General features: G+C 33.1%; 1 protein-coding gene across 1 annotated transcript; it reads right to left on the minus strand.

Moving 5' to 3' along the window:
* Nucleotides 1-32488: 32488 nt before the first annotated feature.
* LOC149546682 (uncharacterized) lies at nucleotides 32489-34073 on the minus strand. Its single transcript, XM_089794641.1, has 4 exons — nucleotides 33961-34073; nucleotides 33703-33858; nucleotides 32982-33605; nucleotides 32489-32866 (listed from the first exon to the last, which is right to left on the minus strand). Exons 1-4 carry the CDS (start codon nucleotides 34036-34038, stop codon nucleotides 32633-32635), a joined length of 1092 nt encoding a protein of 363 aa, XP_089650767.1. The 5' UTR covers nucleotides 34039-34073; the 3' UTR covers nucleotides 32489-32632.
* Between the last annotated feature and the right edge of the window lie 38016 nt (nucleotides 34074-72089).

Genomic DNA, 72089 nt, shown 5'->3' on the forward strand with positions numbered 1-72089 from the left:
CTCTGAGTTGTTAAATTTTTTTAACTATTTACAAGAAAATCTAATTGTTCTACAAGCTAGAAACACTTGGAATGAATCTTCCCTAGTTAGTCTCAAAGAAAAGCATGATGTGATCCTTGCTATTTATGTTGAGGGTCCAAACCTGCACAAAACACTAGATGAGGTCAAATATGCTATGGCAATAGATGCTAAAAGTACAAGAGATTCTTAGACACATATCTGGTCTTCTATGAAAGCTAACTTCACTTCTCATTCTAATACTAGGATTAGAATTAGTTCTATTGATGTAGATTTTGCAACTGCTATTGTCAACATCATTAATTTCTTACAATCTATAGCCCAAGACCCTAAAAAGACTAAAAAATTTAAATCATCAGATACTGATAAACTAGTTTTTAGAATTTAGAAGTTTTCTCAGCTAGTGGATTACTTTTTGTAGTGCAAAGAAAACATTACAAAGTTAATTATTGGACTAATATCTTTGTTATCTCAATTTAGGAAAATGTTTTCTCTTGGTTTCAGTAAAATCTTCCAAAATGAAGCCACAGATTTTGGCAACCAATTGCCCAACATGATGTAGTCTAGTTTTCTTCATAATTTGATTAATACAGATAATTTCACAAGATAAGAAAGTGCTTAGGATCTTTCAGGAGAAGAAAAGGGTAATAGCCTATGCTTTCAACTAGTTGGTGGAAATTTATACATAATTAGGAAGCTTAACAACATTCAAGTAGAAAAAACATCTTTGGAATTTGAGTTGAAGGCCCAGTTAAGCAGAATTAGAGAGTTAGAAGAGGAGCTTATGTGCTTCAAGAGTGAGAATGCAAATCTAGAAACAGTCTTGGCTGCAACCAAAGATTGATGTATATTTTAATTTCCTAAGATATGTTGAGTTCTATCTGATTTTTTTTTTATAACTTCTTCGGCATTCGTGTATTCAGTTTCAGACCTAGGGTTTTTGAACTAATGCAAAGATGTTTAATTGGATACCAAGAAGAAACAATTTTTTGAGTATTCCTAAAGTTTTGTATCAAAGGAATAAATTAGGAAGAGACTGGTATTAACCAGCCTGCTTGGAACCCCTAATATTTAATCTATGTTAAATATACAAATCAAAAGTATGCATATATTACTAATTTGTACTTGCTTTCTATTTATTCTCCATGCTAACCAATGTAAAGTTCATGGTTGAAGTACACTGATGTTTTCTATTTTATCATCACAATGAGATTTAAACTATAAGATTTAGCATGAAGATCTACTTGGCATGAAGCCATGTTTTCCTATCTTGTTTATGTAGAAGCAGATTCCATGATAATAAATGTCCAAGAATGTATCATGATTAATTGACATGACTCAAATATAGGTAAGTCTGCTAGATCTTCACAATCCATGGTAAATGCTGATTTTTTTCTAGGATAAATTGTGTGACGATTTTTAGCATAAATGTTTCAGATAATACTACATGATCCATCATCAGGATACAAGAGAGTAACATTGATAGATCACGTAGGATGATCCAAAACATTGATGCTAAAAATTGTCACAAAATTGATCCAAGAAAAAAATTAAAATTTGAGTATAGTTGCCTCGAAATGAGGCAGAACTATCCAAAAGGGATTATATACACTGAGAAAAATATGGTAGTTTTGTGATATGGATATCTAATACAAACAACTTTCTCTCCTTTTAATATAGAGAGATATATCTATAAGGGAAACCACATGCTTCAATTGAGCATGAAGGATTCCACACACTTAAAATAACCTGAAGAATTTGGATTTTGGTGATTTCATTTAGTTTATGGTTATCTTGGAGATTAAAAATTAAAAATCATTTATAGACTAGTGAAGATATGAGCACGATTATGCATATTGATTTGAATAGAGACCTTTTTGTCTTACGAAGAGGTTCCTAATCCTTCATCCTTTTCTTCTGCTTAAGAATGTTTTAGGTTAGAGTAAATTAGATGTGCAAATGCATTTTTAATCATAGCTTCTTCCTATCATTTATTCTACCAAAATGTTTCCTTGGAATAGTATTTTTTGATGAGCGGCAAGAAAATTTGAGGCACCATATAGCCATTAAAAATCAAATTCTTAGGATACAATAAATTCATCCCATATTCATGGCTTAAACAAGCATTTTTGAAATGAATTGTATTAGAATATATGGTAATTCCTTAAACAACTACATTTGGAGAGTTTCTGAAAATGTAGTCAACTGCACATAAGTTGAAACCCTAGTAAAAGGAGAATGGAGAAATACCAATTTGGCACCAACTAAGCAATGTGACAAATTTAGACCTCTTCTCCAATCCGTCGATGTCTTCTTCTTATGTCGTTTGTAGCTTATAATGCAAGCATTATTAGAAAGGGCATTGCGGTGCATGATTTGACCAAACAAAATAGAAAGCAATGACTCGTGGCTTGCCGCCTAGCTACGAACCAACTTACACTTCACCTAGGTGCTCACTCAAGTGGTAAGTAGGTATATGGCAAGCCCTTGTCGGTAGCAAAGCTCAAGGAATCCTAGCAGTTGGCATAAATAGGTGGGTAAGGAAATGCATTACTCGTGAATGAATGAATTTTTTTCTTTTTAACCCGTGAATGAATGAAACTTTTATTTTTTTTGTTATAACATTGAGTTGGTTGAAATTCAACTTAAGGATACATAGGTTGGTCGAAATTTTGACCAAATCGGCCATAGAATTTTCATTTTCGACCAATGTAGGAATGAAAAGAAAAAGGAAGAAGGAATTATAGCTTTGGTCAAAAATTTTGGTAGAAAAACAAGTTCAAATGTACTAGTGAGAGAAATTCCAGCCTCCCTCTCCAATTTCTCTCAACTTCAAAAAATTCAATTAAATGAGAACCAAATAAGTGGCACAGTGCTGTTGGAGTTTGGAAAATTGGCATTGGTGACCTTGTTGGACAATTTCTCCTTACATAACCAGTCTTCAAACAACTAAAGCATGTAGTCACACTTAACCATCTATTGTAATTGCCTCTAAAATGTGTTCTAATGCAATTCTTAGAAACATGACCATAATCTTGATAATAATGACAAATGTACCTTGTGTTGTAATCCCAATCATATGAATTTACTTTGTGATTTATCTTGATTTTCTTGTTGGATGAACTTTTTGGCTTGGATCTACATTCATATGCCTTGTGTCTATATTTTTGGTAGTTGTAGCAATAGCCTTCAAATCTTTAAGTGTTCATAGTCATGGTCTTACATTCATTTACTTGATGTCATTTTTGTTTTGGTTGTACTAGTTTCCTCTGATTTTTTCTTAGGGCTTTGATTAGTAATTCTTCTCCTATAGACATTAGTTGTATGACCTAGTTTACAACAATTTTAACAAGTTAGTTTACTATTCTTACCTTTGTTACTCCTTTTTTCACTACTCCTAGAGCATTCTCCTTCTTTAGTAGAGTTTTATCTCAATCCAGTAGTATCATTGTTAGGTTTTGGTGATTCCATCAAATTTTCAAAGTATTTTATGGCTTCACTTGGCTTGCTAGGATATTCTTTGTTAGCTCTTAATTCCTTCTGCAGTAGGTCATTCTATGATTTCAAGGTTGTGATTTCAATATCTTTCCTATTTAACTCTTAAATTACAAACATCAATTGGTTCAATGCATCCAATTACATTTTGGAAAGCTTTTGTACATATGATGTTTTCTCTTGCAATCTATTAGCGAATACTATTTTATCCTCCTCAATCATGACTTTGTCTTCTTCAACTTTATTTTTCTTTACAATTCTCTCACACAACAATATTTGTTGAGTTTATTGTTTCATTTTGAGATTTCTAATTTCTTTAGTTAGGAAACCATTCTTTTCCATCAGATCTACAATAGCTTCATCAATTTTTTTAGGGTTTCCTTCTTCAAATAGTCTAGAGGTGTTAATTTCTTTTTATTGAGTGTCATCTTGGTAAATAGTCATTAGGGCTCCTTGGGCCCTTAGGGAAATATGTTGTCATTAAATGCATCAAAAGGATCATAGGTTAAGCTATGACCCCTTTCGATGCCCTGGGCCCCCTAGGGACATATGTTGTCATGAAATGGGTTAAAATGGGTCATAGGTTAACCTATGACCCCTTTCAATGGATTAGAACCAACCAAATGAGTCCCTAGGTGTTGTAGGGTCCCTAGGGACATATGTTGTCATGAAATGGGTCGAAAGGCATCATAGGTTGACCTATGAGGCCTTTCGATGCATTCGAACCAACCAAATGTGTCCCTAGGGTGACCTATATTATATTTATAGGTCATAATAATAATAACAATAATAATATATGCTATTATATTATATTTAAGAATAATAGTAAAAATCATAATAATATAATATAACATAATCATATGTATACTAATATATTTTATTTATATATCATAATAATAATAACAATAATAACATATATTACTATATTATATTTAATAATAATAGTAAAGATCATAATAATATAATATAATAATCATATATATATATATATATATAAATATATTATATTTATAGGTCATAATAATAACTATATATATATAGATATATATAAATATATTATAAATTTAGAGGTCATATTAATAATAGTAACAATAACAACATATATTACTATATTATATTTAATAATAAGAGTAAAAATCATAATAATCATATATATATATATATATATATATATATATATATTAATATATTATATTTATAGTTAATAATAATAATAACAATAATAATATATATTACTATACTATATTTAATAATAATAGGCAAAATCATAAAAATATAATATAATAATCATATAGAATAATCAAATTTGTTGACATTGCCCACAGTTTCAAAATTTTGACTTCCCTCCAAAATTTGGGCATCCATTTTGAGTACCTAATATCATCTTGGGTATTCCATTTTAGATCAAATACTTGATATGAGACCAGGTACCCAAAATACTGGCATGCTTTTCCCATCATATTCCATGTCACTGTAGAACTACAAATCACGTTTTTTGTGGGCCATTTTCATGGATTTTGAGAAAACTAGATTTTTGGGTTCCATACGATAGAAAAAGGTTCTATAATGTATGATTAGGTGTTCAATATTGTTTTTTGAATGGGGAGAAGTAGTCATTGAAAGGCTAAACCCAAAATGAAGGTATCGAATGAAGACATTTTAACATATAGGGAAAGGGACAAGCTAAATCACTGAAGGAAGAGACAAAGTATGTTAAATGTGAGTCAAGTTGATGATGTATTGATTAAAGGTGAAATCATGGAGTTGGATAATGAATATGTGCAGTTGGGGAATGAAAATGTATGAATTGATGATGATAATGCCAGGATTGAAAATTTAGAGAATGAAATGCTACTAGGTCATAATGTAAATTGTATGATTGAACATGTTGAAAATGGCAATGCACACAAACGTTACATATCTCCTAATTATAATTGACATGAAGGTTCTAGAATACCAAAATGGATAATTGAAATTGGTGAAATGATTATTACGAATTTGGAAGGGAAAAATTTAGAAGGAACCATTTGGTTATGGGCTTCAAGACTATATAAGATGTTTTTCAACAAGAAGACAGTTGTGGAACAATGTCAACTTTTTATACACTTATTAAAGATGCAAAATATGAGAACTATGCTTTTCAAATTGAAGATTCATGTCAATAAAAAATTGGAAAGAAATGCCATTATTGTGAAGAATCTTTTTAGTGCTCTCAATAGCATTGGGAAAAATGGTAGGGAGAAGGATAAGAGAACTTCTCGAAGGGTTATTACAACCTCTTTGGTAAGTCATCATTTGAGAAAGGGTACATATATGAGATATACTTGTATTGATTAGAGAGAATTGATGATCCTCTTCAAAATGAAACATGGGCTTTTGGTGAGAGACTTCCACGTTTTGAAAAGAAGCTATCCAATGATGTGAAGGAAGAAATTACACAATTTTGGTGCTCTAGCTCAAGAGTATCACCCAATGCTAAAGACATGTTAAAATTGATAATTGGCATCAGAGACTTGACACCACATCCTAAACATTATTTGGAGGTAAGTCAAACTATGTTGTTCAAACAATTTAGAGAGAGTCATCCAATATTACATATGTTACAAAGGGCTTTTGAATATTTGAAGCCATTTTATTGTGTGCCACCTAAAATTTGGAATACATGTTGCAAATATCATTTCGAGTTTTTATAATCATTTATTATGCTATCCATTCTACTTTGATAGTAAAGAAATATTGGAGAACTTTGCTGCTAGTGCTCAACCAAAATCATCAAGAGACTTGCTAAATCAATTTTTATGTCGTTGAGTTGATGTTTGTTTCTCTTATAGAAATGCTTGCTTAAATGAGAAGTTTTTAGAATGTGGTGGCTTATCCAAGTTTGCCACATGTTTTCATGAGTGGTGCAAACAAGATCTTGGGAAGAAAATAGTAAAAAAAATGCTATATGAAATGGTGAAATACACATTGAAGAGTGGGGTTGAGGGATCTAGATGTGAATTGGTTGCAAAAAAAATTAGTGTGGCTAGTTTTATTTCAGATTTCAAGACAATCCTTTCTACAAGTATGCAATATATAGTCATAGGTCTCAGTGGTTGGATCAAGAATTTAGAATGTGTATGAAGACTTTTCCCATTCGTACTATTATGTTAGTTGTTGACTTTGCTGAGAACTTCATATTGCAGCCTCAAAATAAGACATAATCTCATTATTACAACTCCATTCATGTTGCTATTTTTGTCCATATAATGTATAGACATTCCCTTGATATTCTGGAAGATAACTAGAAGATTATTAGAGAGTACCATTTTTATATGGGTGATGATAGATCTCACTCTCATGAGTTTGTACAACATTATTTTGAGAATTATTTTTATTTCTTATAGGACCATGCAATTTCTATAAATAAATATATCATTTGGTAAGATAATTGTTTAGGTCAATTCAAGAATGCTTGCATATTTTATTGGTTGTGTCTAGGATGCACATAGAGATGGGGGTGCCTCACATTTAGAGTTTTTTTGAGTTTGGTCATGGAAAAGGGGAACATGATGGAGCAAGGACATGTGTGAAGAGAGCTCTAGTTAAGGAGCAATTGAAGATTTTAGGAGCATAGCTTCTTGACGCGCATAGCATTGTTGATTTGTGTAGTTCAACATTATCATGGGGGGACTCTTGATTCAATAGTAGATAGGTTCCTTTGGTTGGTTGAGCAAGGGTCCATAGGTGATAGATCATATTATACTACAGTGAGAGACTCATCAAAAAAGCATTCATTTTAGAGATTTGATTCTAGTACATGGACCATTTGGATATGACAACTAGCTTTCTTTTGTCCTAGTTATTTTTAGTGTGATTGGGATCACTGTACAACTTGTAGATCCAAAAAGTAATCATACATATCCAAATCAAGCACTGATAACCATATCATCATGAGACCAAACTTGAATATACAATGACATTAAAACTTAAATCTCCAATGCCATAAACTCGCAATTTTACCATAGTCAAAATATACCATAAACTATTCAGATAAATATATCAACAAATAAATCATGCCAAACTTGCACCAAATCTAAACCAATGTGTAGAGCTCTCTAAGAGCTTTCCGTTGACTACTTGAAGTCCAATATCTGACTCTGTATGTCCAGGTTATGCCCTAATCTGTGCTCAAAATAAATAAAATCTAAGTTTAGGGCTCTTAAAACCTACCAAAATTTCAAAAACATAGAACCAAACCTAGATCATGTTATAGTGCTCCGAATTAGCTTTTCAACGCCTATAAGAACTCCAAAATCTGATATCCTGAGAGAAAGTTATGATCGTTTTACTAAGACAATCTTTTTACCATTTTCACTGCGATATTTTATTTTATTTATTTTATTTTTTTGTGATGAAAATTTTGATGAGATTAAATTTGATGGCCATCACGAGCTGAAACTAAAAAACTCTTTCATTTCCTCTGAACATGGCCAAACTAGGGCATATTACATAGCAAAATTTATGGAAATGTCAACCTGGATCCAATGGTGAGGTCTGTTTTTACCCAGGAGTTAATTTCTACGTGCTACCCCCCAAAACCCTCCTTTAATTTAAACATCCAAAAAATCATTTTGTCCAACAATTTCACATTCTCAAATCTTTTAACATTCCATCATAACAGCAAACCCAAAACCCTCAGATCTGCAATAAATCATTCATATATCTTGTCCTTTTCTTTTATCCTCTCATACATTCCCATGGATTCAATCTAGGGTTACAAACAATAAAACCATAGCTCTGATACCACTTGTAAGGAAACTTGGCAACAAATAATATAACCATTTCCACATAACCCACAATAGATTTGAAATAAATAGGGAATTAAAATCCACATGCAAGAGAATAGACAACATACCCACAACATTGTGACACATGATATACCCTAGAAAACCCTCATTGAGGGAAAAATATAGCCTCCAAAAGCATCCATCACCATGTATTATTCAGCAAAAAATACCATTGTAATACAACCATGGAAGCCTTCATGGCCATAGCCACAACCGAGAAAACTATGTGAACAAGCATGAATCCACACATCTGATGTCATGCTTTCAACCTTCACAAATGCTCCCTTGGCTAACCTGTCAAACCTTGTTCTGCTCGACTCTTTCCTTTCTCACTCTTACTCTACAACAACTATCCTTGTGGCTGCTTATATAGTAGCAAGTCACACAAAACTTTTAAGTGGTATTACATAAACCATGTGCTAAAACCATGTGCTACCTAACCCACTGACCCCCCATTTAATATTGGGCATTTAATTCTTTTCTCCAATATTAAATAATTACATAAAATATTATCACAATGTTATAATACAACTCATCAAGAATGTTTCATGGGAATATTTACATGTTGCATGTCCATCTAGATGCAACATTACATAATAAAATAAAATAATAAAATAACAATATTATGCAATGCGTGCAACACCCATTATCTCAACAGCTGGAACATGGCTACAAACAAACATGCTTAGAAGGAATGGAATTCCTGCATTCGAAGACTATCAAAAGCACAAAAAAATTCTCATATATTCACATCTTATTAGAGCAACAAATGTAAAGTTGTTGAAGCATCAAGGAAGACCAAAATTAAAAGAACTTTTTACTATTACTAATGCTAATCATGAAGCCATATTGGAAACCCTAAGACAGAGAAAGGATCCTACTAGAATACTTGACTAAGTATATTTAATTCTTAAGTTATTTTGTTCATAATGATTTGATGAACCGATGATTATCTTGTTTAATAAAATAAGTTACTAATCTTTTTTATTATATTGGAATGTAGGTATATCATGAAGAATAGCCATGCATGAAGATAAAAACTAAATAAGGAGCAGAACGATGAAAATTCTATTCTATTTTTGACAGTACAATTTTTGGTAGTTATGTATTGTTTTAATAATGATGAAACACGTGAGATATTGTAAATATAAACTTGTTGATTTAATGTAAGAAACAAAGATGATTTTACTTAACGCAATTTATGCGAAGGGACCTAAAAAATGATAATTTTAATACATACTAAAACCAAACTTGCATTGCACCCAATGCCAAAAACTTGAGAGAGATAAAAAAATAATGTTTTTTCTTGATAATAACCCTAGTGACACCCTTGTTTCAGTCACAGAGAGCCTCCATCATCCACTGCAACCCCATACTGAAGAGTCTCCAAGGTACTCTATGGGTGTGTCAAGGTTGATCTTTTGAGGGTCTTAACTTGGAGCTTGTGCAAGATATTTATGAAATGTTGAATGCTACAAGATGCTCATGCCGAGGCCTAAAATATTGTATCTCATTTTTAAGAGCTCACATTCCATTTGGATTAGGCACAAAAATCTCGCTTGATGCCAAAACTCACAGTGTGCCTTAGTTCATAGGTGCATCACAGTATAACTCTGAAACCATTGATCTTGGCATCGAATCATTAGTTCCATTAGCTCTAGATGGGTAGGTAAATACTAGTGACACCCTTGTTTAGACTATGGAGAGCATCCATCATTCATGGCCACCTTGTACCAAAGAGTCTCAAAGGTGCTCTAAGTGTGTGTCAAGGTCAATTTTTTGAGGGTCTTAACTCAAAGCTAATGGGGGTTATCAATGAAATATTAAATTCTATCAGATGGTCATGTTGAAACTTAAAAATAAACTATCTCATTTCAAGAGATCACATTTTGTTTGGATTCAGTACAACGATCTCACTCGATACCAAAACTAGTAGTGTACCTCAGTTGATAGGTGCATTACAATGTAACTTTGAAACTACTAATCTTGGCATCAAATCATCAGTGCCATTAGCTCTAGATGGGTGGGTGAATCCTAGTGACACCCTTATTCTTGCCATCCAGAGCCTCCATGTAGTGCTTGGCCCTAGGTCACATTTTTGTTATCATGGCCGAACTCTATTAAACTAGTTATATGTTGATGGTTAGTAGCATTGTTTTGAGACTATGTGATTTTGTGCTATGGGTTCAGTTGATATATGATGTGATTACTTAGACTCTACATTTCATGTATGCATGATGATTATTACATTACTTTTAATGGAATGTTGTCATTGCTTATATTACTATATATATGTTGTGAATGGTTTAACTTTCATGTTTAAAAATAAATAAAAATGCTACCAAAATTAGTAGAGAAACTTTAGGTTAATTCTTTGGATCCCTTGGTGGGGCATTACATTTGGTATTAGAGCCTGAGTTTCTACATTGGGAGCTTTGGGTATTTTGAAACAAAACTTCAACTATTATTTACATATTTTTCATACTTCAACACTTAGGTTTCAAACCTGAAATTATACTAAAAACCTAAACATCGGTAAAACTGAAAATTGAAACTTATTCTGTTTTCAAAACATGTATCTTTTATCTATATTTTAAAGTAGTATGCATTTGATTATCTTTGTGAGCATTATGTTGCTCTTATTTAGAATGTATTAGAGGATCTATTTTAGTAGTTGTTAGAAGAATGAATGTTGGATCAATATGGTTTTCAGTTTATCATTAAATTAAAATCATATTGCTCTAAGTGTGTTGTAGTGTCACTAGTGGAATCATATTCCTCTACAGGGAGAAAGGGTTCAATGGGACCTACAAAGTGAGTTCTTCAATATTATCATTCATGTAGGCTTCCAGGAGTAAGCCTAATTCTAGGGGGGGTGGATGTAGTGCCTACCCCTAGGTCACATTTTTACTATCATGGCCAAACTCTATTAGACTAGTTATATGTTGATGGTTAGTAGCATTATTTTGAGACTATCAGATTTTATGCTATGGATTCAGTTGATTTATGATGTGATTATTTAGACTCTACATTTCATGCATGCATTATGATTATTAAATTAATTTCAATGGAATGCTTGTTATTTCTTCCATTACTATATGTATGTTGTGAATGGTTTAACTTTCATGTTTAAAAAAAAAAAATGCTACCAAACTTAGAGAAACTTTAGGTTAATTCTTTGTATACCTTGGCGGGACATTACACTCCACCATTCACGGCCACGCTATACTGAAGAGTCTCCAAGGTGCTCTAAGTGCCTGTTGAGGTCAATATTTTGAGGGTCATAACTTAGAGCTCATAGGGGCTATTGATGAAATGCTAAATGCTACATGATGGTCATATTGAGCCCTAAAATAAACTACCTCATTTTTGAGAGATCACATTCCATTTAGATTCAGCACAACAATCTTGTTCGATGCCAAAACTTGTAGTGTGCCTCAGTTCATAGGTGCATCACAACATAACTTTCAATACCACTAATCTTGGCATCAAATCCTAAGCTTCATTAGCTCTAAATGGGTAGGTGAACCCTAGTGATACACTTTTTCTAGCCATGGAAATCATCCATCATTTATGGCCATCCTACACTGAAGAGTCTCCAAGGTTCTCTAAGTGCATGTCAAGGTTGATCTTCCAAGGATCATAACTCAAAGCTCGTGGGGGATATTGATGAAAAATTGAATGCTACAAGATGGTTATGCCAAGGACTAAAATAATCTATATTATTTTTAAGAGATCACATTCTATTTGGATTCAGCACAATGATCTTGCTCGATGCTATAACTCATAGTGTGCCTTAGTTCATAGGTGCATCACATTGTAACTTTGAAATCACTTATCTTGGCATTGAATCGTCAGTGCCATTAGCTTTAGATGGGTGGGTGAACCCTAGTGAACCAAAATTAGTAGAGAAACTTCAGGTTAATTCTTTGGATCCCTTGGTGGGGCATTACATTTGGTATTAGAGCCTGAGTTTCTACATTGGGAGCTCTGAGTATTTTGAAACAAAACTTCAACTATTATTTACATATTTTTCATACTTCAACAGTTAGGTTTCAAACCTAAAATTATACTAAAAACCTAAACATCTGTAAAACTGAAAATTGAAACTTATTTTATTTTCAAAACATGTATCTTTTATCTATATTTTAAAGTAGTATGCCTTTGATTATCTTTGTGAGCATTATGTTGCTCTTATTTAGAATGTATTAGAGGATCTATTTTAGTAGTTGTTAGAAGAATGAATGTTGGATCAATATGGTTTTCAGTTTATCATTAAACCAGAATCATATTGCTCTAAGTGTGTTGTAGTGTCACTGGTGGAATCATATTCCCCTACAGGGAGAAAGGGTTCAATGGGACCTACATAGTGAATTCTTCAGTATTATCATTCATGTAGGCTTCCAGGAGTAAGCCTAATTCTAGGGGGGGGGTGGATGTAGTGCCTACCCCTAGGTCACATTTTTGCTATCATAGCTGAACTCTATTAGAGTAGTTATATATTGATGGTTAGTAGCATTATTTTGAGACTATCAGATTTTGTGCTATGGATTCAATTGATTTATGATGTGATTATTTAGACTCTACATTTCATGCATGCATTATGATTATTACATTAATTTCAATGGAATGCTTGTTATTTCTTCCATTACTATATGTATGTTGTGAATGGTTTAACTTTAATGTTTTAAAAAAAAAAAATGCTACCAAACTTAGAGAAACTTTAGGTTAATTCTTTGGATCCCTTGGCGGGACATTACACTCCACCATTCACGGCCACGCTATACTGAAGAGTCTCCAAGGTGCTCTAAGTGCCTGTTGAGGTCAATATTTTGAGGGTCATAACTCAGAGCTCATAGGGGCTATTGATGAAATGTTAAATGCTACATGATGGTCATATTGAGCCCTAAAATAAACTACCTCATTTTTGAGAGATCACATCCCATTTAGATTTAGCACAACAATCTTGTTCGATGCCAAAACTTGTAGTGTGCCTCAGTTCATAGGTGCATCACAACATAACTTTCAAAACCACTGATCTTGGGATCAAATCCTTAGCTTCATTAGCTCTAAATGGGTAGGTGAACCCTAGTGACACACTTTTTCTAGCCATGGAAATCATCCATCATTTGCGACCACCCTATAGTGAAGAGTCTCCAAGGTTCTCTAAGTGCGTGTCGAGGTTGATCTTCCAAGGGTCATAACTCAAAGCTCACAGGGGATATTGATGAAAAATTGAATGCTACAAGATGGTCATGCCAAGCCCTAAAATAATCTATCTTATTTTTGAGAGATCACATTCTATTTGGATTCAGCACAATGATCTTGCTTGATGCTAGAACTCATAGTGTTCCTTAGTTCATAGGTGCATCGCATTGTAACTTTGAAACCACTAATCTTGGAATTGAATCGTTAGTGCCATTAGCTTTAGATGGGTGGGTGAACCCTAGTGACACCATTTTTTTTGGCTATAGAGAGCTTCCATCATCCACGAACACCCCATACCAAAGAGTCTCCAAGGTGCTCTAAGTGTGTATTGAGGTCAATCTTCTAAGGGTGTTAACTTGGAGCATGTAGGGGCTATCAATGAAATGTAAAATGATATAGAACAACCATGTTGAGGAATAAAATAACCTATCTCATTTTTGAGAGATCACATTCGGTTTGGATTCAGCATAACAATCTTGCTCGATGCCAAAACTCACAATGTGTCTCAGTTCATAGGTGCATCATAACATAACTTTGAAACTGTTGATCTTGGCATTGAATCATTAGTGCCATTAGCTACATATGGGTGAGTGAAACCTAGTCAAGCTATTGTATTGGCTGCAGAGAGCCTCCATCAACTGCAGTCACCACCTACTAAAGAGTCTCCAAGGTGCTCTAAGTGCATGTCAAGGTCAATCTTTTGAGGGTTGTACCTCAGAGTTCATGAGGGCTATCAATAAAATGATCAATGCTACATTATGATCATGCTGAGACCTAAAATAACTTATCTCATTTTTAAGAGATCACATTCCATTTAGATTTGACATAGCGATCTCGTTGGATGCTAAAACTCATAGTTTGCCTCAGCTCATAGGTGCATCACAACGGTACTTTGACACTGCTGATCTTGGCATCAAATCATTAGTGTTATTATCTCTGAGTGGGTAGGTAAACCCTAATGGCACCCTTTTTCTAGCCATAGAGAGCCTCCATCATCTACAGCCACCTCATACTAAAGAGTCTCCAAGGTGCTCTAAGTGTGTATCGAGGTAGATATTCTGAGGGTCATAACTCAAAGTTCATTGGGCCTATTGATAAAACATTGAATATTACATGATTTTCATGCCAAGGCTTAAAATAACCTATCTCATTTTTGAGAGATCACATTCCATCTAGATTCAGCACAACGATCTCGCTTGCTATCAAAACTCGCAGTGTGCCTTAGTTCATAGGTGCATCATAGCATGAATTTGAAATTACTATTCTTGGCATCAAATCATCAGCACCATTATCTTTGGATGGGTAGGTGAACCCTACTGACACCCTTGTTCTAGCCGCGGAGAGCCTCCATCATTCGCAGCTACCCTAGTGAAGGAGCACCTAGGTGTTGGAAATGATTGAAAAGATCATGAATGAAGGATAATGGAACTGGTAAAGAATGTCTTCAATCATTGTTTTGTCATTGATGTCAAACTTGCTACTTCTAGGAATGACAATTGCTTTAGTGATCCAAATACTATTAATTGGTTAATAGGCAAGGAGGTGGCAATCAATAAGACGTAACTAAAGTACCTAGAGAAAAGTTGAAGTTATGATGATGTAATGAAGTATAAGGATCAGCTAAGCCATTAGTAAAATAATATATTAATGACATACTCTAAGAGGATGGACACACTAAGATACATCAAAGATGTAAGGATTAACTAAGTTCATTAGAAAGAACCGAGCAAGCTAGTTAAGAGACAAACAGATTCTCAGTTGAAGCCGAGCAAGTTCACCTTTAGTATAAGCTGAGTGATTACTCAGATGTCGAGTAACACAGAATCCTTCAGATGCCAAGTAATTTTTCAAATGCTGAGGAAACCAAAAATCCTTTAGGTGCCGAGTTGTAGAAAAAGATAATGGATGTCGAGTAAGTTTTCAAGTGCCGAGCAAAGCCAAAATGCTTCAGGTGCCAAGTCCCAGTAAATAACATTAAGAAGTTGAGTAACACAAACGGTCTCGAGCATCAGTAAACCAATAATGCCGAGTTGCTGCATTATTTGTTAAAGACAAGATTCACCAGATCAGCAGTGATAAGGTTGTTACATCAAATTTTGTGAAGTAGTTGGAAGTTATGAATGATGAGTAGATGTCACAAAATTCTATGTAATCCATGCAAACCAATCCAAGGTGAATTCTAATGGATTTATCATGAAATTTATTGAAGAAATAATTTGGAGGGAAAAACAATACCATTTTCTTAAGAGAAAATTAATATTTGAGCAAGAAATGAAGAACAAAACTTATTTATAAGGAGTTACAGGTCAAAGATCAAGTGCACGTGCAAGAGAGGGAATTGGTCATAAGTGTGATCATGCAAAGAAGCCAAGAGGAGTAAGAACATAGCATCAAGACTTTGAGTTGATCAAGTGACCAGCGATTGCATTGGCATAACAAGTGGAAGAACTCAAGGAGATAGATCTTTAAGGGTGAACAAGCTGTCAGCACTTCAAGGAAGAGAAGCCAAACAAAGAAAGGAATTGAAGAGTGATCTGAAATCTACACAATTAGGGTTGTAATCTGTATCAAGTCAAAACCGTTCTAATACTTTCTTACATTGTATTAGATATTGAAAACCCTACATTTCTAGGTTAGCTTAACAGTTAGGTGGATAAGCCTCAGGAAAAGAATAGAAAATCCCCAGGAGAAGGATAAGAGATCCTTAGGAGGAGGATAGGAGATCCTTAGAGAGGGATGAAAGATTCTTTTGAGAAGGTGACTTAAAATCCCATGGACTTGGGTGAGCCTAACAACTTTATGTAAATCCTTTAATAGGGTGACATTCCAAGTTGAATGTTCTTAAATCCTTTAATAAAGTCACATTTAACAATGTGTTGTAGCCTTTAACAGGGTAGACCATTAGAAGTGTTTGAAATCAATTGCCCAGTTATTTTGTGGGTATCATCCCCACTTTAGTTTTACCTTCTTATTCTTGGATGGTTTCTAGGTTATCAAATCCTTAGTGTTATGGTGTGATGCATGTTTACTTTTCATGGTTGTTTAATGTTTAATTGCATGCATGATAATTTTAGTTATGTGCCATTAAGGATTTGTAGAAAAAGTTTTATTGGAAATCATTAGACCTTGAATAACTGATTCACACCACCCCCCCCCTCTCAGTTATTCTAAATAATTCTAACAATTGGTATCAGAGCTCACTGCTGATTTGTTTCAAGGTACTAGTAGCAGGAAGATCAAGATGTCCAAGAGAGAAGTTCTCTAGCTAAACAAAGACAACTTTTTTGCATCGCAAAGTTTGATGAAGCTACACCTCAGATCAATAGGTGACTATGCACAAACTTCAATTATAGTTGATCATGTAGACCCTACAGGACCCCTCACTATAGATGATATGAGCAAGAAGAAGGAGCACAATCAAGCAATGTTAGATATTGCTTTAGCACTAAGCTATGTCGAGTATGATGACATCAAAGGATGTGATACTTCACATTAGATGTGGAATACATGATCACGAATCTATGGAGGAGATGACAATTTCAAGAGAGCCAAAAGAGAAAGCCTAAGAGGAAAATTTGATGATATGAAAATGGAAGAAGGAGAGAATGTTGCTCAATACAGTGCAAGGATGAAGGAAGTAGTTAGTGTCATAAGAAGCCTAGGAGGATAGTTAGCAGAAGAAATAGTATGCAGCAAGTACTTGAGAACTTTGCTTCCCATCTATGCTATAAGAGTATCTGCCATCCAAGATCTAAGGTGTGTACCAGGAAAGACAGTGACATTTGAAGGAATAATTGGAAGACTCACTGCCTTTGAGTTATCCAACTTTGACAACTACAAGCCAGAAAACTTTGAATCTACATTCAAAGCTAAGATGAAAATAAAAGACAATGATGAGGTGGAAACAAAGAAAAAGAATGGAAAAGAAAAGTATGTATCTAATGACAGCAACACTAATGAATATGATGTAAACCAATGGGAGGCATTACTAGAAAGAAGATTTCAGAGAGTAAGAGGCAAATTCAAAGGTAAGCTACCAATCATTTGTTTCAATTGTAATGAAGTTGGTGACATTGTAGCTAGATGCACACAAAAGAAAAATTACAAGGATGGAGGCAACATCAAGAACAAGAAAGAGGAAAAAAAGGACTACAATGGTAAAGGGAAAAGATGCTACATTATTGAAGAAGACTTTGACAAAAATGATGATGAAGTAGTCTATGTGGCTATGAGGGATGAATCAGATGAAGAAGAAGCAACTGCCCTTGTAACCTACATGAACAAGAGTGATAGATGGATCATAGACAACAGATGCTCTCATCACATCGCTGGAGACAAAAGTAAGTTCATTTCCTCTATTCAATATGAAGGAAATAGTGTTAGATTTGGTAACAATGAACCATGTGAGATGAAAGGGAAAGGTAGTATCAAGCTTACTAAAAGGTATCATGTGATAATGCATACTATGTTGAAGGACTAAATTATAACTTTTTAAGTGTCTCACAGTTAGGCAACATAGGATGTAAGGTTGAATTTGAAAAAGGAATTGTTAAGATTTATGATTCTCAAGGAAATCTAACAGGAAAAGGTGATCAGACTAGGAGTAATTTGTTTTACCTTGACATGGAAGATTCTTCTTGTCTTATTGTTTAAATTGATGATGTATGATTATGGCATGAAAGGCTATGTCATGTAAATTTTGACAATCTGATAAGCATCAGCAAAATGAAGAATGTCAGAGGACTATCAAAGTTGAAGAAACCTGATAACATCATGTGCAAACAATGCCAACTAGGGAAGATGACCAAGTCAACTTTCAAAAGTAAGACTTATACTTCTAATGAAGTATTAAAGCTAGTTCATACTGACTTGTGTGGTCCTATAGAAGTACAAAGCTACAAAGGTGACAGATACATAATGCTATTTGTAGATGACTATTCGAGGATGATGATAGTCATGTTCTTGAAACAAAAATTAGATGCATTCCAAATGTTCAAATGGTACTTGGCCAGAGTTGAGAAAGAAATTGGAAAGAGCCTAAAATGTCTCAGATCTGATAGAAGAGGTGAATTCAAATCAAGAGAATTTGAAGAGTTCTGCAATGAAAGAGGACTCAAAAGGTAGACATCAGCACCTAAGACTCCACCTAAGAATGGTATAGTAGAGAGAAGGAATAGATGAGTTATTAACTGTGCTCGGACCTTAATGATGGAGAAAAATGTTGCACTCAAGTATTAGAGAGAAGTTGTAAGTACTGTAGTCTACACACTCAATAGAGTTCAAGTCAAGAAAGGTACAAATGCAACACCTTTTGAATTATGGTATGGGCATTCTCCTAATGTAATAAATTTCAAAATATTTGGATGTAAATGCTATATATATAAAGAGTCTAGAAATGGAAAGTTTGATGCAAAAAGTGAGGAAGCCACATTTCTTGTTTATTCTACTAGAAGAAAAGCTTATAAGCGCTTGAATGTTAACACTAACAAAGTAGTAGAAAGCACAAATGTGAATTTTGATGAGCTTGTAGAAGTTCAAAATATTGAAAAAACTAAGAAAGCAGAGGAATACAAGACCTTTGTATACTTTTATGAATGTATACCTAATAATGGTGAAGTTGCAACTCAGAATGACAATCAGCAACATAATCTAGTATCTGTCAAGTCACAGACAATAAATGTTGAACAATAGACACATTCAGAAGCCAAGCCACATAATACAGAAAATGTCCATTCAAACTTTGAGAACAACAAACATGAAGAAAATGAACAAATACCTGATGAAAATATACATGAAGATTCAAATTCTAAAAGAGACAATATGCAAACAAGGAAAGAACCAGTATTGTCAAAGTATGTATGAAGAAATCATCCTGTAGATCAAATTATTGGAAATAAAGAGGCAAGACCAATGACACGGAATAGACTCAGAAATGAAACATGTATGCTCAGCAAAATGGAACCAAAAATAGTAACTGAAGCCATAACAGATGATGACTGGTATAATGCTATGAAAGAAGAAATAGAAGAATTTGAGAAGAACAAGACGTGGACCTTAGTCTCAAGACTAGCCGACAAGAATGTGATTGGAACCAAGTGGGTGTTCAGAAACAAGTTAGATAAGAATGGTGAAATCACAAGAAACAAGGCAAGATTAGTTTGCAAAGCATATGCACAAGAAGAAGGTCCAGATTATGGAGAAACTTTTGCTCCAGTTGCCAGAATGGAAGGAGTAAGGACCTTACTGGCATATGTAGCCTTGAAAGGATTTAAAGTCTATCAGATGGATGCAAAGTCCACATTTCTGAATGGTATACTTGAAGAGGAAGTCTACATAGAGCAACCAAAAGGTTTTGTTGATGAAAAGAACAAAAATAAGGTATGTAAACTGCATAAGGCTCTATATGGATTGAAGCAAGCCCCTAGAGCTTGGTATGAGAGACTTCACAAGTATTTGATACAAGTAGGATTTGAAAGAACTAATGATAAAAGCAACATGTACATCAAATTAGAAGAAGGTAAGGATATTCTTGTATCTCAAATATTTTTGGATGATATAGTTTTTGGAGGAAAGGAAGTACTGTTGAAAAGTTTTGCTGGCAAAATGAAACATGAGTTTGAAATATCTATGTTTGGAAAAATCAAACTCTTTGTAGGATTGCAAGTACATCGACTAAAACATGGTATATTTGTGACATAATCAAAATACATCAAGGAGGTACTCAAGAAGTTTAGAGTGGAAGACTCCAAACCAGTTAGCACACCAATAGCAATAGGACATAAGCTATCTAAAAATGATGAATTAGCTAAAGTCAATCAAACAATGTATAGATCCATGATTGGAAAACTATAATATGTTGTACATAGTAGACCAGACATAGCACTAGCAGTTGGTACAATGGCTAGATTCTCTGCCAATCCTAGAGAAAATCATCTCATGGCAGTAAAGAGGATAATGAGGTATCTCAAAGGAACTAATGATTTTGGCTTATATTACAAAAAGAATGAGAAGTTTGAGGTCAATGCATACACAGACGTAGATTGGGGAGGAAACATTGATGATGGAAAAAGCACAAGTGGAGGAGCATTATTCTTAGGAAAAAGGCTAGTTACTTGGACTAGTAACAAACAAACATGCACATCTCAGTCCTCTGCAGAAGTAGAATACATTGCAATAGCAGTCAATTGCAAAAACATTGTGTGGCTTAAGCATCTATTGAAAGGAATGAAAGAAGAGGTAACTAAAACTGTAACACTATATTGTAATAATACAAGTGCTATAAACATATCCAAGAATCCAGTAATGCATGCAAAAACCAAGCATATTGCAATCAAGTATCACTATGTTAGAGATATGGTGCAAGACAAACAAGTGAAGATGGAGTACATTCACACAAAGGAACAAACTACAGATATCTTCATCAAACCATTGCCCAAGGATCCATATGAATATCTTAGAGGTGAGTTGGGGGTAATGCCCCTAACTCAAGTAGTCTAAAGCAACATAGAAGTTGCCCTGCATCAACAAGAGTAGATCATTGAAATATAAGAAGTGTGATGCAGAGGATGAAAATAGGAGCAAAAATACCAGATCAATCACAAGCATGGTGATAGAGGGAGAAAAAGATGAAGATGCAAAGTCTCTATTTAGCATGTTAAAGATGCTACATCTTTGGCATTTATGTCAAAGAGGGAGATATATGAGAAACTGATTAAATCAATATCACGTAAGGGGGAGATATATATCGATCAGTACAAATTAAGAGGGAGATATATGAGAAACTGATTAGATCAATATCACGTAAGGGGGAGATATATATCGATCAATACAAATTAAGAGGGAGATATATATATATATATATATATATATATATATATATATATATATATATATATATATATATATATATATATATATATATATATATATATATATATATATATATATATATATATATATATATATATATATATATATGGAGATATAGATGAAAGATCAGGAATATAGGGTAAGGATGCAGCAGTATAGATGGAGAAGCAGAACAAAGGATTCAGTTTGTATTAGTTATATACCAAGCAGGAAACGTATGTAATTTTGGTGGTAACTAAGTTGATCAGCTTAATCATTTGATCAGTTTGGTTTTCCATCAATGCCAAGGAGGGCGATTGTTGGAAATGATTGAAAAGTTCATGAATGAAGGATAATGGAACTAGTAAAGAATGTTTTCAATCATTGTTTTGTTATTGATGTCAAACATGCTACTTGCAGGAATGACAATTGCTTTAATGATCCAAATACTATTAATTGGTTGATTGACAAGGAGGTGGCAATCAATAATATGTAACTAGAGTACCTAGAGAAAGGTTGAAGTTATGATGATGTAATGAAGTATAAGGATCAGCTAAGCCATTGATAAAATGATGTATTGATGACATACTCTAAGAGGATGGACATAGTGAGATACATCAAAGATGTAAGGATTAACTAAGCTCATTAGAAAGAACCAAGAAAGCTAGTTAAGAGGGGAATAGATTCTTAGTTCAAGAGGAGCAAGTTCAACTTCAGTATAAGCTGAGTGATTACTTAGATGTCGAGTAACATAGAATCCTTCAGTTGTTGACTAGCAAAAAAACATAATGGATGCTGAGTAAGTTTTCAAGTGTCGAGCAAAGCCAAAATCCTTTAGGTGCTGAGTAGTAGAAAAACATAATGGATGCCAAGGAAGTTTTCAAGTGCTGAGCAAAGCCAAAAAGCTTCAGGTGTCGAGTGCCAGTAAATAACATTAAGAAGCCGAGTAACATAGAAGGTGTCGAGCATCAGTAAACCAATAATGTCGATTTGTTGCATTATTTGTTAAAGACAAGATTTGCCAGATCAATAGCGATAAGGTTGTTACATCAAATTTTGTGAAGTAGTTGGAAGTTATGAATGATGATTAGATGTCACAGAATTCTATGTTATCCATGCAAACCAATCCAAGGCAAATGCTAATGGATTTATCATGAAGTTTCTAGAAGAAACAATTTGGAGGGAAAAACAATACTATTTTCTCAAGAGAAAATTAAGATTTGAGTGGGAAATGAAGAAAAAAACTTCTTTATAAGGAGTTATAGGTCAGAGATCAAGTGTGCATGCAAGAGAGGGAATTGGTCCTAAGTGTGATCATGCGAAGAAGCCAAGAGGAGTAAGAACAGAGCATCAAGACTCTGAGTTGATCAAGTGACAAGAGATTGTATTGGTATAATGAGTCGAAGAACTCAAGGAGACAGATCTTGAAGGGTGAACAAGCTATCAACACTGCAAGGAAGAGAAGCCAAGCATAGAAAAGAATTGAAGAGTGATATGAAATCTGCACAGTTAGGGTTGCAATCTGTATCAGGTCAAAACCCTTCTAATACTTTCTTACCATTCTATTAGATATTGAAAACCCTACATTGTTAGGTTAGCTTAACAGCTATGTGGATAAGCCTCAGGAAAAGAATAGAAGATCCCCAGGAGAAGGATAAGAGATCCTTAGGAGGAGGATAGAAGATCCTTGGAGAGGGATGAAAGATTCTTTTGACAAGGTGAGTGAAAATCCCATGGACTTGGGTGAGCCTAACAACTTTATGTAAATCCTTTAACAGGGTGACATTCCAAGTTGAATGTTCTTAAATACTTTAAGAAGGTCACATTTAACAATGTGTTGTAGCCATTAACAATGAAGAGCATCAGAAGTGGTTGAAATCAATTGCACAGTTATTTTATGGGTATCATCCCCACTCTAGTTTTACCTTCTTATTCTTGGAGGGTTTCTAGGTTATCAAATCCTTACTGTTATGGTGTGATGTATGTTTAATTTTCATGGTTGTTTAATGTTTAATTGAATTCATGATAATTTCAGTTATGTTCCATTAAGGATTTGTAGAAAAAAAATTATTGGACATCATTGGACCTTGAATAACTGATTCACTCCCCCCTCTTAGTTATTCTAAATAATTCTAACACTAGGTAGTCTACTTTGTACCTAATGCTTCTTTCTTTTCATTTTTTCTTGTAATTATTCTAGCCACATAACTAATGGTTTATTAAGACATATTAGGTCCTTAGGTAAGGTTAACTTAGTTGCTAAGTGGGTTTTTTCTCCTAAGTTGCTATTATACCTATGAGTTGCTTAATAAGGGTTAGGTTGACCAAAGTGGCAGAAAAGTTAACCAAGGGTCAAAAACCATCTTGGACTATACAAATCAACCTAATAGGACCCCTTACCAAGTTTGGTGAACTCATATAATTAAGAATTTGAAGTTATAGCAAAAATTGCTCAAAATCACAAAAGTTGCAAAATTGTAATTTTGCAACTTTTGCAACTTTTTCTTGCAAAGTTGAAAATGAGGGCAAAGAGTTAGTTAGGGGTTTGAGCATGACCATAAAAGGTTAGAAACACCTATATAAGGTGTGAAATGACCTTGGTATGATTGTGATTTTAATGTGCTAATAACAACATCTAGTTGAAATTTGTTTGAGATATTAATTTTTAGTTATTGTAGAACTGTTGGTTGATCCAAACCCATACATATCAATGTTGTAATGCTGATGGAAGCCTTTAATATTTCTTGCATTTCAAAAATTTCACGTGGACTTGGTAAGCCGAATGTGTAGTAAAGTCTCATAATAGCACTTGTTCTCATTTTTCTTTGTAAAGTTCATGTACCAGGGTGAAGGAGTTAGATCTTAGCTGGACCCAAAGTGGAAGAAGAAAAAATAAAATTGCAAGGTCTTGAATTTGACCTTTGCAAGTCCTAAGAAGGAATATTCCTTGTGAGAAAGCCTTGTAGTACATCACACCCCATACCGAAGAGTAGGCAAGCCAATTCATTATTTTAATTTTTTTTAAGAAAATATAATATTCTTAAAAACCTTCATCCATGGTAACTAATATTATTATAATGTATACATTTCAAAGTCCTAAAATTTGATATATCAAGCCAAGTTCAATTTTAAATTAATAATTTTCTTTATAAAATATATCTTAAGAAGAACTAATAGATAAGACAATATTATTAGATTAATATAACATACATCCCTTCTAATTGTTAAATCAATGAATATTAACAAAATTTCAACATTTAAAGGTCCTAAAATTTGATTTAAATTAAATTAGACCATCTTAAGGCCCAGTTCAACTATGATGTACAATTATAACATGTAATATCTTCTTATGATCTTCACTGTCTACTCCCCACTTGCAATGTAAACGCTTCAATTTGACTATTTTTACATAAAACCCAATGGCGCAACTAGATGGTTGTATTGTAAAAATTTGTTGTTAGATTGATAATCAACAAAGTGTATTACATGTTGGACTATTTGGTTTTGCTTCAAATATGTTCCCTGTATCACAATAGTTGCTACACCACAAATTCAAATATCTTAAAATTTGGTAGATATAAAGTTACCTAGATATATATAAATTCATTTATTTATAATACCTATGGGGAACAACATTTAATCATTTTCTTCAGGGTCATATAACTTTGTCCTCTCTGTAGTAGATCACAATAAATAATAACTAAAACCTTCATGATTTCTAGGCTCATCAATCACTACAAAGACACCTCTTGTAGAACAAGTATACATACATGTGTATACACATTATATAAGACAATTCATTGATAATTAAATAACAAGTTAAGATTATTTTTTATGATACTTAAGCACTTTTACCAATCTAGAGATATGATTATAATCATCACAAATCAATGGAATACCATCACAATATTTATCATCTTTATTAAACGTATCAGTAATATCAAGTGTTACTGAAAATCACACACATGTATACCTGTGTGTTTAGTTGATGCATTCTTTAAGGTCTTATTTAGTGAAACTATCACAAAAATATCACTATTTTGTTCTCTTCAATGTCCAATTGTGATTAGCTCTACTCATGATAAAATGTAAGGAACATGTCTTTTCTATCCTCTTGCAACCATGCATGTATTTTCTATTAATACCTAAAAGTTCATTATAAAATTATAGACAAATTAAATTTAAACTTCAACGAATGAAGATAAAATCTAAAAATAAAATTTTAAAATTTAATTTCACAAAATTTAAATAAATTTACACATCAATACCTATTATCTCCCAAAAGAATCTATATGGTACCTATTGACTCATTCTTGATGATGTCCCAAACTCATTTGATGCAAAATGTGTCTTAAACCATTCAACGATGTCATGTTCATTATTTATATGAACTCCTTGATAATTAATTTGATACTTCATAGAATACATTTGATGCAAGCTCCAACACCATCATGTTCACCTTTTCCAAGCCCACTCTTAAAGAAATTCCATATGTATTTTATATTCTCATTATGATGATATCTACATAATGCATAAAATGGTCTAAGATAATTCGAACTGTGCAACACAACCATTAGACCAAACATAATGTCTATCCATATTCAAGTCTTTTTCTTTCAAATAGGAAAAAAAAATATTGAAGCAATGTTCTACATAGTGAATGTCATGCTCTTTATTATCAGTTATACAAAAGTGATCTACTCCTTTTTAATGACTCATTCTTCAAGTGTACTCTCAACACGATAAAAATCTAATTGTGCATCTCCATAGAAAACATGTACCATAATAGTGACCTACTTTGAAAACAAATAATCTAGTTGAATTTCTTTTTTATGAATAGAGGAATAATTCCCTACAAAATCAATGACTGATACAATCACTCCAAGTGGGAAATTAACTCTTAAAGTTTGAAATTGTTGTGCTTTCCACTTTGCAAAAAATGTGTGACGAATATAAGTTAAATCAAATTCTTAAATCTATCCATAAATGTTACAATAGGTAACTCCTCTTCAACATATTCCAACCTCTATCTATCTCCCCAACTTTGTTTCATTCTTCACATACTTGTAACTTTTGCAATTCACCATTTTTAGTACATCAATATATTAAATTTTAAAAGGAAATAGAGTAAATTCACCACATGTTTTACATAATCCTTTGAACCAATTCATTTGAACAATTGGATCGTCTATTTTTTTCACATGGATGATATAAACTCACTTCGCCTACTAGGAGGAGCTACGTGAAAATCATATGTGTCTTCTATAAACTTTTGAAATAACTTATAGTGGAGATCAAATTCAATATGATGACAACAACAACATATTTCAAAGAATTTGTTTGACCTCAAAAATTATGGCTTCAATCTTTCAAACAATTTTTGCCCAATTTTTCATTAGGATGTTCACTAAAAAAAACACATATATCTCATTTTGTGTTGTGTCCAACCAATGTTTTGTGTGATTTTCATATTGACCAAATGCAATCCTATGCCTGATCACATCTCAAATATTTGGTAAAGGATGAGTTTTATCAATCCAAAATGATATGACTAAATTTTTAAATCCCTCATCAATCCTATCAGAAAGAGGTCCTCTACACACGATTTCCCAATTGCCTTCCATAGTACTATCATCGATGATTGATCTTCTCCTAACATATTATATCATTATTTTCCTACTAAAACCCATTTCAAATGAAATTGAAGATATTTATTTATTTTTGGTCATATTCTTATTTACAATAGACATCAACGTCACTTTTATTTCCATTGACTTCTCTTTAGTTCAAGACTTCTTTCTTATGTTTCTTAAACCTTGTTTAACAATTTCAATCACATCAGTTTGCATGTTAGAAAATATTCTCTTCTTTGATGTTGTATCTACACCTAAAAATTTCAATGGCTCTTGCAACTTCTTTTGTGTATGGAAAAGTGAAAGCAACAAAGATTTTTCAAGTGTTTCAATGTTATCAAATTTACTCTTTATTTCTCTTATCTTCTTATTCATTGAACCTTTCTTAGATAGATGTAAGGGTTGAACAATATATGTGCTACGATTATATTTTTTTGTTACTCTACCAATCTTCATGATATTAATACTATGTTTGAAATATGTAGTGTTTAAATGATTAAGGTTTATGGTGGAAGTCATTGACAATTTTTTTCTTGACGAATGTAGATCATGATCCCTTTATTTATTTAATACCCTTATCTATGACTGTGCTAATCTATTATTGCGAGGTGATTATGTTTTACATAGGATTTTATCTTTTATGTTGCAAATGTTTCAGGGGTCACATTCTTTTGTCTTTGACATAATGTATTCCTAATTAACTAATGGGTTGGGAAATCCTTTATCCATGTAGTTCTTGGCTCATTCAAGGTCTAAATTGTTATAATTAATTAACTCCTGATATGGATGCGTCACTCTTTGCATGATTTAATTAATTTTCAAAAAATACTTTTGGAATTTCATATGTTGTAAATTTTTATTTTTTGATATAATAATTATCTTTGATGATTTGATTCTATTTGGTTGGGTACTAAGGAGTTGGTTTGGGTCACTTTTCGTAATAGCTCCTAAACATGCATCCACTTGTCATTTCGATTAATTGCAACTCTCTTGTATTTAAAATTTTACCAAATAATTTCTAGTCAATAAAGGAAGATTTGAACCTTTGAAATTTCCAACCACTTACTTTATCTCTTAAGATAACATTCACATTCACATGAAAAACTCTGCCAATTAAATAATGAGTGATCTTCTAGATTTGTAATTTTATCAATTAGGGTCAAAATAATTCCTCCCAATTTGAAATGAAAATAAGTCAATGTGAATGATGTCATGAAAGTTCATTGACTTCAAGGCCCAATGTTAGGTCATATTGTCTAATTTTTCTCTATCTTATTATTAAATCCAAGGCACACTTATACCCATTTTCCTATTATCTTTCACTTCAATGAAAATAACTATAACCATTTTTTAAACATTATTAGGAATATATGTTATCCATTACTCATGTTTCAATATATTTCTACACTTTATTTCATAATTCCCATCTTGGGACAAATGACATAATTCTTGGATATTTTAAAATCATCTCATTTCAAGCCTTGGTATGTGACAGTTTCATAGTTTACATAACTAACTTTTATAGAGGTTTATTAACCTCTCAATTATTTAACCTCTATGATTTGGCAACACTAGTTAAGAATAATCTCGAAAACATGTGTTTTGGGTCTTAAGCTTAAACTATTTTAGTTTTGGAGGTTAAGGTTTGGTGTTCAAGATGTATGATTGAGGAGGTTTTTTAAAATCCTTTTTAGGTAATGAGGTTTAAGAATGGAAGAAAAAATGCATGCTTCAAATCCCATCTCTTAAATTCTTAATATTTTATAGGTTAATTTTTATTATTAGTAAAAATATGTTTCTTGAGGGCCTTTACTAACCTATAATAGTTTGGGACTAAGGTGTCAAATTTCAAAAAATTGAAATGATGGACAAAGCTTGAGATGATTTGGAGACACCAAGGTCATAGAGTCATTAAAACTATGTGATAAATTAGAAGATCTTTCAAGACTTTAATTTATATGCCCCTTCACATATTGGACTTGAACTTTTGAAATCTACGTATGGTAAATACCAAGGAAATAACTAGTTCTATCTAGGGACAAGGATTGCAAAGGATGTAGGATGAAACTAGAGGCAGGGGAAGGCATTTCTTTTTAAATTGGGCTATATAGTCACTCAAAGAGGAAACATTAAAAGGCTCTAGTAGAGAAAAAGACAAGCCAAAAATAGGGCACACACAACAAAAACTCCTAACTATAATATGTACATGGAGGGTGTCCCTATGTTGTAGAGACTCCATGTATACTCATGCAATCCATTCTATGATAGAGAAAAATATATTTCATGGTGTATCAACAAGTGAAAATTTTTATGTATATGTGGCGTCATTGCTACTCTTGCTTCTTTAATGATTCTTTTGGTATTTTTAGTACATACCATTTCTTCAGGAAGGTTCACATATTCAATAACCAAGCCTCCCAAAAAACCTTTTTCTATAGAATCAAGTCTGCTTCCTATTGCATATCATGGATGACATCATTTAAAAGAGATGAAGTAATAATCTTCCAAGATTTTGAATTCAATTGTTATCTTCTCTTCTATTTGAAAAGCAGTCTACTTGGATTTATGATGATAACTCATCATGGAAATTTTGACTAAACTTTGATACTAGGCATTCTTTCTCTTCTATTGGTATGGTTGAGTTTGCATCTTCTATGAAATTATTCCAATTTGGATAATCATCCCTATCCAACTAGATTTCCGCATAATGTATCTCTTCTTTTTCTCTTATTTAAACACACATTAGATCATATTCATAAGAAGAAGAAAATACTCTTTCCATCTTGGAGTACATATCCTTTGATAAGACCACTTGATAAGGAGCATTAACTTGAGCTTGGTAATCATGTGAAGAGAGTTCTCTCAAAACAACATCATCATAAAATCCTTTTTCGTCACATGTTTTAATCATCTCATCATGACATATTTCTCCAAGGCCTAATTCATTTATGATGGAAGATTTTGTTTTAGTGTTTCTTTTTTATTACTGTAAATAAGATAATAAAGTATAACTTATCAAATTAGGTCCACTCACATTTCCATATCCTACCATTTGACCATCTGTTTGATCCTTTCCAAGAGTAGAATAAAAGATAACTCTTTCTCCTTTGATAAAAACATCATCTAGACAAGTTCTAACAATGAAGAGGATTCCTCAAGAACTAGTATACAAGATCATTAGAACTAAACTCTTTCTATCCATATTTTCCCATGACCAAATCATAATGCATTTGTTTATGTCTTGAATCTTTTGTGGGGTAAGATACACTTCTTTATTTTTATTAGCCTCTTGTAAGTATTGTAGCACAAGATGATATGCTTCTATTATTTTAACAATGTTAGAAGAAAATGTCTTATTAGATGTTTGTGTCTCATTCAAAATTTGTTCATGACTAGAAGAAAAGGTTTGAAAGGATTATTCACTACTGAGAAACATATTTTCTAAACTATCAGGAGAAATGCTTTCTTGTGATTGATCAATAATACTTTCTTCAACCTTCATATGATCATCATGAATCTCATCTCTTAGTGACACATTATCCAACATATCCTTTCCTCTTATTATTAAACAAGGAATAATTTTACCTAAAATTCTTCCTACTAAGATGATTGATATACCTAAACACAAAAAGGAACATATTCAATATCTTATAGCCCTTCATTTCACATGTATCACAAATATCATGATTCTTTTGGTAATGAATGTCAAGATTTACATTACAAAACTAAATAACATATTGATAATTCTCTAAATTTTATATCGTATCACAATGAGTTTATTTCAATAAGATTTTTATCATTTATTTCTCCAAACCATTTAACATTTTTATCCTATTCATTTGGAGGTTATTTTTATTGATTTCACCTCTAAAATACCCTATTTATTTATTATTATGTTAACTTGATTAAATTTGAGTTGATATTCTATGATAGAAAATTAAAAGTACATGAGCATATATAAGTTTAAAAAGTTGAAATAAAAGTACATGATGTTAGATAACTAAGAGAGATATTTAGTACATCGTCAACACCAAATATCCTCCACCTTAATACCAAATACCCTCCCCCTCAACACTAAGAGTGGTATTTATGATGCACTAAATAGCCTTCCCCTTAACACCAAATAAATATTGTTAAAATGGAAACAACAATAATTATATTTCATATATGTGAAGTGCAAACTATTGTGTTTAGAGGCTCTATGAAATGAGAGTGATGGAGTTGGATACTCAACCTATCAGTGACATGTATAGGATTACCATCATTAGGGTTGTTGATGAGAGTTTTCTTAACTTTAGTTTTACCTGACATACAAATAGTGACATTGTTAGTGTTTTTTTCTCTTGCTTAGCTCTTGCATGTATTGACGAATGGGATATCATCCACCTTTTCTGTAACCTTGATTCCCTTCCCAACAAAGTATTGGTTTCTAATCTATCTCTCCCTATTCAATGAATACATTGAGCCTGGTATGGATTTTTTACTTAGCAAGCTGGACTTTTCAATGCTAAATTTTAATAGGTATAGCCAAGAGAAGAGGGCCTTTGTTCTCTCCCTCATAGTCAGAATTTGGAAGTTGATGAATTTTACAACAATTATATCAAGGTGTTCTGGAAAAAAAAAGAGTTTTTTTCTAATGCAAGATCAAAACATCTGCACTATGTTATTTTGTCCTTGTGGTCTATGATACATTTGGAATTACAAAAGGTTTTCAAAGCCTCCTTGTTTTCTTCATGTTCTATTATGCTATGGTTATAGTATCTTTAAGGGATCTAGATTTTGTTCTATGTAGGTTATATTCCTTTATGGGATTTTGTCCTTTCTCCATTGTAATATGCAGGGTTCGCCCCATTTTGGTAGGATCTAACATGCTCATCAATTTTGTTCCTCTCAATGAGCTTAGTACACTGATTCTCCAATCCATACATATTGTACATTACTGAAATATTATATGAAATAGAAATATATGGTTCAAATGATATCTATTTTCCTCTATGTTTTCTTGAAACAATGGTGATCTTTAGTATCATAAATATACCCATTATGAATTTGCACCAAAAGATTAATATTTTGGATCTAAGTTATAATTGTGTATCACTATCTATTAAGAGTTCAATCTAATCGATGCAATTCTAATGGCCAAGATTATTCACTAAATAAAGTTTAGATTAATGATGCCCTATTATTCATTCCTTTAAAAGAAGGCCATAATTACATTGACACATCTTGGGTCCTTGAAAACTAACCTTTTAGCGATATTCTTTCTCCCATTAGTAACATTCCTGTTGATCTTTCATGTCTCATACTTGGTCATTATTTTGAATCTTTATCATTAATAAGACATTGCCTAAGTTTTATTAGATTTCATCCACACAAATTGTTTTCAACTATTTTGAAAAATAACATAAATATCTTAACTATATTTGATAATATCCACACAATTGACAAACCTAGCTAGACAACTTGATAAGATTAATCTTCATAGATAAATTAAATATAACATATATTATGGTTCCACTCATACACATAAACATAACATGGGAAGGTACACACTATAGCACTTATTTATAATAGTGACCATAAAAGGACCCAACAATTTACTTAGACAAGATGCTTAAAATTATAGAACATCTTAACAACACTGTGAATGGCAGTGAACATCATCAATTTGCTCGAATTTGAGCCTAAGCAGGGGCTACAATCGAAGAAGTCATCTAGGTTCACAATATCATGAGGTTCTTCTGTAGGCACCGTGAAATGATAGGTATGATTTGCAGTACAATAACAATCATTGACAGTCAAACTCACCTCGTATGTTTCCCCTGCAGTCAATGGCTAAAAAACAAACAAAAGTGTGCAATGAGTATAAAGTTCTACGACAACTCAGGCTTTGCATTATGAGAAACCAAAACAATAGAAATACTCTCTCGCACAAAATTAATATACATACCACTGTGAGAGCCCAAACATTGTCACCGGTTAGCGTCATGTTCGGAGCATTATCAACGTTTCCGTTGCCTAATACGGAAGCGTTTCCCACAACCTTCAACACTCCACTGCCCACGGACTGCTCAACAACAAATGTCACCTCCACCTTAGCTGTTGGGGGTGGGCTAGGCGGTGGTGGACTAGGTGGCGGTGGGCTCGGACTTGGTGGTGGTGGACTAGGTGGTGGTGGGCTTGGGCTTGGTGGTGGTGGGCTTGGGCTAGGTGGGGGTGGGCTTGGACTTGGTGGACGAGGGCTTGGGCTGGGTGGTGGTGGGCTCGGGCTAGGTGGGGGTGGGCTTGGACTTGGTGGTGTTGGACTAGGTGGCGGTGGGCTTGGGCTTGGTGGTGGTGGGCTTGGGCTAGGTGGTAGTGGACTAGGCGGTGGAGGGCTTGGGCTGGGTGGTGGTGGGCTCGGGCCTTGAGGAGGTGGGCTTGGAGTTAAGCAAGAGCTACAATGGAAGTAGCCGGTCAAATTTACAGGGTTATTGATTTCATCTTGCAAGTCAAGAATGTAGGGCTCATGTGAGCTACATGTGCAGTTGTCAACTCCTAAATTCAGTACGTACGCTTCTCCTACAGCAAGCATCTATGTAAATATTGAACAAGAAGAGATAGTTAGGTGAGCTATAGATATAATATTCTATGAGGTGAAGAATAGATTAGGAGGAAACAAACAAACGTACCACAGTGAGATTCCAAACATCATCGTACTCCTTCGTCATGATCGTAGCATCAAAAATGATCCCATTGCCCAATTCGGAACTGGTTCCCACAATCTTCAGCACGCTTCCCTCTTCTACAGGTTGCTCAACTATAAAGATCACCTCCTCATCTTTTCCCTGCAAACACAAACGAACAACATATTTTCTTGTTGGGATTACGATCACAAGACTATCTATTATAATCTAAATGGAAGGAGACAGTTCAAATTTCGTATATACCCAAGAGAAGTCAGTAAGAATGCCGAGCAGCAAGACAAATACGAGCGTCGAGCCAAACCTTTTCGGAAAGGCAGCCATGAAAGCAATCAGAAATTGATTTGGGAAATTTTTAAGGGGTGATGAGGTTTATATAGATAGATGGGATGCCAGGTCTGCCTATGAACCACGTTATAATTCACCAGAAGCCGCAAGAAAGAGACAAGGAGCAATTTAAAACACATGCTCTCGTAAATAAATATATATTCACCTATATGTTCTCAAGTTATGTACACTACGTCTCTTCCGATTCACGTAGTTTTAACTGTCCTGGTAGATATGGCTGAATACTTCGTTCTAGATTCGAATGACATAACGATTTCACACTCCTTTTTAGCTTTTAGAACGATTTATAATAATATTTTGGGGAAGGTGTTCCGTCATTATCACCTCACCCATCAAAAATGTTCTCAATTAATATCACATGAATATCTAGGTTCTTAGTTTGTTGATGTTAAGCTACAATTTTATACATGTTTGTATGTATGTGTGTCTATATATGTGTGTGTGTGTGTGTGTGCACGTGCGCGCACGAGCATCTGTGTAAATATATATACATATATATACTAACATATATATACATATATACATATATATGTCTATATGTATACATATATACATATATACATATATATTTATATATGTGTATATGTATACATATGTATATATACATATATTGGTATGTGTAGGATCATGGTAAACTAAACTATGCTCTTAAGTGGCAATGGAGAATCAACAAATCAAGGTTTTGCCAACTTGATGTATAATTCTCAACTTGTCCTAAAACTTCTATCAAAAAGTGTTGGAAATAACAATGGGAAACTAAATAATGAGAGGGGGGCAGTGAATCAACATTTCAAAACTTTAACTATTAAAAGGTTCACCATACATCCATCTCATCATATAGCATGTAAACTAAAATAGCTAATTACATCAAAACATGCAAAGCATAAAGTAAATGTAACACGTGACACAAGATATTTGGTTACTCAGAAACCCTCCAATGAGAACGTAAAACTGGCGTGGGGATGACACCCACAAATCTTCACTGCTATAGTTTTAAAGTGTATCCAATTAAAGTTACAATGTTTAATCATAAATCTATCCTACGAAAGTTTTTCCCTTTAAAGGTTTACAAAGACTATTAAATCTTATCTTGTTAACAAATTTCAACAGCATGCTAAAAGTGTTCCTTATTAGAGGACTTTAACTCACAATAATGTAAGAACTCTATTAAAGGATTTACAAAAGCTTGTTAAGACTACTTTGTTAAGAGATTTTCTCTATATCACTTGTTCAAATGATCCAACACCATGATCCTTTGGTTAGTACTCTTCTTCTAGATATGAGATCTTCTCTTTCCAAGTGTATCTTTGATCCCCCCGATCAGATATGTCTCCTCTATTCTTCTCTGTTATGTTCTCTCTATCTGATTCTACAATTCAAATCACTTCCATAACCCCCATACTCACCATGAATGCTCTCTCTGCACTTATCATTTGTGCTTCTCCTTCCATACACACATACAAGATTTCTAGGATTTTCCGTCCTTAAGAAGACTTAGGTAGAGTAGGGTTAGGTAGGAATCCATGATTGTGATTCATCCATTTTTCTACTTAATACATCCTTTTTTCTGATTGGTTACATGCACAACATATGGATTTTGAATATATCTCCATATGTCTTTTAGAATCATTAAACAATCCTTTAGTTAACCAAAAATAGTTTATGTAGAAGTTTGTGCAATTACAAACAACTATGTCCAAAACCACTTACTCGACACTTGAAAGCTCTGATGTGCAACATTTACCATATCCTTAATGCTGTCACTTGGCTAATGAATGACTCAACATCTATTTTTTTACTCATCACCTAAATCACTCAACATGTATGACTTGCTCGGCACTTGAGTGACATAGCACATACAATCTTTTCGGCACATACTGGTGCTCGACACTAACTATGTATATTGTTTGACATACATTATTTTGTAACTTATGCTCAACATACACTACTCACTCGACATGCACTAAGTTTTGTGAAGTGATGAATTAAGTGTGCTATCACTCATTTGTCAAACCCAAAATGAGATAAAAAAATATCCCCCTTTGGCATGAGTGGAAAAAACACTTTGTTTGCATATATAACTTAACTATAAACATAACTCAGATAATATGTATACATTATTCAATCACAATACAAAATTTCAATTTTTTTAGAATTTTACAAAACTAATGACTTAATTTTTCATAAGTTATTTCATCAAAACTTTGTATATACACACACACATATACATATATCATTATGTGTAGGATCACAGTAAACTAAACTATGCCCTTAAGTGGCAATGAAAAATCAACAAATCAGGGTTATGTCAACTTGATGTATAATTTTCTACTTGTTATGAATTTTCTATCAAAACGTGTTGGAAATAACAATGTGAAACTAAATAGCAAGAAGGGGGTAGTGAATCGACATTTAAAAACTTTAACTATTAAAGGATTCACCATACATCCATCTCATCATATAGCATGTCAACTAAAAGTGCTAACTACATCAAAACATGCAAAGAATAAAGTATATGTAACACATGACACAAGATATTTGGTTACCCAAAGACCTTCCAATGAGAAGGTAAAATTGGGGTAGGGATGACATCAACAAATCTTCACTAATGCAGTTGTAAAATGTATTCAATTAATGTTACAATGTTTTATCATAAACTATCATCTATCTTATGAAAGTTTTTCCTGGTTAAAGGCTTACAAAGACTATTAAATCTTACCTTGTTAAAGGCTTTCAACACCCTGCTAAAAGTGTGCCTTGTTAGAGGACTTTAACTCACAATAATGTAAGCACCCTATTAAAGGATTTGTAAAAGCCTATTAAGAATATTTTGTTAAGAGATTTTCTCTGTACCACTTGTTCAAATGATCAAAAACCACGATCCTTTAGTTAGTACTCTTCTACTAGATATCGAATCTCCTCTTTCAAAGTATGTCTCCTCTGTCCTTCTCTATTCTGTTCTCTCTATTTGATTCTACAATTCACATCACTACTATAACCACCATAATCACCGTGAATGCTCTCTCTACACTTATCATTCAAACTTCTCCTTACATACACACATGTAAGCTTTCTAAGGTTTCTCCTCCTTAAGAAGAGCTAGGTAGACTAGTCTTAGGTAAGAATCTATGATTATCATTCATCCATTTTTCTGCTTAATACATCCTTTTTTCTTGATTTGTTACATGCATAGCATAGGGATTCTCAATATACCTTCATATATATCTTTTAGAATCATAAAATAATTCTTAAGTTAGCCAAAATATAGTTTTCATAGAAGTTTGTGCCATTACAAACAACTATGTCGAAAACTACTTACTCAATACTTGAAAGCTCTGATGCTCAACATTCACTATATCCTCAATGCTGTGACTTAGCTAATGAATGACAGAGAATCCATTATCTTACTCATCAACTAAATCACTCTACATGTATGACATGCACCTACAACAATCATCTTTTACATCTCTAATTTCCTCAAGAACTTGATCAGTTGGCTTCTTACTTTTCAACCCATAGATTACTTTCGATATTTGGGTGTTTTGTTTGACAAAATGTTCAATTTTATTTTGCAAAATATGAAAAGATATATATTTGGGGAAAATGAATTTATTCATAGATTTTTTCATCATTTCCTTGTCAAAGGTTGGCATTACTTTGGCTAATGTAGTGTCCCTTATCTATCCTTCTATTGTCAAACTATATTGCAACTTCTACTCAAGTCCATCATGTAGACGCTTTGGTAATAAAATTGAAATTTTGATTGGTGTGGTCTTAAATATAGCCATCATTTCATAAATTGATTCTTCCACCTTATTCTAATCATTTTTCCTAACTTATCAGATACAGCATTTACAAAGCCAAACAAATCTGCATTATTCTTGATATTATCGAAAAAGTTATCTATATCTGAGGGATTGTGGCTTACCACTTGAAGTTGACTTATGTCATCTAATTCTATCCTCTCCTCATTTGACTTGGCTAGAGCAATATATTTTCTTCTTATTATCTCCTTCTTCTCTATCCCAGTCTCCTCTATTATAGTAATAGCTCTTTTTATTAATCTCAGATTGGTTTTGACAAGTGAGTGTCTATAACCTTAAGTCATTTACTTATTTCATGTTGAACAAGTAACATATGCTAAGAACCACATATAAGTTAGAGCATGCCGAGTCACTCATACACTGAGTCACTCATGTGCTGAGCAGAAAGTATGTGCTGAGTGATTTAGGAGTTGAGTAAGCAATGCATGTCAAGTCATTCAGATTTTTAGTTACAAAATTAAAGTCATAGCATGTGGTCAGCATCTGAGACTTCAAATGTCGAGTAACATAGTTTTTTCATAGTTTTTTGTATTGGAACAAAGGACTATTTTAACTATTTTTGGGACAACTTAAAGATTAAATAACGATATTTTGGTGATAAGGATGAAACTTAAGTTGGATGGAATTCCTATATATTACATTTAGCCAACCAGGTAAAGGGAAAATAATAGAACCCTACCTGAAGATATCATAAATCTTAAGATAGAAAAAGAAACACAAGCCATATTAGTATGTGAGGTAACCGAATAGAAAAAGAAAGTTTTGGAAGACAAAGTCACGATTAAAGATGACAAAAGAGTTTTGACTAGCAGAATAGAAGAAAAATTATTAGAGGTAACTAGGATTACTCATATGCAATTAGAAACTTTGAGTCAAATGATGAATGAAAACAATGAATCAAGTCATGATTGCTAATCATGAAATAAATAGTAAAGACATTGAGATCACAACACTGAAGTTGCAGAATGAATAGTTGATTAATGATCTGAAAAGGGAAAAGGAGTTTGCTAAAACTTTTAATAAACCAAATGAAGCTATCAAGTACTTTGAATAATTGATGAGATCTCCTAGATCTAATAATGATACATCTAGACTGGGATATAGAAGTACTAAGGAAGAAGAGTCATCCAAAAGTGTTGAAGAAAGAATTAACTAAGGTAAGAACTCAGAACCTCCTTGATAATTATGGTAAGAAGGGACATACTGCCAATGTGTGTAGGAGCAAGACTATAAATTAGAATGTTAAGCAAAAGGGCATGGGCCACTACCATAAGTGCAACAAAAATGGTCATCAGGCACATGAATGCAAAACCAAGACCATGCACAATCAAATATTTGAAGGATATTGTTATAACTATTAGAAGTATGGTCACATAGCTTTTGAGTGTACATCCAAATCCATGTGGTCATCAAAGAAGAAAGCAAAGGTAAAGAACAATGAAAAATTTCATAACTAGGATTATAATACAAGGTACATTTTTCACTACTGTCAAGAGTATGGACATGATCTTGAGAACTATATTAGAACACACTTTAGAAGTGACTACAAAAGGTGGTTGAGTCAAACCACATATTTTAGCTCTTTGAAGACTACTCACCTTAGTCAATACTATCTAACAAGGTCAAAGGCACAAAGTCGCCAGTTAAACAAAGGCAAAGGCAAGGTAGATATTGAAAATGTCAAAGATGAGATGAGCAAGACATGGAAGAAAAAGGAGGATTGCAACACATCAAGAGTAGGTGGAATCACTTCACCCAATGGATCAGGTGATCACACCTCATCAAACTAAGTAATCAAGAGGTATGTAGGACTGATATTTAAAAGATATATCATAATTCAATTCCAAGGATCTAGTTCTAAAAAGATTACATATGCATGACTAAAGATGCAAAGTGTTATTAGAAATCAAGTAAAATTTTTAATGTATTGTTAGCATTTTCATGTTACTACCAAGCATGAAAATATTCTTATGGTTGCCGAATGAAATTTTAGTTAATGCCAAACTAACAAAATTAATTACTTGAGGCTGAACTTGTAATGGTTGCCAAGCGAATGGAAAGACACATGGATGCAGAGTGAGCCAAAAATTAGTTAATGTTGAGCTCATAGTTGTGTAAGCACTTAACATTAATTATAATATTCTAAGGGCTATTTGATTGAATTCTACTCATTTAGCATCATTTGAAATCTAGAAAGAAGATTAAGAGTGAAAGGAAATCAGGAGAAATTTATTTGAGCATTTGCAAAATATTTGAATGATTGTTCGACACCATTTTGTTAGGATTTGTAAGGTAGTTACCATGTGCTGAATTACACAATTTCAAATTTTGTAAACCCTAGATTTATGTGATGGAATCTAGTTCTTTGAAATGAAAAGGGTAGAGGGAAAAGAGGTCTTAAATGTTTAGTTAACTAGTAATGAAATTAAACAACCTATTTTCAAGGCTATTCTAGATATAGTGTATAAACAGGATCCCTCTAGTGCATTGGTTACATGCACAGCATATGGGTTCTCAATATACCTCCATATGTCTTTTAGAATTGTAAAAAAATCCTTTAGTTAGGGAAAAATAGTTTATGTAGAAGTTTGTGTCATTACAAACAACTATGTCAAAAACTACTTACTTAACACTTGAAAGCTCTGATGTGCAACATTTACTATATCCTCAATGTTGTTACTCTGCTAATGAATGACTTAGCATCCATTTTTTTACTCATCATCTAAATCACTCAACATGTATGACTTGCTTCCCACTTGAATGACTCAGCACATACAGTCTTCTTTTCATATATTGGTGCTTAGCACTAACTATATATATTGTTTCACATACATTATTTTGTAACTTATGCTTGACATACACTACTCACTTGACATCCACTAAGTTTTGTGACGTGATGAATTAAGTGTGTTATCACTCATTCGTCAAAACCAAAATGAGATTAAAAAATATCCGCCTTTGACATGAGTGGGAAAAACACATTGTCATGCATATATAACTTAACTATGAGCATAACTCAGATAATATGTATACATTATTCGATCACAATACAAAACTTAAATTTTTTTTGAATTTTGCAAAATTGATGACTTAACTATCATAGGTTATTTCATCAAAACTTCATATGTATGTATGTATGTATGTATCTATATGTACATACAATGTGAAGCTAAATACTGAGAATGGGGTGGTGAATCAACATTTCAAAGCTCTAACTATTAAAGCCAAGCTAAGAAAACCAATTAGTTGAGGCTTGTAATGGTTGTCGAGTGAATGGAAAGACATGTGGATGACAAGTGAGCCAAAAATTAGTTGATGTTGAGCTCAAATTTGTGTAAGAACTTAGCATTAATTATAGTATTCTGTGGGCTATTTGTTTGATTTCTACTCATTTCACATCATTTGAAATCTAGAAAGAAGATGAAAAGCGAAAGGCAATCTGTAGAACTTTATCTATGCATTTACAAGATATTTGAATGACTATTCAACACCATTTCATTAGGATTTGTAAGCTAGTTAACATTTACCAAGTTACAAAATTTCAGATTTTGCAAACCCTAGACTTATGTGATGGCATCTAGTTCTTTGAAAGGGAAAGGTGTAGAGGGAAAATAGGTCTTAAATGTTTAGTTAATTAGTAATGAGGTTAAACAAAGGCTATTCCAGATATAGTATATAAGCAAGATCCCTCTAGTGCATTGTCTATGATACCACCACGAGTATTAATGATACAAGATGTCAAGAATTGTTATAATTACAAGATTGGAAGCATAGGTGAGATGGAAATTAGAGAACAGTATGGAAGATTATGTGAAAATGGAGTATTGAAGGAATAATACAACATTGTTGAGAAGAAATGGTTAACTCATGCCCTAGATTTTCCAAATATCTTCAAAACTAAGTGGATTAAGATTGTTTTGAGTACAATTCATGACAAATCAGTATGGTTAGAGAATGGGCTGGTTAAAATTATAAAGAAAATAGTTCATAGGGTAACATGGTATTTAACCCTAGATCGGCAAAATACTGTGAGAAGTGAGTCAAATGAATTTATTGAAAAGAACATAGGAGCCATATGGAACAAAAGGGATATGACCATTGATACAATCACAAATCCCATGATAGCTTTTGCAGTGAACATAATATCACAAAATTTTTATCAATCATGTAGATTAAATAGTGTACGTTTCATTGCAATGGACATGGGCTATAAAATTGTGTAGAAAGATCATACTTATGATCTAGTTGAGTTTTAGTTGTAGCAATCAATTAAAAACCTAAGAGCAATAAGGAAAACAAAGAGTGCTCAATGTAAATTTGGATCTATTTTGGTATGTATTTTCTTCTGTGTCCAGAATAGATTTCCTACATTTGGCAAGGTTGCATTGAAGACAAATAGATAAATTGGAGTTTGGATAGGAGAATTCATTGAAAAATTAGGTAAAAAGTTTGAGCCAGCAATGACTAGTTATTTGAATATTTTAAACAATCCATGAAGAAGAGATTAAGGATAACAGTCTCACTAGTGGAGAAAAATTATGATGATATTTTCTTTCTAGTTGATACTGATCATACATATATTCAAGCAACAATTCCTAGAGTGAGATGGATAAGGCCTTTAGGTTATGAGATAAACATTGATGAGGCCTTTTTAATAATCATAACATTAGTTTCTCAAGAAGTGGACAACGAAGCTAAAGGATTTGGTAACTATGAATTGGCCAAATAAAAAATCAATATGGAGTTGAAGATTGCCAATGTAATTAGGAAAAATAAAAAATTGGTGAAGAAACTGAAAGATAAATTTTGTGAAGGAGTCGAGAGAGAAGAAGAAGAAGAAGAAGAAGACACACAAGCTCAAGCACCATTGGCACAAAGACGAGCATATAGAAACTGTAGAAGGTTCTAAGGAAGAATAATTCAAGGAAGCACCTACTCCTACTAACAAGAAGAAAAGAAAGGCAAAGAAACCTACAAGTACAACACAAAAGAATTTTACAAAACTAAGTTAGCCCAAACCAACAACACCTACCAAAAGGGCTAGTACAAGAGTCACTGCTTAAAAGGATAAAGAGCTAGCCAAGCCTAAAGAGCATAAAGGTGGAGCACATAAAATATCAAGAAGAAAGTATATTTTTTAGGCTGAATCTAATGAGGAGAAGACTTTGTTTGATGAGGCAAAGAAATTCCAAGTTGTGAGTCATAGTCCCTCCTTAAACCTAGATAATTAATGTGAGAATAATAGAAACAATGGTGATTTTTAGCTTTCTCTCAATTGAATTTGATAACTTTGGAAAGATGGATAAAAACCAAGTGGAAAAGGAAATACATGACATGATATCTACTTTTAAGAAGGTTCCTGCAAAAATTGCCAACTCCATACCTAAGAGTTTATACGATAGAGTTGAGAAGAAATGACATTATTGTATAGACCTAGAGAAGCAGATTAGGGAAACAATGCTCACTCATGTTATGCCTAAACTTAGCAAGGCACAAATATCTCAAGCCATAAAGAAATATTTTGTGATATTTGTTCCTAAGTATGGGGAATTTAGCATACTACAGAACAACATAGAGGATGTTGTAAAGAAGACCAAACAAATGTGGAAGATTACATATGGACTAGCCACAACTAAAGATGATGAAGAGGATAAAAATAAAGAAAGCACTGATATGAATATTGATGATCAGGCAATAATGAAGGAAGACTAGCAACTAGATTAGAGTGTACAAGATACAAAAATGTCGAGTGCCATCCCTCCATATGTAATAAGTGTAAATAATGAAACTGTCATAGTAAAGGATGTTTCTGATTATATTGATCAGAATGTCAATACACTAACTAAGGAATATTTGAAAATATTATTTGTCCAATCCACACTACAGGCCAAATTATGTGGCAAACATGTATTGGTAATTGTTGATGAAATTCAGAAGTTAGAATCTATGACTGCAGAGGAGGAAGTGAAAATGCAAGACACGCCTAAAATCATTCCTCAAGTCACAAATGTACAACATTCACCACACTTAGTTTTATATGAAAGGAAGGAGACAACAAGATGCACTATAAGTACACACATGGAAAGCATTCTAGTCTTAGAAAATGTTCAAGAGCCTTAAAAAGGCAAGGTTGAGATAGTTGGAGAAGATAAGGTGGAAACACTAGTCAATGATGAGACACTAGGTCAAATGGGTTAGGTAGATGTACCAGTACCTCTAGTATAGTTAAAGGTGCAATTGAAGTCAAAGAGGCCAAAAAGGACAAGCTTGAAGAGACAAATGTGACACCTAAGCCAAAGGAGCTAGAAGCAATTCAAGCATTGGTAACATTACCAGAATCATGAACTCTGTCTAGTAAAACTCCTCCAAGGCTAAGCATAGATGCAACAATATTGCAATTCTTAGTGCCAATTCCTAGCTCATCTAAGGTAGAAGAGGTACTAACCCAAACACTAATGGCAAATTATTAGAATGGTACTAGAAGAAGTTTCAAAAAAAAATGAAAGAGAAGATACGTAGGGATATAGCACTAACACAAGTTTCTTTGCAAACTAAGATAGAAATTGTGAAGAAGGTACTAGATAAGGAATCACATCCTAAGCTTGGAAATTTTAATGTAGTCATGCAGAGCCAAATTACCCATGACTCTAGCTCAAAGTGAGAAACATTTTAGAACCCTATTACAAACCTAAAGTTAGTTAACAACACTACAAGAAGATGAAGCCAGAATAAGGGCTAAACTAAACAACATCTAGTCTACATTGACTCCTCACATGGAGATTTTACACAAGGATATAGGTTATGTAGAAACACTGATGAAGAAAGACCCCAATCTTTCTACATTAGATGGATTAGTACATGTTGTGGTGTCCACAACACATGCCCCATTTCACAATAGGAATGGGGACCCCCTACTTTTTTCGACTGCTAGACTCATAGTTCGAGAATCAGGAGAAGAAATTTTAGAGTAAAAAAATATATTAAAAAAAAAATCAACTAGTGCATGCGCATCGAGGTGCAGCATGCTTGCAAAAGGGATAGAGGGTTATAAAAACCCTCCCTCCCCTTCTTCCTTATACATTTTTTGAACAAGGAGCAAGGAGGGAGAGGTAAAACACTTCCCCCCATTTTTCTTCCAACACTGCACACCCAGATGTGTGCATGTACGCTGCCCCATGCCCTACTGCGATGCCGCTTGCTGTGCCCTTTTGGGTGTGCACTGCTACAACCATGCTCAAGCAGTGCAGCACCCGCACATCCCTTTTGGATCATGTGTCCATAGAGGAAGCACCTAGCCGCACCCCTTTTGGGGTACCTACGTGGCACCGTTGTGGTGCCCATGCCTGGCTGAACCTATTTTGGAGGGTGTGCGTGGTTCCGTCACGGTGCCCATCCTAGGTCGTGCCTCTTTGGGGGTGCTAGTCGTGGCCCTTTTGGAGCATGCACGTGGATGCCCTTGCTACCATGCATGGTGTGCTCACTCCCTAAATTTTTCTTTAAAAGAAAATGAAATATATTTATAAAAACAAAAAAACAAAAGTAAATAAGTCCCTAAGGGGGGGACTTTTTTTTTTACATTTTTTTTTCGGTATCTAATAATTAATCACAGTCTTTTTTCCATGACACACAGGTAATATAGTTAGATGGTATCTACATTTCGATCAGCAACAAAATCAGTTGTGTACAAGTTCCAAGGCGTAACCCCGAAATTTTGTCAAGTCAACAAGAAGAGGGAGAAATTCTAGAGACATCCATTCATCTGGTGCATGAAGAGCCCATTTGTCCTATGGTTCCACAGAAGAAAAAGAGGATCAACGTTAGAATGAACAAGAGGCAAAGAGTTTGTAAAAGATTAGTGCCTAGTCCCTTTATTCCTGAAACCATTCCCAAGGAAGAATTAGATGAAGGGGAAACAGAGTCAGATGAAGAGGAGGAGCAAGTGCCTCTACAAAGGAGAACTTGACTGGCCAAAGTGATAGAGCGTCACAAATACCCCACCCCCCACCCAAGTTGAAATGATAGAACTCTCTTCTTTAGAAGATGAAGTATAGTGATGGGTGAATGAGCAAAGGGAGCTAGGTGATGATGTTCTCTCCATCCAAGATTTTGATTTCATGCCAGTGGGTACATAATTGGTTGGAGATAAGATTAGAGATACTCCTACAAGTGAACTTCAACAGCAAGATTGGATGCAGATCCTACCCAAGACACAAGGTCCTCATCTCACTCCCCCAATTTAACCTCAGGTTATGATGGTAGATAAGGTTTCAGTGACACCTCCACCTCTAAGTTTAGAAGAATATGTTTAGAAGGAATCGTCATTACAAGGAGAACTAGAGCCAAGGGTTACTAATGAGCCATCAAAAGAGGCACGAGTAGTAGAATGTATACAAAAACCTTCTTAGAAAGTTAAGGATCAAACTATGGGATCTAAAAAAACTGAGACTATAGAAGAAGAACCCTCACAACAAGAGACTCCAAGCAAGAGTGATAGAGGGAAGGAGGTAGTTGAACAAATCCCTTCATCATCCAGAGCTAAGGTTATAGAAAGACATATCCCAAGATGGTTTTGGAAAGAAATAATGAGAAGTGTTAAACATCAATTCCTTACTTCAGAGGATGATATTCGTGACATTACAGAGATTTTGAACAAGCCTGACTCTCCATTACATGATGCAACGCCATTTGCATTATTACTACTACTCAGAACCAAGACTTATTTGCACAAGTGGCTTACCCTCCAAAAGGTACAGCTGAAGAAGCTATTAGCCTTTAGGACTATGAAGTGAAAGATATCATGTTAGGAAAGCCTACACGGGATACTTCCAGACAGATGATGACTATGGGAGTAAGGGAGGTTCTTAGCCATATGGAACAGGATGAGATTGAAATCAAAACACTTCGAAGGAAAATTGGGATCTTAAAAGGATATTTAGCTAAAGTTATTGGTCCTCTTGATTTTGAATGCCTTGAGGAGACTTTGAATAGCATTCTAAGAGAAGGGGAAGGTGTACGACTCAATCCATTTTTGAGAGCTTGTCACGATTGGCAAGACATCCTTGAGGATAAGGGTGTCACTATAATCATAGGAAGTTTGAAGTTATTGCATGCTATACAAGAGAAATTTTGATAAGATCGTGGCAATTTTGAGGTAGGACTTTAGCATTATGGATGAGATACGGGTATGGAGCAAGGATTTACAAACTCTACAAGCCATAAAAGGGCAAAGGTACTGCATTCTAATTGATGTATATACTAGAGAAGAGTTAGAAATGATAGATGATTGGATAGAAAAGATTGTAGATGGAAATAAAGTGATGGAAACATTGCATGATGAGATACATAGCTCAAGGACCAAGCTCGAGAGAAAATTTTGGAAGCAGAAAAGTTGTACAGTGATGCATGCTTGGATATTTTAGAAGATGAAGAATGAGAGAAGCTTTTACCAGTTGAGGTAGTTGTGGAGAATTTTAGAAAGACTTTAGAGGAAGCATCTAGTGATGAAGACATCAGATAAGCCTTTAGGACAGAGGAAGCACTGTTAGAGTTGGACACCGAACTCAAAGATTTTGCAAAAACTCGAATTGAGGTGGACAACTACAGATAGAAGGTCAAAGACAAGTATGAGGCTTTGGATCTTTTGGAAGCTGCTAAGATTACTAAGATTATAGAGAAATTCAAGGGCAAACATCCAAACATATCTTTAGGATAAAGATGAGAAAAAACCCAGATGCTAGAATTTCAATTTTGACACTTAGTAAAATTTTGAGATTTTTGACCAAGTCAAGGTTCGTAGCTCCCTAGGTCTGCAATTCAGAGGTGCACTGATAGTTGACTTCCAGTTCCAAAAATAGCACTTTCCATGCATCGAGAATGCATTCTGATAGAAGTTTAACTCCAACGCACACCTAGTGAAGGGGTAGTTTCTATTTTTGGTGTCTCCATGCACTTCTACTTTGGTGTCATTGTTTTGTGGATTTTATTCATGAGATTTTAATTGAGCCAAAGGTTTATTGCATTTTGTTTGGTTGGGTGATCTTTTAGTTCCGCTGTTTTCTACAGACATATGAATTTTGTTGATGTAACAAGCTTGAGAAGAGATCACCTGATTGTTTCTACATAGCTTTTTGTCTCCCATGACTGCACTTTCTGTGGCCTTGTGATTTGATGAAGAGTGAAATATCATTTGATTTGTTAAAGATTCTCACCGATGATTGCATCAATGGATTCTAAGAAGCGTTGCTTCTATTTTCATTGGTTTCCTACCAATTTCTTCTAAGGTTGAACTCGCGGCGTGTTGTGTTCTATAGCTTATGTCCATTTAGGAATTTGAATATCAAGTTAATTGATTTCATGTTATTTGCTTTCAGTTTCGTTATTTTTTTTGCTAACCCCCTGTTAGAATAGGACCTCATAGTAGCTGCATTGTTAGAATTGCATTCATTGAAAAAATAGAAAAATAGGAAAATATTGTTCATTTTGTGTGATATTTTGAGACATCAAATTTTTTTTACTTCAATTCCAACTTAAAAGAGTTTTTAGAACCAGCAAAGGCCTCCTTGTGAACATTCACATTTATCTTCTACTGAGCAGATTTTGGTACGTTGCAAGACAAACACTGAACCTTGGAGCGGATCCTTAGGAAGATTTTCTTTTTAAAAGAGGAATTACACTATGGATTCCTGCCATTGACCTCATGCAAAATGAATGCCCAACAGTACACCTTGTTGCCAAGCTAGCCATCCAAATTAAGTCTTTCCAGGTAGCTTGTGATAATTGGGATGTAGCTCTTTCCATATATCCTTTTTGGACAAGCGTACTATTAGTGTATAGCCCATTGACATGAATGTCAAAAAGGGGGAGTAAGAGGTAAGGGAGAGCAAGAATGGGGGAGTAAGAGGAGAAAGAGTAAAATAGAGAAAGTGTATTACTTAAGGCAAATCTACTCAGTAGGAGAAGATTTTGATATAGAATACAATACATGTAGATCAAACAATTGAGAGGGAGTTATAAAATTTTGTGGTATAAGTCATGTTGCAAAATTTTGATATTTTCAAATTTCGTATAGAAGTCAAATACGAGTTTATGTTATTCTCGTAAGAATAAGAGTATTAATGTATGACCAAGTGTTTTTGACACTCATGTCAAAGGGGGAGATTGTTGAAATCAGTGTGGTTTTCACAAGTGAGTGTCTATACACTTATGTCATTTACTTAGTTCATGCTGAATAAGTGACATATGTTGAGCACAAATTATAAGTTAGAGCATTTCGAGTCACTCATATGCTGAGTCACTCATTTGACAAGAAGACAGTATGTGCCAAGTGATTTAGGAGCTGAGTAAGTAGTACATGCTGAGCCATTCAGATGCTAAGTTACAACATTGAATTCACTGTATCTGCCAAGCATCTAGGAATTTAGATGTCGAGTAACATAGTTTTGTCATAGATTTTTGTATTGGCACAAACTACTATGTAAACTATTTTTGGGCTAACTTAAGGATTGAATTACAATAATTTGGTGATAAGAAAAAATCATCAGTTGGAATCCCTATGTATTACATGTACCCAATTAGGTAAAGGGAAGGTTTAAGAGGCAATATGGATGAATCAAACCCATTGATTCTTACATAACCTTAAGTCACCTAGGTATTCTTAAGGAGGATAGACCCTAAACTTTGCATGTGTGTGAAAGGGAATGAATGAATGAAAAAAGGAGAGTTTTGCACTCATAAACTAGGACATACTTGGTGATCAAGGTATTATTATTTGAATTGAATTACAAAATCAGTAAAAGTAGAACATAGGAAGGAAAAAATGAACAAAAAAGAGACATCTAATTAAGAAGAGTCAAGTATACAACAAAATAGAGGTGATCTGTCATCAAGCATGAAAGTGCTAATCACAAGATATATGTTGAGACATTCTAATAGGTGAATTAGTTAAATCTCTTAATAGAGTAGTCCTAATAGGATACATTGAAATCCTCTAACAAGGTGCTTACCTAATTGTGAGTTGAAGTCCTTTAACCAGAAGCACTTTTAATGGGATGTTGAAATACTTTAATAGGTATAGAACTAAAAAATTTTGTAAGCCTTTAATAGGGTAGACCTTTCATAGGGTAGATCATGTTTCATGATCAGTCATTAAAACCGTCATTAGATACACTTTATTACTACAGTAGTGAAGATTTGTGGGTGTCATCCCCACCCCAGTTTTACCTTCTCATTGGAGGGTTTCTAGATAATCATATTTGATGTTTTATATGTGTGAATTCTTACAAAAATACTTTAGATGCATATGATTTACATGGTATTTCAATTAACTTATTGAATATGTGAGATGGATGTGTAATGAATATTTTATGGGTAAAAGTTTAAGGCATTGATTCACTTTCCCCTATAAGAAGTTTACTTTTCCTATTTTATTTCCAACACTTTTTCCTTTAGGATTCTCTACCTCTTTTATTTTCTTTTCCGTTGCCCTTATGCTAGGCAAAGGTAACAAGTACAAAAAGCTTTTTTTTTTTTACAACTTTATATGGTTTCACCACTACAATATCATTTTCCTTCTTCTTCTTCTTATCTTCTGGCTTAGGTTCTTCCTTCACTTCTTCTTCCACAACACCTTTTGCATTCTCTTCTTGGTCTTCTCCTTGGCCTAGAGTGAGTGCCAATGGGGCCTGGTCTCGGTTTTCATCTTCATCATCTTCATCTTCTTCTCCTTCTTCTCCTCCACCAAATATCTACTTAAGCTTTTTCACAAGCTTATTATTCTTTCTCATCACAATGACTATCTTTAAATCAATTATGATCATTGAATTTTCTTTCTCATAGTTTCCAAATGAGGTGACACTCTTTTCAATTTCCTGCCCCAATCAAGTTGTAATAGCTATAGATGCCTCACCTGCATCAACTAGAAAACATAAACCATTGTTATATTGTTGAACTAGTGACATGGGAATCCTTAATCTCTCTTTCATAGTTTTCTTAAATTCTTCAAACTAGCTATATATAAATTCTTGAAGATGCAAAATATGAGACCTATGCTTTCCAAATTGAAGATTCATGTCAATTAAAAATTGGAATGAAATGCCATTATTGTAAAGAATCTTTTTAGTGCTCTCAATAGTATTGCAAAAAATGGCAGGGAGAAGGATAAGAGAACTGCTCAAAGGGTTATTGCAACCTGTTTGGTAAGTCATCATTTGAGAAAGGGTAGATATATGAGACAAACTTGTATTGATAAGAGAGAATTTATGATCCTCTTCAAAATGAAACATGAACTTTTGGTGGGAGACTTCCACATTTTGAAAAGAAGCTATCTCATGATGTGAAGGAAGAAATTACACAATTTTGGTCCTCTAGCTCAAGATTATCACCCAATGCTAAAGACGTGTTGAAATTGATAACTGGCATCAGAGACCACACACCACATCCTAAACATTATTTGGAGGTAAGTTAAACTATGTTGTTCAAACAATTTAGAGAGAGTCATCCAAGATTACATATATTACAAAGGGCTTTTGAATATTTGAAGCCATTTTATTATGTGCCACTTAAAATTTACAATAATTTTTTTTGCAAATATCATGTTGAGTTTTCTATGCACCATGAACTATTACGCTCCATCCATTCTACTTTGCATAGTAAAGAAATGTAGGAGAATTGTGGTGCTAGTGCTCTTTCAAAATCATCAAGAGACTTGCTAGATTAGTTTTTATGTTGTAGAGTTGATGTTTGTTTCTCTTATAGAAATGCTTGCTTAAATGAGAAGTGTTTAGAATGTGGTGGCTTATCCAAGTTTAACACATGTTTCCATGAGGGGTGTGAACAAAATCTTGGGAAGAAAATAGTAAAAAAAATGGTATATGAAATGGTGAAATACACGTTTAAGAGTGGGGGTGAGGGATCTAGATGTGAATTGGTTGCAAAAGAAATTAGTGTGGCTAGTTTCATTTCATATTTTAAGAAAAATATTTTCTACAAGTATGCAAGACATAGTCACAGGTCTTAGTGGTTGGATCAACAATTTAGAATGCATACAGAGACTTTTTCCATTGGCACTATTATATCAGTTGTTGACTTTGCTAAGAACTACACATTGCAACCTCAAAATGAGACATAATCTTAGTATTACAACTCCATTCAGATTGCTATTTTTTTCCACATAACATATAGTTATGCACTTGATAGTGCAGAAGATAATTGGAAGATTATTAGAGAGTACCATTTTTATATGGGTGATGATAGATCTCACTCTCACGAGTTTGTGCAACATTGTTTTGAGAATTATTTTGATTTCTTATAGGACCATGCAATTGCTATGGATAAACATATCATTTGGTCAAATAATTGTATAGGTCAATTCAAGAATGGTCACATATTTTAGTGGTTGTGTAGGGGTCACATAGAGAGGGGGGTGCCTCATATTTGGAGTTTTTTTGAGTTTGGCCATGGGAAAGTGGAACATGATGAACCAGGGACATGTGTGAAGAGAGCTCTAGGTAAGGAGCAATTAAATATTTTAGGATCATAGCTTCTTGGTGCTCCTAACATTGTTGATTGGTGTAGTTACACATTATCACGGGTGGGGGGGACTCTTGATTCAATAGTAGATAGGCTCTTTTGGTTTGTTTAGCAAGGGTCCATAGGTGATAGATCATATTGTGCTAGAGTGAGAGACTCATCAAAAATGCATTCTTTTCGAAGCTCTGATTCTAGTGCATGGACCATTTGGATATGACAACTAGCTTTCTTTTTTCCTAGTTATTTTCAGTGTGATTGGGAACACTGTGAGTTGAGTGATTGGGTGGACACATGGGCTCCACATTATCTTACTCCATTGTGTATCATACTCTCTATCAGAAATGATGACATGGAAAGTTGACTTGAGCATAACCATCTATTAGATCTTCTTTAGCCAGGACATGTCTTTGCATTGGTTGCACCAGAGGGGAATGATGATAAATAAAATTATTGGTTAGCACATTGTGTAAGAGGTAAATAAAAGCTTGAAAAACCAATCATAGATGATGATGGATTCACATATCCTACTAGTTTACTAGTTGTTGCTAGAACATGGCTACAGACATATATGCTTAGAAGGAATGGAATTCCTACATTCGAAGACTATTAGAAGCACAAAAAAATTCTCATATATTCATATCTTACTATAGCAAAAAATTTAAATTTGTTGAAGCATCAAGGAAGGCCAAAATTAAAAGAACTTTTAGTTGTTACTAATGCTGATCATGAAGCCGTATTGGTGACCCTAGGATAGAGAGAGGACCCTCTTACAACACTTGACTAGGTATATTTACTTCTATTATCCTACTTAATAAAATAAGTTACTAATATTTTTTATTATATTGGAATGTATGTATATCATAAAGAGTAGCTATGCATGAAGATAAAAACTAAATAAGGAGCAGAATGAAGAAAAATCTATTCTATTTTTGACACTATGATTTTTGACACTACGCTTTTTGACACTATAATTTTTGGTAGTTGTGTATTGATGTAATAATGATGAAACACTTGTGATATTGTAAATGTGAACTTGTTTATGTAATGTAAGAAACAAAGATGATTTTACTTAATGCAATTTGTGTGGAGGGACCCAAAAAATGATGATTTTAATACATGCTAACACCAAACTTGCACTGTACCCAATGCCAAACAATTGAGAGAGATAAAAAATAATATTTTTTCTTAATACTAGCCCTAGTGACACCCTTGTTCTAGCTGTAGAGAGCCTCCATTATCCGCAGCAACCCCATACTAAAGAGTCTCCAAGGTACTCTAAGTGTGTGTCATTTTCAAGAAATCACATTCCATTTGGATTAGGCACAACAATCTCGCTGGATGCCAAAACTAGCAGTGTGCCTTAGTTCATAGGTAAATCAAAATGTAACTTTGAAACCACTGATCTTGGCATCGAATTATTAGCTCCATTAGCTTTGGATGCATAGGTAAATCCTAGTGACACCCTTGTTCTGAATATGGAGAGCATCCATCATTCGCGGCCACCTTGTACCAAAGAGTCTCTAAGGTGCTCTAAGCGCGTGTTAAGGTCAATCTTCTGAGGGTCTTAACTCAGAGCTAATGGGGGATATTAATGAAACATTAAATTATATATGATGCTCATGTTGAGGCTTAAAATAAACTATCTCATTTTTAGGAGATCACATTCTGTTTGGATTCAGCACAATGATCTCGCTTGATGACAAAACTAGCAGTGTACCATAGTTCATAGGTGCATCACAATGTAACTTTGAAACCACTAATATTGGCATCAAATTTTCAGTTCCATTAGCTCTAGATGGGTGGGTGAACCCTAGTGACATCCTCATTCTCACCATGGAGAGCCTCCATCATTCATGGCCACCCCGTATCCAAGAATCTACTAGGTGCCTGTCAAGGTCGATCTTTTGAGGGTCGTAACTCCGAGCTCATGGAGGCTATCGATGAAATGTTAAATGATACATGAAGATCATGTTGAGCCCTAAAATAAACTATCTAATTTTTGAGAGATCACATTCCATTTAGATTCAACAAAACAATCTTGCTCGATGCAGAAACTCAGAATGTACCTTAGGTCATATGTGCATCATAACATAACTTTCAAAACACTAATCTTGGCATCAAATCCTAAGCTCCATTAGCTCTGAATGGATAGGTGAACCCTAGTGACACCCTTTTTCTAGCCATGTAAATCATCCATTATTTGCAACCACCCTATACTAAAGAGTCTCCAAGGTTCTCTAAGTACATGTCAAGGTCAATGTTCTGAGGGTCGTAACTCAAAGTTTGTGGGGGATATTGATGAAATATTTAATGCTACAATAAGGTCATGTAAAGGCCTAAAATAAACTATCTTATTTTTGAGAGGTCACATTCTATTTGGATTAAGCACAATGATCTCGCTCAATGTCAAAACTCACAATGTGCCTTAGTTGATAGGTGCATCACAACATAACTTTGAAACCACTAATCTTAGCATTGAATCGTTAGTGCCATTAGCTCTAAATGGTTGGGTGAACCCTAGTGATACCCTTTTTCTAGCTATGGAGAGTCTCGATCATCCACGACCACACCATATCAAAGAGTCTCCAAGGTGCTCTAAGTGTGTATCAAGGTCCGTCTTCTTAGGGTCTTAACTAAGAGCATGTAGGGGCTATTGATGAAATGTGGAATACTATAGGAGAGCCATGTCTATGCCTAAAATAACCTTTCTCATTTTTGAGAGATCACATTCTATTTCGATTTGGCATAGCAATCTTTCTTGATGCCAAAACTCGAAGTGTGCCTCAGTTCATAGGTGCATCACAATGTAACTTTGACACCACTGATCTTGGAATCAAAAAATCAATGCTATTAGCTCTGAGTGAATGGGTAAACCCTAGTGACACCCTTGTTCTAGCCATAATAAGCCTCCATCATTCGCAACCACCTCATATTGAAGAGTCTCCAAGGTTCTTTAAGTGCATATCGAGGTCAATCTTCTATGGGGGCTATTGATGAAAAATTGAATGCTAAATGATGGTCATGCCAAGGCCTAAAATAACCTATCTCATTTTTGAGAGATCGCGTTCCATCTAGATTCGACACAATGATCTCGCTTGATGCCAAAACTCATAATGTGCCTCAGTTCATAGGTGCATCACATCATGACTTTAAAATTTCTGATCTTGGAATCATCAGCACCATTAGCTTTTGATGAGTAGGTGAACCCTAGTGACTCCCTTGTTTCATCTATGGAGAGCTTCCATTGGTCGTAGCAAGCCTAGTGCAGGAGCACCTAGGTAGTCTAGTTTGTACTTAATGCTTATTTCTTGTCATTTTGGCTTGTATTTATTCTAGCCACATCATTAATGGTTTAATAAGACCTATTAGGTGCTTAGGTAAGGTTAACTTAGTTGCTAAGTGGGTTTTTGCTCCTAAGTTGCTATTATGCCTATAAGTTGCTCAATAAGGGTTAGGGTGACCAAAGTGGTAGAAAAGTTAACCAAGGGACAAAAAAAATCTTGGAATGTCTAAATAAACTTAATAGGATCCCTTACCATGTTTGGTGAACTCATATAATTAAGAATTTTAAGTTATAGCAAAAACTTCTCAAAATCGCAAAAGTTGCAAAATTGCGATTTTGCAACTATTGCATCATTTTCTTGCAAAGTCTAGAATGAGGGAAAATAGTTATTTAGGGGTTTGAGAATTACCATACAAGGTTGGAAACACTTATATAAGGTGTGAAATGACCTTTCTATTATTGTGATTTTAATGTGCTAATAACAACATCTAGTTGAAATTTGTTTGAGATATTAATTTTTAGTTATTTTAGAGCTATTGGTTGATGCAAACTCATACATATCAATCTAATGATGCTGATGGAAGCCTTTAATCTTTCTTGAATTTCCAAAATTTCATGTGGACTTGGTAAGCCAAATGTGTAGTAAAGTCTCATAATAGCACTTGTTCTCATTTTTCTTTGTAAAGTTGATGTACCAGTGTGAAGGAGTTGGATCTTAGTTGTACCCAAAGTGGAAGAAGCAAAAATAAAATAGCAAGGTCTTGAACTTGACCTTTGGAAGTCCTAAGAAGGAATAGTCAGTGTGAGCAAGCCTTTTAGTACATCACACCTCGTATTGAAGAGCAAGTAAGCCAAGACATTATTTTTAAAAACTTTTACAAAATATAATTTTCTTAAAAACCTTCATCCATGGTAATTAATATTATTTTTAAAGGTCATAAAATTTGATATATCAAGCCAAGTTCAACTTTAAATTAATACATTTTTTTATAAAAAATATCTTAAGAAGAACTAATAGATAAGAAAACATTATTAAATTAATATAACATTCATCCCTTCTACTTGTTAAATCAATGAATATTAACAAAATTTCAACATTTAAATGTCCTAAAATTTTATTTAAATTAAACTAGACCATCTCAAAGCCCAGTTCAACTATGATGTACAATTATAACATGTAATATCTTCTTATGGTCTTCACTGTCTAGTCTCCACTTGCGATGTAACTCTTAAATTTGACTAGATGTAAATAAAACCCAGTGGCACAACCAGATGGTTGTATTGTAAAACCTTGTTGTTAGATTGATAATCAAAAAAATTTATTCCATGTTGGACTATTTGGTCTTGCTTCAAATATGTTCCCTATATCACAATAGTTTCTGCACCACAAATTTAAATATCTTAAAATTTGATAGATATAAAGTTACGTAGATATATATGAATTCATGTATGTATAATACCTATGGGGAACAACATTTCATCATTTTCTTCAAGTTCATATAACTTTGTCATCTCTGCAATAGATCACAATAAATAGTAAATAAAACCTTCATGATTTCTAGGCTCATCAATCACTACAAAGACACCTCTTGTAGAACAAGTATACATAGATGTGTATACACATTATATAAGACAATTAATTGATAATTAAATAACAAGTTGGGATTATTTTTTATGATACTTAACCACTTTTACCAATCCAAAGATATGATTATAATCATCAAAAATCAATGGAATATCATCACAATCTTCATCATCTTTATTAAATGTATCAGTAACATCAAGTGTTACTAAAAATTAGGCACCTCTATATTTGTTCATTTAATTGATACATTCTTTATTGACTTCATCAGTGCAACTATCAGAAAAACATGACTATTTTGTTACATTCAATGTATAATTGTGATTAGCTCTACTAATGACAAAATGTAAGGAACATGTGTTTTCCATCCTCTTGCAACCATGCATGTTTTTTCTATTAACACCTAAAATTTCATTACAAAATTATAGAAAAATTAAATTTAAATTTCAATGAATGAAGATAAAATATAAAAATGAAATTTTAAAATTTACTTGCATAAAATTTAAATAAATTTACACATCCATACCTGTTATCTCCCAAAAGAATTTATATGGTATCTATCGACTTGTTATTGATGATGTCCCAAACTCATTTGATGCAAAATGTGTCTTACACCATTCAATAATGTCATGTTCACTCTTGAAGAAATTCCATATGTGTTTTATTTTCTCATTATGATGATATCTACATAATGCATAAAATGGTCTAAGATGACTTGAACTGTGCAACACATCCATCAGACCAAACATAATGTTTATCAACATTTATGTCTTTTTCTTTCAAATAAGAAAAAAAACATATTGAAGCAATGTTCTACATAGTGAATGTCATGTTCTTTATCATCACTTATACAAAAGTGATACTCCTTATTAATGACTTGTGCTTCAAGTGTACTCTCAACACCATCAAAATAAAACTGTGCATGTCTATAGCAAACATGTATCATAATAGTGACCTACTTTGAAAAAAAATAATTTGGTTGAATTTCTTTTTCATGAACAAAGGAATAATTCCCTACAAAATCAATGACTGATATAATCATTCCAAGAGGGAAATTAACTCTCAAAGTTTGAAATTGTTGTGCTTTCCACTTTGCAAAAAATGTGTAATGAATATAAGTTAAATAAAATTCTTAAATCTATACATAAATGTTACAATAGGTAACTCCTCTTCAACATATTCCAACCTTTATCTATTTCCCCAACTTTGTTTCATTCTTCACATACTTGTAACTTTTGTAATTCACCATTTTTATTACATCAATATATTCAATTTTAAAAGGAAATAGAGTCAATTCACCACATGTTTTAGATAATCCTTTGATCTAATTTATTTGACCAACTAGATCATGTATTTTTTTCACATAGATGATATAAACTCAGTTTGCCTACTAGCAGGAGCTATGCGAAAACTGTATGTGTCTTCTACAAACTTTTGGAATAACTTATAGTGGAGATCAAGCTCAATATGATGATGAAAACAACATATTTCAAAGAATTTATTTGACCTCACAAAGTATGGCTTCAATCTTTCAAACAACTTTTGCCCAATTTTTACATTAGTATGTTCGCTAAAAAAGAACACATATATCTCATGTTGTGTTGTGTCCAACGAATGTTTTGTGTGATCTTCGTATTGATCAAATGCAATCCTATTCTTGATAAAATTTTTACTATTTGATAAAAGATGAGTGTTATCAATCCAAAATGATATAACTAAATTTTTAAATTCCTCATCAATCCTATCAGAATGAGGTCCTCTACACACGATTTCCCAATTTCCTTCCATAGTACTTTCATCCGTAATTGATCTTCTCTTAACATATTATCTCATTATTTTTGTACTAAAATCCATTTGAAATGAAATTGAAGATATTTATTTATTTTTTGTCATATTCTTATTTACAATAGACATCAACATCACATTTCTTGCCATTGACTTCTCTTTAGTTCAAGACTTCTTTCTTATGTTTCTCAAACCTTGTTTAACAATTTCAATCACATCAGTTTGCATGTTAGAAAATATTCTCTTCTTTGATGTTGTATCTACACCTAAAAATTTCAATGGCTCTTGTAACTTCTTTTTTGTATGGAAAAGTGAAAGCAACTAAGTTGTTTCAAGTGTTTCAATGTTATCAAATTTACTCATTATTTCTCTTATCTTCTTATACATTGACCTTTTCTTAGATAGATGTAAGGGTTGAACAATATTTCTGCTATGATGATATTTGTTTGTTACTCTGCCAATCTTCACAGTATTAATACTATGTTGAGACCAATAAAAAAAATCATGAATACAATAAATGACCATTTGAACAATCTTTGTAATTATCCTACAATGGTAAAATACTCCCCCATAGGAATATCTTTATAATTTATGGAAACATAGATGAAAAACATCCAATTTCCATGAATATCAAATGCAACTCTTTCACTATTGCTTTTATATTTTAAATCCTCTTCATTGATCAAATTTTCAAATCCTCTTCATCAATCAAATCTTCGATATCCAATGCATCTTCCCCATTGAAATATCTCTCCACCATTATATATATTAATATCCCCAACACATAAAACATTTCCTCACATAATACTACCCCACATACTTAGGGTGATTTCTATGCACTTCACTTTCCCATTTAAATCAATGAAAAAGGCACTGTTATGTCAATTTGTTGCTCAATATCATTAATCAAATCAAGTTTCTTAACATAGTATTGAAACACCAATTATGAAGAGTCCTTCATGACTTAGTGCAAACATAGATACTCCCCCATAGAGGAAGCATTGAACATCCAATCCAGATTAGCAATAGTCCTCTCTACCACTAGACTAATGCAACTTTCTGCATCAACTACTCAAAAGTAGGGTAGGGAAAAACCCTAAGAATATGTCTTGAACACTCAAATATATCCTTTTGTAAAGGCTTTGTAGATTTATCTTCTATCTACTCCTTTGTATTAACATACTCTATTGCTCTCCTTTTCAACAACTTTCTCTCTCAATACCTGATACTTAATAGATATATGATTATTTTTTACATTTTTCTCTATTAAGGTGATTGAGAGCCATCTACCTCAATTTCATTTGATTAAAATGATATATTGAATGTTTATATTCATTCTATGTAATGGGATTGTATAAATGGATGATTGTGTTTAATTTCTTCTTATCATTTGGCATTTTCTAAAGAGGTGAGTTCTAGAAGGAATGATTTTTAACTTCCACTACATTAACTTTGATTCCTTGTGCTTTTTGGTAAAGCTATATTTTTCTTATTATTCATGTCAAATTGATATATTGAAAAATATATAATTATATTCCTTTAAAATATGTAGTGTTTAAATGATTAAGGTTTATGGTGGATGTCATTTACAAATATTTTTCTCGACGAATGTAGATCGCGATCCATTTATCTATTTAATACCCTTATCTATGAGTGTGCTAGTCTATTTTTGTGAGGTGAATATGTTTTACGTAGGATTTTATCTTTTATGTTGCAAATGTTTCAGGGGTCACATTCTTTTGTCTTTGACACAATGTATTCCTAATTAACTAATGAGTCAAGAAAGAATTTTAACCCAATTGTCCTTTATCCATGTAGTTCTTGGCTCATTCGAGGTCTAAATTGTTATAATTAGTTAACTCTTGATATGGATGTGTCACTCTTTGCATGATTTAATTAATTTTTTAAAAATATTTTAGGACTTTCATATGTTGTTAATTTTTATTTTTCAGTATAATAATTATCTTGGATGATTTAATTTTATTTGGTTGGGTCACTTTTTGTAATAGCTCCTAAACATGCATCCACATGTCATTTATTTCCATTTACTCGATCAATTACAACTCTCTTGTATTTAAAATTTTATCAAATAATTTCCAGTCAATCAAGAAAGATTTGAATCTTTGAAAATTCCAACCACTTACTTTATCTCTTAAGATAACATTCACATTCACATGAAAAACTCTGCCAAATACTTAGCGAGTGATCTTCAAGATTTGTAATTTTGTCAATTAGGGTCAAAATAATTCCTCCCAATTCAAAATGAAAATAAGTCTATGTCAATGATGTCATGAGAGTTAATTGACTTCAACACCCAATGTTATGTCATACTATCTAATTTTTCTTTGTCATATTATTAAATCTAGGGGACACTTATACCCATTTTCCTATTGCCTTTCACTTGAATGGAAATAATTGTAACTACTTCCTAAACATTCTTAGGAATATATGTGATCCATTACTTATGTTTCAATATATTTTTGCACTTTATTTCATAATTCCCATCTTGGGACAAATGACATAATTCTTGGATATTTTAAAATCATCTCATTTCAAGACTTGGTAAGTGATAGTTTCCTTGTTTAAATAACTAACTTTTATAGAGGTTTATTAGCCTCTCAATTTTTTAACCTCTATGATTTCAAAAAATTGGTTAAGAATCATCTCCAAAACATGTCTTTTGGGTCTTAAGATTACCTTATAAACTTAAGTCATTTAGTTAGTTCATGTTGAACAAGTAACATATGCCAAGCACCACATATAAGTTAAAGCATGCCAATTCACTCATATGCTGAGTCACTCATGTGCTAAGCAGAAAATATGTGCTAAGTGATTTAGGAGCTGAATAAGCAATGCATGCCAAGTCATTCAGATTTTGAGTTACAAAATTGAAGTCACAACATGTGTCGAGCACCCGAGACTTCAAATGTCAAGTAACACAGTTTTGTCATAGTTGTTTGTATTGGAACAAAGTACTATTTTAACTATTTTTCAGACTACTTAAAGATTGAATAATAATATTTTGGTGATAAGGATGAATCTCAAGTTGGATGAAATCCATAGATATTAGGTGTAGCCAACTAGGTAAAGGGAAAATAATAGAATCCTAACCGACGAGAACAAAAATCTTAAGATAGAACAAGAATCACAAGCCATATTAGTATGTGAGGTAACCGAATTGAAAAAGAAAACTATGGAAGATAAAGTCATGATTGAAGATGACAAAAGAGTTTTGACCAGTAGATTAGAAGAAAAATTATTACAAGTAACTAGGATTGCTAATATACAATTAGAAATTTTAATTCAAATGATGAATGTGTAACGCCCCGCTCGAGAACCCAAGAGAAAAAAACCTAACATGTTACAATGTTTACTAAACTATTTTTTTTTTGAAGTTTAAACAACATCAAGATAACATTAATGCGGAAGCAATAAGAACATACATATCAAATACACATTTGCAATTACAGATACAGTTTCAATTCCTCAAGGATTCCTTTACGTTGAGTCACATTTAATAATTTTAAATTAAATAGTTTAAGTTTCAAGTACAATGTCTCAAGATCATAAAGGAATAACAGATACATAATCGCAAAAGCAAAAGCATAAGTATAACAATACAATGAAAGTACATCCACTGCACATGTCACAGGGTATGTGAGAAAAGATACAATACATCAGAATACGTGATAACATATATACATCATTTGAAAAGAAGTCTCTGAGATAAGAAATAAGAATGATAAAGGTACATCTTCTACAATGAACATCCAACAGCTGACAATGTGAAGGGGGACCCAAATGGTAAGAAGGCACTACCTCCCGATCGCGTGGTTACCTAGTCAGGCTTCCACTCCCACCGTGCAGGGAAGATACTGAATGATCCACATACGGCTATCAAACATAAAACATTCCTAGGCAAGGAATACCTACTAGCCAAAACTATCTCAAAGGTAACACATACTACTCAAGAAGATAAAATAATCCAAAAGTAAGAACACTCAATCCAATACTGACACCACATAACCAAACATCATACATGAACCAAGTATAAACCAAATACCAAGATCATAAGATAAAGTCAATGAAAGATAATCATCTCAAGTCAAAAGCCACATGTCAAAAGTACATCATCCATGAATCACCAATCCTCATCAATGAAAGTAAATAGCCACAATAAACACATTTGATAATAGATACACCACATCCAACAATAAGTACACCACCAGAGATACACAAAATCTACAGAGGAGACTTAGGCTACATACTAGGGAGTGTCATCACATGGCTACTTGAGTTACCCTGGACTGATCTCTTAAGAGACCCCGGACCCTCAAGCGTTGAGTTACCCAGGACTGGTTACTCTGAACCCCGGACCCTCAACATCACACATATGGAAAACTAGAAAGCCCTCTCAAGAAGACGATGCACTCATCTCATTCCCATCCTTAGTCTATACAAGCACTAAAGGCATGGGTAGATCAAATATCTCCAACTTATCTTTTTAGTGTGTTTTCCCCCCATAAATTTTAATTACTAGATTATCACTTAATACATAACTTGCATTAGGTTACCCTAGTACTGACCACTTTGGGTCCCGGACCCCTATGCAAGCCACTCCCAAAGTCACGTACCTAGACAACCTCTCCTAAGCACATAAAAACACAGTTGTGTCCCATACCACAACGCCCATAAAGATCAAACTCGGTTCCTTAACAGGCAACCTAATAACACGATGGTTCTCCCATCAAAGTACACATAAATGCTTCATAAAGTAAACCTCATAAATATAATTTCCAAATTGAATCACAAGACATATCATGACATCCAGTCACATAAATGCTATAACAAAAATCTCACAAACCTCTGGTGTACATCCTAGACTGGTCGACATCTAATCAACACCAAAATCCACAAGTAAAGACAATACATAGAAAACAGTACAATTTCATAGTTTGGTTTGATTTGAAAAGACAAAAAAAAGTTTAAAGTAATGTTTTCAATTTGCATTACAATGAACGTTCAAGTGTAGGAAATTCTCGGTTTATTCTACCCATTAACCCATTCATTATTCAACTTAAATATGTAAAATTACCATCATAATAAAAGTCATTTCCTAGTAGAATAATCTAGAATAATCATTTTATTCCATTTAGGTTATTAAAAGAAAATAATAGTTCATTGATTTTAAATAAAATAACCATAATTTTAATAAAATCAATATTATTAAATATGATAAATTAATAACCTCATTAACTAATTCTTATCGTTAATAGATCCTAATTAAATCAAGTTTAATTAGATTAATTAATAATTAATAAAGTTATTTAATTTTATTTAATTACAAAACATTTATATATATTAATAGTTAAATAATTAATAAATAATTATAAAATTTAATAATACAAAAATGTTATTAAATTATAAAGTAAATTTATTACAATGTAATTTAAATACATTTTAAAACATATTAAAATTTAATTAATTTAAAAAAAAAAAAATAGAAATATTTACATGTTTCGGCATGTTTAAAGGCCTGCCGACCTGGTACCTGCGATAGCAGGTACCCTGCTGTGCGCAGCAGCGGTACCGGCTGCCGCGACAGACTCTGCCGACGGCAGGTACGGGGGGGTGGGTATGTCCCCACCCTATATATTATATTTTTAAAATTTTAAAAATATAAAATTTCAAACAAACATTTTTTTTTTTCCAGTAATATATAACTATTTTAAACAATCCAAATACATTATAATAAATTAATATTATTTTAAATATATTTCTTTTAAAAAAATAATAACAATTTATAAATATATAATAAAACCTCTTTCTTTCTTCTCATTATTTAATTTTTATTTTTTTATTTTTTCAAATACTATCTACAAATATAGTATGGTAGAGAGGACACAACAAATCATTCTAATTTCTAATTTTAAATCTTCTTTTCCTTCAAACCCTACATGATTTAATTAATTTCCTCAATAATTCTTCTATATGAATAATGAGAGACTAATTTTAACCAATCAGATCTTGAAAACAATCGAGATGATAAACAAAATTTCAATCACCCAACAATCACGAAGCAAATAGATATTTCCAATTAAAATTGCATTCACGAGATTTCAAAACCCTACCTCGTACTGATGCTAAAACTCTAACAGCTGGATGAAAATTTGTACTGCAAGCAATATCCTTCAAGCTACGAAAAATTCCTTCTTCTCCAAACCCTCTGAATTGCTCTCCAAACCTGTGTGTGCCCTTTTTAAACTTGTGTCTGAAAAACTCTCCGAGACTTGTGTATGAAAACTTGTGTGTGCAATAATGACCCGAAACCTCTAATATAGAATCTAATTACCCTTTAAGGTTTATGTCTCCACAACTCTAAATTAGAATAATTTTTAATTTAATTAATTCTTTCATCCACAATTAATTTTCTTTTTAATTAAGATATTCTTTTATTATTCCTTCATGCACTTTAAGTGAATTGTTAAATTACTTTATTTAACTTTCCACTTTACTTTTAAGTTAATTTAATAACCTTTTAAAATCTCATGCACACTTGCTTAGAATATCTTTATTAAGTTCACATATTTTATCTTTTAATTAATCTCTTTTATTTTCAACTCATGCATAAATCATGCGAACTATAATCTTTATGATAATTAAATATCTTTTCACTTTTAATTTCTTTTTTTTTTGAAACTTAATTGATAAAATATTTATTAACTTAAATAACAATAATATTTAGCATTTATTTAAAAATGCACTATAAATATATTATTATTAAATTAAATAAATATAATCACGTTCTAAATTTAAACTTTATTTAACTTTTTAATATATTTAGAACGTTTAATTTGATAAATATTTATTAACTTAAATAACAATAATATTTAGCATTTATTTAAAAATGAACTCTAGATATATTATTATTAAATTAAATAAATATTATCATGTTCTAAATTTAATCTTAAAACTTTTATCTTCAATTTATTCTTTATATTTAATTAATTTCTCAATTAATTAAATATAATTAAATATTCAAAAAGTCATAATAATTCTCCATTAAATTAAATTATTAATTTAATCTATTAATTAGACTTAATTAATAGAAATTCATCAAAGACTCACAAAACAACATACGCACAAAAATACTAACGGGTTTAAAAAGGGTAGACAGCCTGTTAAGAGTCCTCCTTGCAGGACAAGTATTATAGGCTTATGGCTAGGATTGGACCTGATCATTATCTTCCCATTCTCTCCATTTGAGTATTTGTAATAGGGCACGCTCATCCTGGCAATTCAGGGAAGTCGATGCCCGGTACCTGCATCTTGCATAAAAGACAAGCATGTACATGTATATAATATATCTAGACGAAATAGGCAATGGCAGGGACTGGTTCATCGTGTAGATCCCGACTAGCAGGTGACTACGAGTCCCTCCCTTAACCACATCAAACACGTTAGACAGAAAGATAAAATAAACATGCACACCATACACATGCAAGTATGGGGTAAGTATCATAAAAATCACAAGTCTAATATCAAATGCGTACATATAATAATGCATCTCTATGAATACAACATAATCATCATTAAAGACATCATGTTAACATTTTTATAAAAGAAACTAGATTTACTAACTAGGATCATTAAAATATCATTAACAACACATGAATGAAATCAACTAAGCAATTATAACTGATATATTTGTAATCAAAGTCATGAAATAATATCATAGTATTGTAAATCCAATATCTCTAACTAATCAATGCACAAAATCAACCTAAAGCAAATTGACAATGATAACAGAAATGCGAACTAGGGGCAGGCACTACAAAATGAAAACAATGAATCAAGTCATCATTGTTAATCATGAAATAAATAGTAAAGACATTGAGATCACAACTCTAAATTTGTAGAATGAATAGTTAGTCAATGATTTGAAAAGTGAAAAGGAGTTTGCTAAAATTTTCAATCAACTAAATGAAGCTACAAGCACATTGAAAAATTGATGAGATCTCCTAGATCTAAAAATGATACATCTAGACTAGGATATAGAAGTACTAAGGAAGATGAGTCATCCAAAAGTGTTGAAGAAAGAAGTAACAAAGGTAAGAACTCATAACCTACTTCTCATAATTATGTTAAGAAGGGACATACTGCCAATGTGTGTAGGAGTGAGACTATAAATCAGAATGTTAAGCAGAAGGGCATAGACCACTAACATAAGTGCAACGAAAAAGGTCATTAGGTACATGAATGTAGAACCAAGACCATGCATAGTCAAAGATTTGAAGGATATTGTTATAACTATCAGAAGTAAAGTCATAGAGCTTTTGAGCGTAGATCCAAACCCATGTTGTCATCAAACAAGAAAATAAAGGGAAAGAACAATGAAAAATTTCATAACTAGGATTATAATACAAGGTACATTTGTCACTACTGTCAAGAGTATGGACATGTTCTTGAGAACTATATTATAGCACACTTTAGAAGTGACTACAAAAGGTGGTTGAGTCAAACCACATGTTTTAGCTATTTGAAGACTAGTCACATCAGTCGATATTGTCTAACAAGGTCAAAGGCACGAAGTTGTGAGTTAAGCAAGGCAAAGGCAAGGTAGATATTGAAAATGTAAGAGATAAGATGAGCAAGACATGGAAGAAAAAGGAGAATGGCAACACATCAAGCGCAGGTGGAATCACCTCATCCCATGGATTAGGTGATGACATCTCATCAAACTAAGTAATCAAGAGGTATGTAGGACTGGTATTTAAAAGATATACCATACATCAATTCCAAGGATCTAATTCTAAAAAGATTACATATGCATGACTAAAGATGTAAATTGTTATTAGAAATCAATTATTAGAAATCAAGGAAAATTTTCAAAGTATTGTTAACATTTTCATGTTACTACTAAGCTTGAAAATATTCTTATGGTTGCCAAACGAATTAATTAGTTGAGGACGAGCTTGTAATGGTTGCCGAGTGAATGGAAAGACATGTGGATGTCGAGTGAGCCAAAAATTAGTTGATGCTGAGCTCACAGTTATGTAAGAACTTGGTATTAATTATAGTAATAGCTCTTTTATTAATTTAGTAATAGCTCTTTTATTAATTTAGATTGGTTTTGACAAGTGAGTGTCTATAAACTTAAGTCATTTACTTAGTTCATGTCGAACAAGTAACATATGCCAAGCACCACATATAAGTTAGAGCATGCCAAGTCACTCATGTGCCAAGTAGATAGTATTTGCTAAGTGATTTAGGAGCTAAGTAAGTAGTGCATGCCAAGTTATTCAAATTTTGAGTTACCAAATTGAAGTCACAGTATGTGTGAAGCATCTAGGACTTCAAATATCATGTAACATAGTTTTGTCATAGTTGTTTGAATTGGAACTTGAACTACTACGTAAACTATGTCTTTTGACAACTTAAGGATTGAATAACGATATTTTGGTGATAAGGATGAACCTTAAGTTGGATGGAATCCCTATGTATGATATGTACCCAACAAGGTAAAGGGAAAATAATAGAACCCTAGCTAAAGAGATTAGAAATCTTAAGATAGAACAAGAATCACAAGCCATATTAGTATGTGAGGTAACCGAGTAGAAAAAGAAAGCTATGGAAGACAAATTCATGATTGAAGATGATTAAAGAGTTTTGACCAGGAGACTAGAATAAAAATTATTAGAGGTATGTAGGATTGCTAATATGCAATTAGAAACTTTGAGTCAAATGATGAATGAAAACAATGAATCAAGTCATGATTGCTAATCATGAAATAAATAGTAAAGACATTCATACCACAACACTGAAGTTGTAGAATAAATAGTTGATAATGACATGAAAAGGGAAAAGGAATTTTTTGAAAGTTTCAATAAACCAAATGAAGCTATCAAGTACTTTGGACAATTGATGAGATCTCCTAGATCTAACAATGATACATCTAGATTGGGATACACAAGTACTAAAGAAGGTGAGTCATCCAAAAGTGTTAAAGAAGGAAGTAAAAAAGATAAGAACTCATAACCTACTTGTCATAATTATGGTAATAAAGGGAATACTGCCGATGTGTTTAGGATAAAGAATGTAAAGAAAAATGTTAAGCAAAAGAGCATGGGCCACTACCATACGTACAACAAACAAGGTCATCATGCACATGAATATATAACCAAGACCATGTACACTTAGAGATTTGAAGGATATTATTATAACTATTAGAAGTATGGTCATAACGCTTTTGAGTGCAGATTCAAACCCATGTGGTCATCAAAAAAGAAAACAAAGGTAAAGAACAATGAAAATTTTCATAACTAGGATTATAATACAAGGTACATTTGTCACTACTATCAAGAGTATGGACATGTTCCTAAGAATTATATTAGAACACACTTCAAGAGTGACTACAAGACGTGGTTGAATTAAACCACATGTTTTACCTATTTGAAGACTAGTCACATCAGTCGATATTGTCTAACAAGGTCAAAGGCACCAAGTTGTGAGTTAAATAAAGGCAAAGGCAAGGGAGATATTGAAAATTTTAGAGATGAGATGAGAAAGACATGGAAGAAAAAGGAGGATTGCAACACATCAAGCGTAGATGGAATCACTTCACCCAATGGGTCAGGTGATCACACCTCTCAAACTAAGTAATCAAGAGTTATGTAGGATTAATATTTAAAAGCTATATGATACATTAGTTCCATGGATCTAATTCTAAAAAGATTACATATGCATGATTAAATATGCAAAGTGTTATTAGAAATCAAGGAATTTTTAAAAAGTATTGTTAGCATTTTCATGTTACTACCAAGCATGAAAATATTCTTATGGTTCCCAAATGAAATGTTTGTTAATGTCGAGCTAAGAAAATCAATTAGTTGAGGCCAAGATTGTAATGGTTTCCGAGTGAATGGAAAGACATGTGGATGCCGAGTGAGCCAAAAATTAGTTGACGCTGAGCTCACAACTATGTAAGCACTTAGCATTAATTATAGTATTCTATGGAATATTTGATTGATTTCTACTCATTTCACATCATTTGAAATTTAGAAAGAAGATGAAAAGTGAAAGGCAATCTGAAGAACTTTATCTAAGCATTTATAGGATATTTGAATGACTATTCGACACCATTTCATTAGGATTTGTAAGGTAGTTACCATGTGCTGAGTTACACAATTTCAAATTTTGCAAACCCTAGATTTATGTGATGGTAGCTAGTTCTTTGAAAGGGAAAGGTGTAGTGGGAAAATAGGTCTTAAATGTTTAGTTAATTAGTAATGAGTTTAATTGTAGCAATTGATTGAAAACCTAGAAGCAATAAGGAAAAGAAAGATTGCTCAATGTAAATTTGGATCTATTTTGGTATGTATTTTCTTCTGTGTGCAGAATAAGTTTCCTACATTTGGCAAGTTGCATGGAAGAAAAATAGATCAATTGCAGTTTAGATAGGAGAATTCATTGAAAAATTAGGTAAAAATTTTGAGTCAGTAATGACAGGTTATTTGAATATTTCAAACAATCCATGAAGAACAGATTAAGGATACAAGTCTCACTAGTGGGGAAACATTATGATGATGTTTTCTTCCTAGTTGATACTGATCATAGATATATTCAAGAAAAAATTCCTAGAGTGAGATGGATAAGGACTTTAGGTTATGAGATAAACGTTGATGAGGCCTTTGTAATAATCATAACATTAGTTGCTCAAGAAGTGGACAAAGAAGCTAGAGCATTTTCTAACTATGAATTGCCCAAATCAAAAATCACTTTGGAGTTGAAGACTACCAATGTAATAAAACAAAAGAAAAAATTAGTGAAGAAACTGAAAGAAAAATTTGGTGAAGGAGTCGAGGAAGAAAAATAAGAAGAAGAAGAAGAAGAAGACACACAAGCTCAAGCACCACTGGCACAAACACAAGGTGAAGGAGGAGATTGACAAGAGGAGGATATAGAAGTTGTAGAAGGTTCTAAGGAAGAATAAGTCAAGGAAGCACCAAATCCTATTGACAAGAAGAAAAGAAAGGCAAAGACACCTATAGTGACAAAACCAAAGAAGGTTGCAAAACCAAGTCAGACCAAATGACCAACACCTACCACAAGGGCTAGTACAAGAGTCACTGCTTAAAAGGATAAAGAGCTAGCCAAGCCTAAAGAGCATAAAGGTGGAGCACATAAAAGATTAAGAAGAAAGTATGTTTCTTAGGTTGAATTTGATTAGGAGAAGATAGAATCTGATGAGACCAAGAAATTCCAAGTGGTGAGTCATAGTCCCCCTTTAGACCTAGATAATTTATGTTAGAAGAATAGAAACAGTGGTAATTTTTAGGTTTCTCTCAATTGAATTTGATAACTTTGGAAAGATGGAGAAAAAACAAGGAGATGAGGAAATATATGACAAGATTTTTACTTTTAAGAAGGCTCCTACAAAAATTGCCAACTCCATACCTAAGAGTCTATATGATAGAGTTGAGAGGAAATGACATTATTGTATAGACCTAGAGAAACAGATTATGGAAACAATGCTTACTCATGTTATGCCAAAACTTAGCAAGGAACAAATATCTAAAGCCATAAAGAAATATTCAGTGAGATTTGTTCCTAAGTATAGGGAATTTAGCATACTACAGAACAACATAGAGGATGTTGTAAAGAAGACAAAAAAAATGTGGAACATTACATATGGACTAGCCATAACCAAAGATGATGAAGAGGATAAAAATGAAGAAAACATTGATATGAATATTGACGATCATGCAATAGCCAAGGAAGAGTAGCAACTAGATAAGAGTGTACAAGATACACAAAAGTTGACTACCATCCCTCCATAGGTAATAAGTGTAAATAATGAAACTGTCACAGTAACGAATGTTTTTGATTCTATTGATTAGAATATCAATATCCTAACTAAGGAAGATTTGAAAATAATATTTGTCCAATCTACATTACAGACCAAATTATGTGGCAACCATATATTGGTAAGTGAACTGATGAAATTTAGAAGTTAGAATCTATGACT

The sequence above is a fragment of the Cupressus sempervirens genome, chromosome 7 (assembly GCF_028749045.1).
Source record: "Cupressus sempervirens isolate cs-2001-9-10 chromosome 7, ASM2874904v1, whole genome shotgun sequence".
NCBI lineage: Eukaryota > Viridiplantae > Streptophyta > Pinopsida > Cupressales > Cupressaceae > Cupressus > Cupressus sempervirens.

Excerpts from the sequence above, each read along its gene's own strand:
- LOC149546682 (XM_089794641.1), bottom strand. The coding sequence starts at position 34,038 with ATGGCTGCCTTTCCGAAAAGGTTTGGCTCGACGCTCGTATTTGTCTTG. Across the intron at positions 33,859-33,960 it reads TTCTTACTGACTTCTCTTGG|GGAAAAGATGAGGAGGTGAT; the intron begins GTATATACGAAA and ends TTGTGTTTGCAG. Across the intron at positions 33,606-33,702 it reads ATGTTTGGAATCTCACTGTG|ATGCTTGCTGTAGGAGAAGC; the intron begins GTACGTTTGTTT and ends ATATTTACATAG.